Source organism: Centrocercus urophasianus, unplaced genomic scaffold, assembly GCF_019232065.1.
Source record: "Centrocercus urophasianus isolate 14NV4802_14NV808 unplaced genomic scaffold, USGS_Curo_1.0 seq_9, whole genome shotgun sequence".
NCBI lineage: Eukaryota > Metazoa > Chordata > Aves > Galliformes > Phasianidae > Centrocercus > Centrocercus urophasianus.
Genome location: NW_024885532.1, coordinates 11039286 through 11110821, shown reverse-complemented (window position 1 = coordinate 11110821; position 71536 = coordinate 11039286). Strand labels below are relative to the sequence as shown.

The 71536-nt window shown below is 40.9% G+C and overlaps 3 protein-coding genes across 6 annotated transcripts in view; 1 reads left to right on the top strand and 2 right to left on the bottom strand.

The window, feature by feature from the left end:
* Positions 1–17464: 17464 nt before the first annotated feature.
* On the bottom strand, positions 17465–22846 carry MZT1 (mitotic spindle organizing protein 1). The gene is made up of 3 exons (XM_042839333.1): positions 22772–22846; positions 18920–19065; positions 17465–18050 (listed from the first exon to the last, which is right to left on the bottom strand). The coding sequence occupies exons 1-3, from the start codon at positions 22818–22820 to the stop codon at positions 18027–18029; spliced, it is 219 nt and encodes a 72-aa protein (XP_042695267.1). The 5' UTR covers positions 22821–22846; the 3' UTR covers positions 17465–18026.
* Positions 22847–23116: 270 nt separating this feature from the next.
* Positions 23117–42305, top strand: BORA (BORA aurora kinase A activator). Of its 3 annotated transcripts, none has more exons than XM_042839138.1 (12): positions 23117–23201; positions 23687–23857; positions 24549–24655; positions 27319–27364; positions 29170–29251; positions 31801–31863; positions 32616–32672; positions 33822–34039; positions 35261–35414; positions 36645–37210; positions 37417–37548; positions 39083–42305. In XM_042839138.1, exons 1-12 carry the CDS (start codon positions 23196–23198, stop codon positions 39266–39268), a joined length of 1788 nt encoding a protein of 595 aa, XP_042695072.1. In that variant the 5' UTR covers positions 23117–23195; the 3' UTR covers positions 39269–42305. The 3 variants fall into 3 exon arrangements, with proteins under 3 accessions (XP_042695072.1, XP_042695070.1, XP_042695071.1); XM_042839136.1 differs by having other exon boundaries at positions 36615–37210; XM_042839137.1 differs by lacking the exon at positions 23117–23201 and adding an exon at positions 23330–23412 and having other exon boundaries at positions 36615–37210.
* Positions 42306–62777: 20472 nt separating this feature from the next.
* Positions 62778–71536, bottom strand: part of DIS3 (DIS3 homolog, exosome endoribonuclease and 3'-5' exoribonuclease) — a 19257-nt gene continuing 10498 nt past the window's right edge. Inside the window, exons 11-21 of one of the 2 annotated variants that reach the window (XM_042838876.1) lie at positions 70742–70843; positions 70485–70549; positions 70303–70387; positions 69652–69779; positions 69279–69365; positions 68282–68438; positions 67094–67308; positions 66081–66249; positions 65400–65558; positions 64902–65024; positions 62778–63093 (exon numbers count right to left, since the gene is read on the bottom strand). In XM_042838876.1, coding sequence (XP_042694810.1) covers positions 63004–63093; positions 64902–65024; positions 65400–65558; positions 66081–66249; positions 67094–67308; positions 68282–68438; positions 69279–69365; positions 69652–69779; positions 70303–70387; positions 70485–70549; positions 70742–70843 — 1380 coding nt within the window. In that variant the 3' untranslated portion in view covers positions 62778–63003. Of the gene's footprint in view, positions 63094–64901; positions 65025–65399; positions 65559–66080; positions 66263–67093; positions 67309–68281; positions 68439–69278; positions 69366–69651; positions 69780–70302; positions 70388–70484; positions 70550–70741; positions 70844–71536 lie in introns of those variants that run through there. The other variant, XM_042838875.1, reaches the window with a different exon arrangement.

Genomic DNA, 71536 nt, shown 5'->3' with positions numbered 1-71536 from the left:
ATCTGGTTGAAAGAAAAAAAAAATAGAAGATTGACCTATGTAACATCCTTCCACAGAGTCTGATTTCTGAAAGAAACTACTTTAGGCAAATCTCATTTAGATAAGTGAGAGCTTTTAATGCATACAGCATGACTTACACTACAGCATGCAACCTGCTGATATTTTTGGTATGAACTCAGGTATCTTCCGTCTACCAAATCTTTCATATACTAATGCTGGTAGCCTATTAAACTCACCTATTAAACTGCAGTCTCCACAAACATGTTTTTCTTTTAAAATTTCACATAAGAGAGTCTTATTTCAAATAAAAGGGCTGATCCAGAAAGCAATTTCTGTCACCAGATTTAGTTGAACCTTTGTTGAGGACAGATAAGGTATTAGATAGGTATTCTCTCTTTTTTTTAATATTCATTACATCAAATTTTAAGAAACATCAGAATGATTTTATCTTATTCTGTGTGGAACCCAGAGTAGGTCTTGAACTTGTTCAGTGTGCTAATGTAATACAAATTATCATTTCTTATCAATAATAATTTCATCCCATTACTTTACTTTGCACATTTAAACAAGCTTTAATATGCTCTCTGCATAAATAAATAAATTTTCTGTATTTATACAGCAAGATTAATTTGTTTTCATGTGCAAAAATGAAAGCATCCTTAGTTTTTAACAGTGCTGTGACTTAAAACTCATCTTCTTCAAAACTTGTAGTGTTTTCATTTGATAGTAATATTGTTCCTTTTTGTAGAGCCATAGTGCAATGACATCCATTAACATTCAAAACCAGAGAACACTTTCAAATTCAAATCCACTTGAGATGGTACAGTAGCAGAAATGGAGCCTGAGGGAAAGAATGTTCAGAATAAACAGAGAGCCAAGCTATTAGAATATTCCACTGTGTGCATCAGTTTTTAAAATTGGTGGTACATATGTGTGCATACATGTTTGTATTTCGTTCCAGCCCTATGAATAAATGAAGATGTAATATTTTTGGCAAACAGGTAAGTATTAGATATTTCTGTGCGCTACAGTCTATGCAGTAGTACAGTGATGTCTGATTATCTGGTACATATTAAAGCATACATATGTGTGTGCTTATTAATGAAAGAATATACAGTAACTTTCCAGAGATGTCTGTTCATATTAGACATTCCAAGAATTTCAGGCTATGACTCTATATACGTACATACATATATATATAAATATATATATATACGTAATCCTTTCTCTTTCAGTCTTCCTTTATTTTTGTCATTAACAGCATGATTTATGAGGTGACTTAATAGCCAATAGCATGAAATGTTGTACTTGCCTAGAAACTGTGATTAATTTGCTTTGCAAAAAATACACAGTGCACATTCACTACTTATGAGACATGGGCAATCTAACCAAAACAACGTAACCATTTTATTAAAGTTATATCTCAATTCATTTTTTCATATAACTAAAACTAAAATAAGCATAAGGATGTTGGTTTTAGCATCAAGCAAGTTTCTAAAGTCTGCTAAGACGAACAACATTATAGCTGAAGGAAGAAGCCCTTTGCTTTAATTTTGGTTCTGCTACTAGAGAAGGCCAAAACATGGATCTCATTATTCATGCGCATATTCATATAAGACAAGGAGAATGTGACCCAGGTTGTATACTAAGTTATTACAACCTCTGTGTTGTAGGGGTTTTTCAATCTATATCATAGAGTAAAATATGGATGGTATTATGTACACAGGCAACGTGTATTTTTTATTGTGTATAAGAATATGATAAGAATATGTATTTATGCATTAAGCCTTGGATTTTTTTTATTTTGCTTGCTTAATATAGGTGTAATTCACTAGAAAGCCAAGTGAAAATATTAATACTGGAGAATTTCCTCTGGTGTCTTTTAATCACTGTGTGACTTACTGACATTTTCTGAATCAGAAGTCAGTAGTATAAAGTCCTCACCCATGGACAGTTGTACACACAACCAGTCCAACTGTGCTCAGCAAAATGTTATGTGAATAATGGCAGTTGTCTCTGTGAGAAGGGAATTTATCAGATCAACAATAGAAGGACGTGTCCAATTTAATCTAGATAATCAGCAGATTAATATTTGAATGGTCTGTAACAGTAGTCTAAAACAAGTCTCAGCGTGCCCCAAAAATGCGTCCTCATCAATAAACAAATCTGCTTAATGCAACCAGCTCAGCAGTAGACCTCACTATGGCAAAAGGAACATTAAACGGGGCAAATATTCAACTTAACTATCTACAGAGGTATTGCTAGCATGTAGGAAATGGGTCTCCATTCTGAGCTACTCATGTGTGGGAATTCTTCAGCTCATAGGGAGAAAATACATGTACTTAAATATACGTAAGCTAAGGTTGTAACACAAAGCAGGAACAAGTTGAATATTTTCATGAGCCATATGTGTCTGAAATAATCCACTAATGGTCTTTCAATCATTCATTCCTTATGATCATCCTCTCTTAAATAGGTTCACTTTGAATAGCAGTAGTTTAATAAAGCTGTTATCAACACTGAAATTCGTATTTGCTTTCCTGTAGATATTAAATAGAAATGTCGTCTTTCAATGGTATTGCTCATGGAAATATTTCAGTTTTATGGAAAATTCTATTTGGGCTTTGTCCCCTTTATTGATAAGGACTTCCAAACCCTGTACAGAGCATGGGGACAATTGCTTAGAAATTCCTTTTGTTATCATGCTATTTCACACAAAGTCAGGCTGACACAGGCATAAGCAGTCATGTTTTTCCTATGTGCTGATCTATTTATTTAAGCCAGAATCTTCATGAATGTACTTCAAGCTACAACAGAGGTAGTGGAATCCTGCTTGTCTATAAAAGCTTCATTTAGAAGAGCACTCACAACATGACTTTGTGCAGTTAGAGGACACATTACTTCAGCTAGAATGTCTGTTCCCTCTCCTAATATCTAGGAATGTATTAATTATTCTTAAACACAGCTATTAGAAGTGTTAATATAAGGCAAAGATAAAGGTAATTTAGATTGTGCAAAAGGAGTGAGGCAATATTTTACTGTCTAAAGTATATGCTTGTGTTAATGCTTGTGGTCAGAATCCATCATCATGCATCAATGCATGCCAGGTCGTATAGGAAGGAAGCACTACTCTAACTGCCAGCCATAGCATGGATCAAAAGACCAGAGTGATATGCTAATTTGGTTTAAGATGAATAAGCATGTCAGTTGCAGCATTTTATGTAAAACAGAACTTGTGAAGTTTTACAATCAGGTAGACACCAGAAAGGAATTACAATAATCCACCTTGGAGGTGACAGAAGTACTATATGGATTAGCATTTCAGCTGTGGCTTGAGAAAATATTATCCTCAACCCAGAAACAGCAAGCACATAAATGAGTAAAAAATGTAGGGAGAATGGCATGTAAATGACCACTGAAGAACACAAAGAATAAGAGTACTGTGATTATCTGTGACAAGGAATACAGGGAAAAATGCAGCTATGAACAAGAACGCTAGGAATACAATGAATATATGTGGTTTTACCTCCATCATATCTGAAACACCTCTGCACCTTTATCTGAAGGCCTTTATTCATCAGTGCATTTAAACTGGCAATTTGATATATATCCAGGAGAGACAGAAAATTGTAGCCAGTTCCTATCAAGAGAGGATACCTCCTATTCCTAGAACATGGATGTGAGAAGTGTTAGTTCCCAAATTCTCCCGAATGCCTTCAGATAGTTGCTATGGTTCCAAAAGGCGTTTGGGACCTATATGTTTTCCTGATGCAAATAATGAGGGATTTTTTAATTTTTTTTTTAATGCATCACTCGATGGTATATTCTAATAAAATTTGTTGTCTCTTTATGTGACAATTACCATCTACAACAGATCTACAATAGGAAATGTGGTAAAATCAGTATAGAGTGTAACAAGGTTGCTTACTTAAAAAAATATAAAGTTACATAGAAAGCCAGTGAACATGGATTTGAAATGCATATGAATAAGTTCACAGAACTAACTGCAGTATTTGTTTAATATTCCATTTTAAACATTTGCTCTCTAGGAACAGATGTGGTTACGCACTGTAACAGGTTGCCCAGGAGGCTGTGGATGCCCCATCCCTGGAGGCATTCAAGGCCAGGCTGGATGTGGCTCTGGGCAGCCTGGTCTGGTGGTTGGTGACCCTGCACATGGCAGGGGGTTGAAACTGGATGATCATTGTGGTCCTTTTCAACCCAGGCCATTCTATGATTCTGTGAATCTGACAGCATTGGTTAGTCCTTCATCCTCAGATGAGGGAAATGGCACTTCATGCTGCTCACAAGGGAATTATTGACTTTACTTTAAAACTTGAAGCTTAAGGTAAAGGCATTTATATCAACATTCTTGTGCTTTGTTTTGTATGAGCCTAGTGTCAATGCAACAAATAACATTTCCCCAGGGAATTATGCTAGAGATGGTATGAGTGTAATTGAAACCATTATAGGAATATAATGTATGAAGTACATAGGTCATGCATTCTGATAAATATGGATATAATTTCTTTTTGCTTCACTGGGATAGGTTATACCTGGACAGGTGTTTTATGGGCACATTCCCCATGAAACCGATTATCCTTACTCTAGTGAACGCCAACAGGTATTTTAATTGAGAAAATATTATCACACATTCAGTGTCAAGTAGTTTAATGGTGTTTAACCAGGTGCTAAATAAGTGTCAAATGCTAAGATTCACAGTTCTAATACATATGTTGCAAAATAATGATTAAGTAGGTATGTTTCACATGTATACAGCCAATAATAATTTTTGTGCTGAGTAGAAAATAAATAAATTAGGCTTAAGTGTACAAAATCCAAACAAGTGGAGCAATCCCATCTTTCCTAACACATGAAAATAATTTTATGAGAAATATGTAAACCCCATCAAAGTAGCATGTATAGTTGCAATGATATTCAATACATTCTTGTAAGTTTTAAGTTTTGTAGTAATTTACAGGAACGAGCAGCTTGAGATCTAAATTAATGTGAGATTTGTACAAGCTCTGTTACACAGCTATGTTCTTCTACTGTGGTTGTCTGTCAGATCTGTGTCTTGCTATTCCTGTCCATGCTTTAGATTTGAATTGGCTTGAACTTCACCAGAACCTGCACTGCATTAAAATAAATTTATCGCCCCCCTCTTTTTCTTCTTGAAAGCATAATAGATGTCTCAACTGTTCTGATGCAAATCAGCAAATAACAGAACATTCTTCCCTTCAGGTTTTGAAGTTCAGGACCCTTAAAGTGCTGCTAGGCTGTGTTGGAACTGCTTAAACATCTTAAACTCCAAAGAATGACTTTTACTTTCCAAAAATATTTCGGATAACTGAAGAATGTCATAACCCCAGTCACCACATAAGGCTGTGTGTTTCTTGTGTGTTTTGTTGTCTGTGTGAATGTTTAGCTTGTTAATGAGCAAAAGCTTTAGACTGCTGCAATGCCTGTGAGAAAATACTGAGCTTGTGTCAGATTTGGACAGGGGATAGGCTATACTCCTACAAGGTAAAAATAAGCAAGTAACAACTAAGTATATCTTTCAAGGCCTATTTTTACATAGTCTCCTCTAGACAAAAGAATCAGCAAGACATTTGCGACAGTGCCATCTGGTGACTCCCAGTACTGTCAGCCATAATCATAGGATTTATTTTCAACATAGGATTTGTTTTCAACAGTTACAAGTTTGCATCACAAAACATACCCAAAATAATTAGGGATGACTTTCTTCTGATTTTAATTACTCAAAAAAAGGCAAAAAATAGATGGTGTCTTGATGTTGATTGTTGGCTTGGGGTTTGGGAAGTGTTCCAGTTATTTTCAATATTTACAAACAGCCGTCAAAAGAACGATGCAAAAGTATTAAAAAGTAAAACTATTAAAATATTACATCGTATATTATACATATACTCACATGTGTGTGTACTTGGAAGTGCAAAAGAGCTATTTACGCTAAGTGAAGGAAAATAGTTGGACAAAGGTACACTTAAGCAAATCATCTTTAGTACTGCATATTCTAAAACCTTCATTAATAGGATAAATCTTGAATTAGCACTAATATTGTACTATTCTTTCAGAATGGAAATTGTGGTGACCCAAGTAAGTGAAGGATGGTAAGCATCACAAAAACTATAGGGAAAATTAATGGAAAAGCTAATAAGCTGATGGGATTCAATTAATACAAAATTAAAGGTATGAATATAATTAACGATGGTCAACATGGTTTTGCAGAAAATAGGTCTTGTTAAATAAAACTTATTTCATTCTTTGATGGGATTATTAATTTGGCTTATGAAGTAAAAAGCATACTTTTGGACTTCTGTAGGGAGTTTGAACTCTGCTACAGCCCTCCTCTGCCTTCTTGTAAATGGCCTAAAAATTTCAGTAAAAACTCCTTTCACAGGATTAAGAAATAGGTAAATCTTCCACGAGAAAGGATAGGCCTTGTATGTAAGCACATTGTGGCCATATCATACAATGCAAGATCATACAAGCAAGAGCATCTATCCTGATTTTAGCAGGGCACTGTTAGGTTCAGTAGATGGCCTGACACTTTTTATTTACAGCAATTTAAAAAAAATTGCTGATAGAGTTCATATATTGCATGAAAGCTCGCAGAATGATAAAGACAAGACAGACAGACAGAGGGATTTTGAACTGATCAGTAAGGTAGGCCGAAGTCTACCATTCTAACACAACTACACCACCACCCCCCCCGCCCCCCCCCCCCCCCCCAAAAAAAAAACAAGAAAAAAACAAAGAACTCACAAAACTAGGAACAAGCTGGGCCACATGTGAAAAGTGAAGGACCATGTTCTGCAAATCAGTGTCTTCAGGAAGGATTTAAAGGCTCAGTGAGAACATATAAATGCAAAGGGAATCGCGAGTGTGATACAGGAGCAAAACAATGAATAGAGCTGAACGATCTTATCTCCACACACAGCACAGGTGAGACTGCTGTCGACCTAAGGGAGAGCAAAAATAAGACAATCTGGAGGGAAGACCAAAATGAACGCTAGAGAGAAGAAAAATGCTTTTACAGAAAGGAAAATCGTTTCAGCTTATCAAAAAGAAGATAGAGTGTTGTCTTGATTATAATAGCTCCCTCAGGAGAAAAGCCCACAAACTAAAGAGTTCTATAGTTGAGAAGGAAAAAGCATAGCAAGCAGCTGTGTACTGAGCACAAGACAAATAAATTAAAACAAGAAGTAAAGCACAAAGTTTAATAATGGAGATGATTAACTATGGAACAAACCAACAAAGGAAACAGTGAATACACTATCTCTATTAATGTCTTCAACTCAAGAATAAATGTCTTTTTGGATATGCTTTATCTAAACACAAGTTATTGAACTCAATAGCGAGGCTGTTGGGTGAAATTCAAAGGCTTGTGAAATACAGGAAGTTAGAGTAGATGATCTAATGGGAATATTTGCAAAGACTAATCTTAGCCTCAGGATACTAGTCTCCTTGGGTTACCTCTTCAGTCAATAGAGAGTTTTCTTTAGAGAGCAATTCAGAGAAGAATAACTTCAGAGCTCTGATTCTCCCCTCTCCACTGAGAGCTTGCCTCTCCATTGGCAAGAGAGGAAATCAGAGGTTTAAGGGAAAACCTGTTTTCTTCACTAAAGTGTAACCACTCTACAACTGTAATTATAAAATTACAATATATTACATGCTTGGGGAAGGGCTTAGTGGGCTAAGTGGAAAGTGGGGTGTCTCTCCACTAATTAACCCTTGATAACTCAGTCTGCTCACGTGTGCCTATGCAGAAGCTACGGTTTGTCCCAGAGATTTTATCACCAATACAGTGAAGGTGAGGATTACAATAACATTTATTTAATCCTTTATCCTTATTTAATCCTTATTTAATCATTTATTTATCCCTGAATAATGTACTCTAGGAGACCTCCATCCTTCCTCCATTCCTCTCTCATTTTGGAGACCATGGAACTGGAAAGAGATGCAGAACAGTATTTGGTGGAAAGCAAAAAGCTCCCGGCCACATGGAAATTGGGAGGGTGCCTCCACTTGCTGTTCCTTTTTACTACTGGAAATGGTAGGAATTGCCTCAGTTCTTAGCTAACACTCTAATGTGGCTATTCATTTTGCACTTTTAGACTGTGATGCTACTACAGAATTCAAACCAGTAAATTCAAAGCAGAACATTCAAACCAGACACTAAGACACTTTGTGCAGCCTCTGTTATTCTGAAAGGAAAAGGTAAGCCATCACAGATTTGCCATGCTGAAAACACTCTCTGTTGTGGCTATTTTAATACTAACGTATTCTATTTCAGTAAAAGTTAAATGCATAACACAACATTTCAAGTGCCTAAGCCTCACTTCTCACTTTTGTGGGCCAAAAGTATACAATCAATAAGCACGCATATTTTAATTCTTCCTTCAAGATTTAAAATGTTTTCAAAAATAAATCAAAAGGTTAAATTACACCAATCCTTCATTATACTGAAAATTGATCCTAAGATACTCTTTATTAGAATCCACGCGAAATCAACAAAGGAGTATTTTACAACTCTGTAGCAGCGGTTGCAAATGTTTGTCTGCCATCTAGTGGAATGTACGGGAGTTTTCAGCAACGTTTGTACTTTCCCTCCTGCTTTGTGTTTTGTAAATGTTGGATATTCTTCAAAAAAAGTTACAGAAGTAAGCATGAAAAGCAGGAATAACAATAGTTTTCTTGTCATAATATTCTTAGGCAACAAACTTCAATTGCTTCAGCCTGCTCTGTAAATATAAAATAATGTAATGCATTAGGATGTGTCAGTGGATTATCACAGAAGCCAACAAAGGAAAAAGATGAATATGGTGAAAGACAGTGCAAAGCAGTTTTTCTTTTCTTTTTTTTTTTTTTTTTTCCTCTGAGATTCTGTTCTAGAAATATTTTGGCCAAACCTGAACCTAAAACAGAGGCCAAACATGACTCATATATCTAGTATTTGACTCAACATAGGACAGTCATAACAAAAAGCAAAGAAAATTTGCATTTTTATAACAATCCCTGATATTTATATGATGCCTCCCCACAAAAATGGAAATCACATTCCAATTTGTTTGATACCTAAATTGTACACTGTAACAGCCTAAATCCATTTCGGAGGTACAGAAATACAGGAGTTCATGCACCAGGCCACTGAGCAGATTTGGCCATGCATAACACTGTGCAGCTCTAACAGTCTCTCTAGAAGTTGTGTTCTTATTAGGTCAATTCAAAATAAAATTCTATCAAAACTGTTTCCAGAAGAAATATGAGTTGTCAGCAAAACTTATGGAATGATGCCTGATCTTGAGAAAATACTGCAGAAACGACTGCTGAAAAATTGGAAACCAGTGAAGCTCCTCAAATGAGAAACTTAAATTGGAGAGCTGCAGATCTAGCTGGCATGAAATCCAGTTGACAAAACAGAAACAGGAGGACAAGACATCGAAGAATAAACTGTGATAAAACTATTCTGAATTAAAATCTTTGAAACTGTATTACTTTTTTTAATTTTAATTGTTGCTATTTTTTAAAATATTTATATATATATTTTTACGTCAGTGAAAAAAAGCACCGTATTTTAACTAGAGTGCTTTCCCACTTTCAAGCTAGATCTGCCCTAACAAAATAATTTCATTGTCCTCCGTTCAGTCTCATGTAAGATGAACAATGTCCATATCCACCTGTAATTTAAGTCTTGTATGACTGTTTCACGAACTTTAATAAAACCTCACATGCTGTAAGTTAATGCTGAATCTGGGCTCAGCATGTCTGAAAATGGAATGGTCGTTGCAAAGTCGTTTAACTAGAGCAGATAGACAGGTGCTGATTGACAAAAACTGGCAGCTTTATTACTACTGTCATTCTTACAGTGAAATGCATAGCCTGAGATACTGTACTAAAAATAAAGGCCAGGTTACCAGACTGCATATATGGCATTCTGTCTTCCATGTGAACACAGTTGTCACAGCATGTAGGACTAAATAACCATGCATGTAACTTGGTGAGTTGCTCCTAAGCCTGAGTTTGGTATCACTGATTTCAGACAAACAGTGAAGCTAAACAAAACATTCATTTCTCAATTGGAAAAGCAGTTGAATGTGAAAAAAAAACCCTGAGTTTTACTTCAGTTTGTATCCCCGATCTGCTAGAGACTAACTAGACTTCTTTCTCTATGGCCCAAGGAACATTTGTCCAGATGTTTTTTGATTATATCTTTATCTTAAAATATGTTAAGCTAGTGTAAGATTTAATGAGGTATTGGAAGGGGAATCAAACTTAGACTACAGTATTTTCAAGTGATTAATATTTTTCCCTAATGTTTTTCTTACAGCATTTATATCATATCTAAGGTCTTTAGTTTCACATGTAAAGTCTGGACTTTTCCACAGCTCTAAATCAGAAATAGTATATAGCAATCTGCTGCTCACCACATAATTTGAGTTTGATGCAGGCTCTCTGGTCATTGGAATTAGCCTATTTCTCTGCATTTGATTAGCTGAGCCCTCTCAAAATTTTATTTTGTTGGTTCACAATAACATCGTAGGGTTTGGAAGGGAACTCTGGAGATCATTGTGTCCAATCCCTCCATTAATGCAAGTTTCCTAAAGCAGGTTGCACTGAAAATGTCTGCAACTATAAACTGGCTTGGGAACAAAGCTGGAGTGTACCAAGCAGGTCTCTTAGGAGACAAGAATGAATGTTACCAGAAAGTTTTCTGGAGCTTGAAGAAGAATGAAGCCAGAGGTGATGACTTCAGCTAGTAACCTCACAAACCACTTGCATTGACAGGGGTGTGTGATGGGACATCTGCATCACGGTAGTGATGGCAGGGGTGGCCAGAAGCCCCTTTGTCCCCCTACAGCCGTCGTCAAGGCTAAAGTAAAGCCATCCAGTCAAAGACATTTTAGTGCAGCCACTCTGGGCCTGTGTCTAACCTCACTTACCTTCAGTAGGGCTGGCCTTGTTGTATCCTCAGCCTACCACTGTCTGCTTGGAGATGCCTGATGCCCAGGGCTGCCCCCATGCCCCTGCAGCCCACACTGCTCCTGGCAGCCAAACCCTGCCTTTGATGAGAGCCTCTGCAGTCACCTGCTGTGCCCTGACACTGCTTCAGCATTATTGAGTGTTTAATAAACAGTTGTGTTCAATTAAAAAAAATAAATCTACTGCTGAACTTGCTGATGCTGGGGATGAGGAGAAAGGAAACATGACCAGCTATGAAGCTTAGTCCCTTTTTCCCTCATCTTTGTTATATAGGAACCCATCACTCACTTCAAACATGACAATTTTGGATCTGTTGTGCAGGTCAAATATAATAAAATCAGGCTGGGTTATCCCTCAGCCTCCTCACCATCCTGCAGTCTGCTCCCTTTTCCCATTGCCTCAGTGGTCATCCTCAGCTCTTTCCATCAGAAATTGCAGTATGACCACTTGTCTCCTCCTTGATTCCTCTCTTTTCTATCTTCTTCAGAGAAAATTAGCCATGAGCATTCAATTCACATCCACTGATGTAAGGATGCCACTGATCTCTTCCAACAGCTTTTGGAGATCCATTTTCATGCATCTCCTTACATGTAACAAATAAGAGGTGAAGAAATAGGAATACCGTGATAATAAAAGTGCTCAAACTCAACATATCCAAGATTGCCAGCTCAAATTTTTAACAGGTGGTGGCGCTTTGTTTTTATCAGGTAACATTTAAATTCTTAGAAACTAGGCTTCCATTTATCTTACTGACAGAAACACTGCTGATATTTATCCTCTATGTTCCTAATTTTCATCATATTTTCACGGAGCTCTTTTTTACTGCCCTTCATAGATAGTGAAGTCAAAAGGAACTGCTACAGCCAGTATGGCCTCCTGGAAAAAATAATCAGAGACTTATCCCCAGAAACTGCACTAATGCCATGACTTTTAGAAACATTCTTAATTTCATTTTAGTAATATCAAGCAGTAGCCAGCTTGCCATTTGTCTAGTATAGAATCACGGAATCACCAAGGTTGGAAAAGACCCATAAGATCATCCAGACCAACCACCCACGTATCACCAATAGTTCTCACTCAACCACGTCCCTCAACACAATGTCCAAACATTGCTTGCACATCTCCAGGTTCGGTGACTCCACCACCTCCCTGTGCAGCCCATTCCAGCACCTGATCGCTTTTCAGAAAAGCAGTATTTCCTGATGTCCAGCCTGAATCTCCCCTGGTGCAACTTGAGATCATTCCCTGCTGTCCTATCCTTGTTACACGAGAGAAGAGGCCGACCCCCACCTCACCACAACCTCCTTTCAGGTAGTTATAGAGAGCGATGAAGTCTCCTCTGAGCTCCCTCTTCTCCAGACTGAACAATCCCAGCTCCCTCAGCCACTCCCCGTAAGACCTGTGCTCCAAACCCCTCACAGCTTTGTTGCCCTTCTCTGGACAAAGTCCAGGGCCTCAATGTCTTTCTTGTAGTGAGGGGCCCAAAAATGAACACAGTACTCAAGGCGCAGCCTCACCAGTGCTGAGTACAGAGGGACAATTACTTCCCTGCTCTTGCTGTTGGCAGCACCATTCCTGATAGAAGCCAGGATGCTGTTGGCCCTCTTGGCCACCTGGGCACAATGCTGGCTCATGTTCAGCTTAGCACCAACCAATACCCCCAGGTCTGTTTCCTCTACACAGTCTTCCAGCCACTCTGCCCCAAGGCTGCAGTGTTGTCTGAAGTTGTTGTGGCCAAAGCGCAGGACCCAGCACGTGGTCTTGTTGAACCTCATCCCATTGGACTCATCCCAGCAATCCAGCCTGTCCAGATCCTTCTGCAGGGCCTTCCTACCTGCAGGCAGATCGACACCTCCTGCCAACTTGGTGTCATCTGCAAATTTACTGAGGGTACACTCAATGCCCTCATCCAGGTCATCAATAAAGATATTGTAGAGGACAGGCCCCACCAACAACCCTCGGGAACAACACTCATAACCAGTTGCCAGCTGGATTTAACTCCACTCACCACCACTTTCTGGGCCCAGCTGTCCAGCCAGGTCCTTATTCAACACAGAGTGTATGCTATATCAGTGTTCAGCTATTTTAATTCCTGAGAAGTTGTGCCTTATTTTTAAGATATTACTTGTCTAATATCAACTATGTTTGCTTTGTTGGATTCAAAGAGGTAGCCATTGGATTTCTTTCCATGCTTAAAGATATACACGTGGTAATTATATATATCTCCTCAACTTCTCTTTGAGAAACTCCATAGACTGAGTTCTTTAAGATCTCGTAAGACTAGATTTCCAGTCTTGAAATCATGGCTTTCAGAAAAAATAGTTTTCTGTCACAACAACTTTCTGAATATATAACACTGGGTGTGGAAGTGAACACTTTTTTTTTTCTTTTTTTGTCTTCACTATGTCTGTAAAATAAATTTGTTTCCTAAAAATAAGGAATTCTTCCTAGGAAACACTTTCATTGAAGCAACTACTGATGTTTTTCCAAAAATTCTTCTCAATTTACCATTTTTAGAAAATTAAGAATTTGTTCTTTTACATTTCTTAATGGTGTTTTATTCCACACCCAACAGGACAGCAAAAGAGGTAGCAACACAGCACGGTTCTGTCTGCATTGAATTATGCCAACGGTGTGCTTTAGATGAAAACTGTCCTGCATAAATTCAAGCATACCTTATCCTAATTTCACACACAGACACCTATAAGTAATAATAAAAAGTAGTAATTGAAAAAAGAGCCCATCTACATTTCTATGAAAACTATGTTCAGATGAAACTCATGACTGTGCTTAAGCTCTCACAGTTTTGCTACATATGACACTAAAGACAAAACTGCAGGAAAACTGTGAGGAACTGCAAAAATATGATTAGGAAATAAAATGGCAGACAAAACTCAGTATAGATAAACAAAAAAAGGGCACACAGGGATACCAGGAAAGGAATTTAAAAAAGAGTAAACAGTCTGCATGTCTAAAAGTTCCCTTCTCAAAAAAATGAGACAAAGTTTCAAATATGGAAGTTATTCCACACCCTTGGGCAGCCAAAGAATATTTAAATTAACATTTCAGCATTAGTTACAGTAGTACATAGAGGAAATTTAAACATAAATTTTATACCTGCAGAATCATGACTGGCACAACCACCATACTTAAATGTTTACTGCGTAAGAACATAAAGATAGTAAAAATCAGATTCAAAATAAACAAGAAGCATCAATTCTTTATGCCACAGACATCAGTTGATACAAGCTGCTTTTATTCAGGAAGCATACAGTCCCAAGGAAACTGGACAAGTACTAGAAAAAAACAGCATTAGAGATCACTAATAGACAAACCACATGATGTTCAGGAAAGCCTGGAATAGAAGACATTTGGAAGCTAGAATACAGAAGGAAAAGAACCAAACATGCTTGTATTGTTCTTATTCTTCCTCAGGCATCTGCTTTTGACTACAGAAGAAAAGCTATTGTGTTACAAAAACCTTTAGCTGGAACCAGTAGAGTTATTCTTGTTTTCAAGACTTCAAGGTGTTTGACTCCCTACATATAAATCTAAGTTAAACATTACCAATTAGCTCCATGTGAGAATAAAAAACATTATGTATTTACAATTTTATAGCTGCCAAATTGAGTTCTGAATATCTAAAACATGCCCTGACTCTATAATTTTGTATGAGACATGGTGTACCAGAAAAAGTCTAAGTACATAAAAACAGCAAGTTCATCAATGGTAAAATGACAGGCACAACTTACCTAGACAGCACTGCACACATATTACATTCGCAAGCTGGTTTTTAAGCATTTCAGGGACATAAAACAAACACTGAAACCACAATAAATGTAACAGAAGTTAGAAACATTTGTGTATTTCCAGTGGCAAAGTGATAAATAGCAGTGGCAAGGGAAGCCATCAGAATTACTAAATTACCTAAACATCTGGTAATTGAAAGTAAAAACAATGCACTGGCTTGAACAAGCACTCTAATTTCAGAAGCATTCGGGGTACATTTGCTGTTTAAAGTTTAGTTCTTTGGCTCTCTTCAGAAACAAATGATGACCTGTCGACACCGCAAGAACGCTTTTCTGCTTTTGCAGCACTGAGTCCACCTAAAAGTAAAATAACCAACTGCTCTTTTGTTTAACAATTTCAAGTTTTGCTCATTTCTCACATTTTCTAGGATACATTTCATTGCCAATCTTTTCATTATACTACAGATACTTTAATACGTTCAAAAACATTATACCCAGTATTCAAAAGTTTTAACACAGATTTACAAAAGATTTTAAACGTGTATGAGTAAATTAAATGATACTACTTACATACATCTCTCCCAGCTTTGTTATCTAAAAGTTTTCATACCTTCCTGGAGCGATTTCTAGGCCAGAGTATTTGGAAATTACTGGTGCTCATTAATGCAGAGGAGAGCAATACAGAAGATTGGAGGCATTTTTAAAAAGGGAGAAAGGAACACCTGGGGAACTACAGGCCGGTGAGCCTCACCTCTGTGCCTGGGAAGATCATGGAGCAGATCCTAATAGAAGCTGTGTTAAGGCACATATGAGATAAAAAGGTGATCCAAGACAGCCAGCATGGCTTCACCAAGGGCAGATCATGCCTGACCAGTCTGGTGGCCATCTGTGACGGAGTGATGGCTTTGGTGGATGGGAGAAAGCTGGTGGATGTCATCCACCTGGACTTCTGCAAAGCTTTTGACATGGTCCCTCACCACATCCTTCTCTCTAAAATGGAGAGCTGTGGATTTGAAGGATGGACTGTTCGATGGATGAGGAATTGGCTGGCTGGGCACAGCCAAAGGGTTGTGATCAACGGTTCTGCCAGGGTGGAGGCTGATCACAAGCGCTGTCCCTCAGGGGTCGGTCTTGGGACCAGTGCTCTTCCACACCTTAATCAATGACGCAGATGATGACATCAAGTGCACCCTCAGCAAGTTTGTGGATGACACCAAGCTGAGCAGTGCAGTTGATACATTGGAGGGACGGGAAGCCATCCAGAGGGACCTGGACAGGATGGAGAAAAGGGCCAATGAAAACCTAATTAGGTTCTACAGGCCAAGTGCAGGGTGCTGCACTTGGGTCAGGGCAATCCCAGTTATTTATACAAGCTGGGGAAGATCTCCTTGAGAGCAGCCCTGCAGAGAAGGACTTGGGGGTCCTGGTGGACAAGAAGCTGCAGGAACCAGCAGTGTGAGCTTGCAGCCCAGAAGACCATCTGTGTTCTGGGATGCATTAAAAAAGGGGTGGCCAGCAGGGAGAGGAAGGTGATTGTCCCCCCCCCCCCACTCAGCTTATGTGGGGCACCATCTACAGTATCGCATCCAGGCCTGGGGCCCCCACTACAGGAAGGATGTGGAGCTCTTGGAGCAGGTCCAGAGGAGGGCCACTAAGATGATCAGAGGGCTGCAGCACCTCTCCTATGAGAAAGGTTGAGGGAACTGGGCTTGTTTAGCTTAGAGAAGGCTCTGGGGGACCTTGTTGCAGCCTTCCAGTACTTGAAGGAACTTTATAAACAGTAGGGGGAATGGCTGCTTACAAGGATGGATAGTGATAGGACAAGGGAGAATGGTTTAAACTGAGATAGGGGAGATTTCGGTTAGGTATTGTTCTTCACACAGAGGGTGGTGACACACTGCAACAGGTTACCCAAGGAGGTTGTGGATGCCCCATCCCTGGAGGTGTTCAGGGCTGGGCTGCATGTGGCTCCAGGCAGCCTGGTCTGGCGGTTGGCAACCCTACCCAAGTCAGGGGGAGTTGAAACTCAATGATCCTTGTGGTCCTTTTCAACCCAGCCTATTCTATCATTCTGTGAAATAATGGTAAGACATTTAGCCTCTTTGATCACTTCCTGTAAAGCTGTGACCCAGAGTATGTGATGTAAACTCAAAAGGAACTTTTTTGTCTACACAAATAAAGATACAAGGTTTATTTTCATGTGTGCTTTCCCTATCAGCCGCAGAGCTTGCTTTGGGTTCTATTAACACCACTGCACACCTTAAAAAGATTCTAACAAAAAGTTGGAAAAGCTAGAACAGTAGCAGAGGACAAATGGACAAGAAAATTTTCTTCCTGTTAAGAAATATAATTCCTGGATGCAAGGATATTCACTGCATGATAACACGCTCAATACTTCGCTGCATATCTGGAAAGACTTGTTTTTACATCAGTGGAGATTCTTTGTGCTGAATGAGAAGACACTCCTACACCAAATGACTGTGTAACATTCACAACTAGATCTGTCCCTTCTTGTAATGCTTGTAATTACTAGGAAGTAACAATATATGCTTAATATTTCAGCTTGAGTGTTCAGAACATAAGTAAACAAATAGCATTTGATATTCCATGTTACCTAGATTTCAAACTTACATACATCACTGCTTATACCAAAATTCCTTTCTAATACAAGTTAAAAACACTTTTTCCAACAGAATTAGAAGGACAAATCATTATCTTTATAATCAAAAGTGCTTTATTTCTTACTTTCAGAATGTGACTTAAATGACTTAAGTCATCATCTGTACTGTAATTAAAATCAAGTCAATAGGGGCTTTTTTCCTATCTTTCCCATAGATAAAAGCATCCACTCATTTCCACACCAATTCAGTAGGAACAAACAGAACACACTTCTAAAGGATGCATTAGCAAGCTACAGTCATGATAACAACATTCACTGTTAAATACTAGTAATTTCAACAAGCGAATCGATCTCTGACACTGTTTAAAAATCTTGGATGCTGAAGAAAAGCAATTGCAGTAAGTTCACTCCTGGCTCATAAAAATAACTAAGTATTCAAGTGTGGTAGGATTTAAGAAAATCTTGAGTGGTGGGCCTATTTAAGAAAACCAAACTTTAAGCTCTCCCATACATTGCTTTTTTCAAGATCACTTGCAGAGATATTCTGAAACCTTCGGATATAATTTCACTTTGTATTTCTGAGCAGTGCCCAGTGTTCCAATCCTTTATTAACTCTACAACTTCGAATTCTTCTTACAAAGACTTCTACCACATCAGCTTGTCATATTTTCAGCAGCCTAGAAAAAAAACAAACATATTTAGTCAGCAAAAACAGACATCATTTATGTTGCAGATTTGAAGCCAGTTATGAGATAAAAAGGGAAAATGAAAGCAACACAAATAATAAGACAACTACAACAGAGAAGAAACAGAACACCCCTCAATCATGTATATGCACAATTAAGCATATATACACACATTAAACATGTAAGCAAATCTAAAATATGCACAAGTGTAGGAGAGAAATAGTCAAAAAACTGAAAAGTAATGGGGAAAAAAAAGCCCTGAGTAGTATCCATCTAGTCCAATCTAAAAGTTGAGTTCTCTAAGAATCAGAACATAGTCTTCAAAAACAGGTATATAAACAACATAAGATACCGTGGAAAAGGAACCATAATGTTTAGGTAGGCATTCTTCAAAGGGCAGATGAGGATTTTTTAACTATAGTTATCTTCCCTATTAACCAAAGTTATATATGGCTTTTTGTAGTTTGGTATTTATGATGCACACACCATGAAACGCTGTAATTTGTCTTTTGAAAGATGTAAAGCACAGGCTAATGAGGTTACAGCAATGCGTGGAGACTATGTTAGGTACAACAGCTTCATGAACTTGTTTACAAGTACTGCTGCACACTATGAGGCCTGAGGCTGTATAAGGAGCTGATACAGGCTGAAGAAGAAAGCCGCAATGCAGTCAGGACATGATGCAGATAAAGGGGCAAACAGTGGCTGAAAGCATCCAGAAGATAAATTTGTATATATATTATTATTATTTTTTTTTTTTTTTTTTTACTTTAAAGGAAAACTTAGAAATTGAAGTATAGCAAACTGAAGAATGTATCTGATTCTCTTAAAAGCGTGTGCTTTTTAGGCAACAGCATTACCTTTAGAGCTTCTGTAGCCTTACGCAGCTCTTTAATAACAGAAGACAGCGCTTCTGGGTTGATGCCTTGTTCACAAAGCCGCACACAAATAGACAGGGTCTCCATATCCAACCCAGTGTTCAATATTCTTGAAATCTCAAACAGGACTGCAAGAGAAAAAAAAAAAAAGCGAATTAATCCCTACAGTGATCAGAAGTTATTCATCAAAACTGAATTTCTCCTGTAGAGCGTGGAAGTGGCAGTCATGGAATCTCAATAGTATTTATCTTTGGTTTTCCAATGTATAAGGTAGAAGGCACAGGTTCTGAATGACTTCAATATAATGTTCTTCTAATGCAGAAAACAGTGAGTAAAAAAAATCAGTTATTAAAATGCTTGCTGATTATCTGAAAGATGGCTATAAGAATAGCTGCTTTTGAACTCCAAACACTTACTGAAAGTCCTACTTAAATGGACTAGAAGCTTTGACAGTTGTTTTCAGTTTTACAGCCCTTTCCTCCTATAGCTACACCTAGCTTTATGTCTAACATTACCAGCGGGCTGAATATAAGTAATAGTATTTGAATTGTGTTTGTTGTGAAGAATGACATGATCACGTGTCAGTATGAAACTTTTTGTTGAAGGAGATCACAGTCAGTTTTGCATTGAAACAAGTCTCCCTCTTCCAAAGCCTCTTCAGAAGGCCCCATTTACCTGGTACCCTTACAGTTTTCATTATATGCACAACACCACACCTTATCACTACTTTGTTTACAGTACTCACTACCATGAAGACTTCATTTATTGACAGCCCCAAATTAGGGGAAAGAAGCAGGTCATCCTTACCACATGAAATCAATATGGTGTCCACTTGACAGCTCTGGAAATAGCCTATGCCAGTATACCAAACACTGTAGCATGGCCTCAGAGTTGCATTTACCCAGGCCAAGCCACTGAAGGCCTAACACATCCACTCCATCCCGTGGAATTCACAGGGAAAAGCCAGATATTGTGTTAAATAAAAAAAATAAACACTGACTTCCACATAAGTACATCAATATTCATGAAGCCCCATAAGCAGATTTGATTAAGAATACACTTAAGAGAGGAAAGCAGTCTGCCAGACCACAGTACTATCTACAAGACACAAAGAAAGCTGCCCCCACCACAACACAGTATTTGACTTCCATTACCTCGAAGGTAAACTACTCCACATGGTCCATTACACTGCACACCCTGCCCTTATGGAAGACCAACACTCACAGAGCAACAACAAATTGATGCATTTGTAATAAAATGCAATTGAACATTAACTGCTCCAAAAGTGTTAAAGACTATTTAGTCTTCCCAGAAACAAAGAACTGTTATTTTTTCTACTCACTTAAAAGTTCATTATAAAATTTACTAAGCCTGATACATATCTGAAGGCAGAGAAGTACACGTGAAAAATGATAAGCTCAAGTTTCTCATGCCAGAAAGAGTTGCTCTCACTGGTCTCTGCCAGTATCTAAGTGTTGAGCCATCTTTGGTTGAGATGCAAAAGCTTCTCTAAGAAAAATTTGAGCTCTTAACAATTCTGCAGAGAATCATGACTAAATGTGTATATATGATATTCTAAATCAAATGTTTCACTTGCCTAACATTTGTTGTCTGTGTTTTTTTAAAAACTACTTCTACCAACCCATTTGCTTCCTTTATGTGCATTTCACATGCAACAACAAAACAAGCTGCAGCACAGCTTCCCTGTTCTATTCTAGGAGGTCTGAAAAACCTCATCACAGGTCTTTTTTTTTTTCCTCTCTTCATGATGAGTCTTATTCAAGGAAAAGCTAATTACATAACATAGCCATCAGCCTTTTAAACTTTCTTTTACTTCATAAAAAGAAAGCGCTTATAAGCACATTTGTCCAATAAAAATTTCAAAAAATATTTTGAACAGCAGAAAGGACCCTACAGCAATTTACTAAATATTGCAAAAGGATGAGGACTCCTTTAAGCCAAATCTTTAAGCATCAAGTGTATTTTTTTGTTTAGGTAAATGGAAATTTTACTTCAAAAAAAATTACCCAACCTCAGTAGATTAAGTTATGAGAGTGCATCCTAAATATACATATCGTTACAAAGGAAGCATGGGTTCCAAAATCTGAAAGCTAGCACACTTTTCACTGAAGTTCTTAAAGCCTTCTTTAGCCTTTAATTCTGCATGCTCTTCCCTGCCATCCTGCAGAAATGGAAAAAGGGCAGTTATAAAAGTACAGTTATAAAGCTTAGTATCACCGTCCTTCCCAAACAAATCTCTCTTCAGGCACACAGGAGCACCAACACAGCCTTAACTGGCCTGCCTTGCCTCCAAAAGCAGCTGCTTGATGAAAATACTGGGTCAAAGGCTACACAAGGTCACAAGGTCTTAGATAAAGAATACAGTCATAGCTAGAATACAAGGTAAGGATGTAAGAAGATAGCAAATATTAAGCAGTACAAGTGAATACGTGCCCCTAGTGCCTCCAGACCCTCATTAGAGCATTTCTAAAAGAAGTCTCCATACTCAACTCAATGGACTTCTCATCAACTTTCCACTCAGTCTGAAACCCATGTAAGCTTTTAGCATTCATTTCGTGCTTACTGAAGACACAATTGAAATACATCTCCCATACCTGCTGTCCTCAATTACCTATAGTTAGCTTGGGGGAGAAAGTGAACAATTGCTCTTTAGACATCCTGACTATATTTCCCACATCTCAGAAATTTAGAAATTTGCCAACACTTACAATGCCATTCTGCCACACTGTTTAACCCACAAGAACCTCAGTTTTCTTTATCAGGATCTACTCAAATTCTGTAGTAGCAACTGCTCTCCTCAGAGCTTCTTAAAGACTGAAAGAACTGGGGCTGTTCAGCCTGGAGAAGAGAAGGCTCAGGGAGACATGATAGCAGCTTGTTAGTACCTAAAAGAAGCCTGTACGAAGAGGACAGACCCATTAGCAAGGTCTGTTGAGAGAGGAAAAGGAAAAATGGTTTCAAGCTAAAAGATGGGAGATTTGGTTTTAAACTGAGGCAGGAGAGGTTTAGGTTAGATATCAGGAGGAAGCTTTTAATTCAGAGGGCAGTGACGCACTGCAACAGGTTGCCCAAGGAGGCTGTGGATGCCCCATCCCTGGAGGCACTCAAGGCTGGGCTGGATGTGGCTCTGGGCAGCCTGGTCTGGTGGTTGGTGACCCTGCACATAGCAGGGGTTGAAACTTGATGATCTCTGTGGTCCTTTTCAACCCAGGCCACTCCGTGATTTTATGATAAAAGTTGCTCTGACAGGCAGCAGACACTCCACCCCTGAGACATTCAAGGTTAGACTGGATAAAGCTCTGAACAACCTGATGGAGCTGTAGGTGTCCCTGTTTACTGTAGGGAAGTTGGACCAAATGACATTTAAAGGCCCTTTCCAACTGAAACAATTCTACAGTTCTTCACTACCACCCTTCCTCAAAGGAGAGGCACAGACTAAGTAGAGCTCTCAGCAACAGGCCCGTTACCTGAGCTAACAGGTCAACAAAGAAGCCCCAGTGGTGCTCTATGCTGCAGACAGGGACAGCCCACAGACAGAAGCACAGCTGCTACAGCCCCACAGGTTTGCCCCCCTCCACCAAATTCCCAGCTTGGGCCGCATAACGCAACTCACACTGCCAACTTCGAGCAAACCACTAAAACCAACCCCACATATCTACAAACCGCTATGCCTTATTAAGCGCTCAGCAGCAAACCGAAAAGCGTCACAAGATCCAAAAGCACCGGCGCAACGGAAAGGGCCGCACCCACAACCCCGCCCGCCTCGAGCAACGAAGGGATAGGGCAGACCCCCTCCCAGCCGCAAGCGCGCACCGTCCATCGTCTCCCGCACGGCGTTGAGGCTGGCGGCATTGCTCGCCATGGCGACCGCCAACCCGGAAGCAGACCCCGCCCCCCGCACCCTCGACCCCGCGTCATTCGGACGCTCCCGCCTACCCCCGCCACCTGACACCCCCCCCCCCCCAAACGGAACCCTCCCGCTCGGCAGCAGGAAGGGGAGAGGTGGGCTTACGTTCGAATTTGTGCAGCGGCTCTCCGAGCGATTGGTCCGTTTGTGAGCGGAGGGGAACCTACGATTGGCTCGGCGGCGGCAGCGACGCGCGTTGATTGGGCAGAATCCGGGAAGGGGCGGGAGTGGTTAAAGAGCCGCCCGGCGCGGCGGAGGCGGGCGGTTTAGATTGGAGTCGGGTATGAGCGAGCGTCGCAGCGGCGGCTCGGTAGCGGCGGTGCGGTGTTGATGCAGGTAGCGGGGCCTCGAACGGGCTGGCCGGGCCTGAGGAGCGGGGGGCGGCCGTTGGTGTGGCTGTCCCGTCGACACGCGGCTCCGGTCCTCCGCTCCCCGCTGTGTGCGCTGCTTGGTCTGCGAGGAGTGTGGGGCCTTATCGCTGCGGGGCAGCGACCCCGGCTGCTGCTGACAGCTGCTCGCCTCTGAGGCCCCACAGTGCCGCCGTTCGGTACGCGAGCTGACGGCAGGAAAGCGATTGGTTTCCTGCCCGTTTCTGTTTCAATCGCGGTTTCAGTGTCGTGTTTCCTTTGGCTTTATTTTTTAAGTTTTGTCTTTGTGCCAACCTCGTTTATGGGCTTCTCACTCGCCCAAGCCAAAAGTCTGCTTTGCCGTTATGAGTTTTCTGTCTCCTCTGAGTGATCGGTCATCTGCTGAAATGTTTAGGATGACCCTGACGAGTCAGAATGATGATTTCCTCCCTCTCATTTCCCTCTTTTACCCAGGAACAGCACGCTGCTATGGGCGATACGGAAGAAGCCCAAATGCAGATCAGCCCCGAAACTCCTGGGCGGGTCACAGTCCTGAATCCTTTCGAAAGTCCCAATGATTATTGCACCCTTCAGGAGCAGATTGTCTCCAGTCCTTCCGTCTTCAAATCAACAAAATCTTCATCTGTAAGATCTCATCTTCCGTTGTATGCAGTGCTAATACTTCGAAGCATGTAACACAGTGCATTTATTTGATGTAGAGTGTACTAACCCAAAGAACTTGAGGTGTTTTTCTGGTTCTTTCAGTTACCTCAGTATGCTTCATTTAATGCTAATACTGTAATTTAGTCTTCCCACCTTCTTGATAATGAAACTAGAAAGAGTGTTTTGCTAGACTGTTTTTCTAAATGCTACTTGCTCAGTATTTTGTACTGAAGTGTTACATAAATGAATTACACTGCTTTATTCCCAAACTGGATTTTATGAACTATGACTGACAGTGCCTCAAAGTGAGTCTCTGTGGCCTGCTTATAGGCTGTCCTGTGTCTCCCATGAAATGTAAAGTAAAAGGAAGGTTGCTATACTATCCTGGCTTGGATGATGATTAAAGTGCTTTAAGGGAGCCACGTTTTCATTGTGTCTATCGAGAAGCAACTAAACTTTATCCCATGTTTCAGATCTTTAGTGGGCCTGTCCTCAGAAATGCAGGGGGAATAACATGACACCTCGGTTAGTAATTCTTAGTAGTCTTTCACTTAATATTATCTCATAATTATTTTAATTCCACCATCAAGACAAGAAAGCCTGATTTTAGCTTCCCTTTAAAAAAAGTATTTTTAGATTAGCAAGTATTCATATGTGCATTTGTTTTTTTTAGACACCAGGAAAATTTAGATGGTCTATTGATCAGCTTGCTTTAATAAATCCTGTGGAAATTGACTCAGAAGATATCCGACGCCAAGCAATGTATTTGAGTCACGCTAGGTAACTTACCATCTGTTTTTATGCTGTTAACTTAGCTTGAATAGCAGAACACTGTTCATTTGCTTTGGTTATATTTCTCACGTCATTAAAAACCTTTCATTCCAGTTTTTCAACATACATTTTCTTGTTCCTGATGTGAATATAATATTCAGATGCGGCCACTTCTGGGTTGCTGTTTTTAGATCTTAAGAACTGCCGATCCTCTCTGATTGCAGTTTGGAGGATAGCCAGATACAGCAGTCAGCAGAAGCAAGAAAAATGCCTTGCCAATGAATGTTGTCTGGCTCTCTCTCCTGCTTCTTGTCACAACACTATTTATCTTCTTGGAGTGTACAGTTTTGGGACCTATGAAGCGTAAGTGTTTTTGGGACTCCTGCAGAATGATAGAGCTGGCGAAGGCAGTACTATTTGAAAGGTACAGACTGGAATTAATGTGAGGGAGGAAAGACCAATAATCTTGCTCTCTTTGAGGAGAAGACTAGTAGTTGCGTAAAGTAATTTGGGGATCTTTATCTCAACTTTCCTTTCTTTGAGCTTTCCTGTGGGTACAACAAATGACTGAAGTAAAACAGGCTTGCTAGTAGTCACGGATCCTGCTGAGGGATTGCATTTGACACTAACGTGGCTTATGTGACAGTTCAAGTGATGATTAGTGCTGTGGCCAGTAAACATAAACATGTTGTCTCAGTGGGTCCTTTCAGTCTGTCCCATTGCTTCATGCTTGCTGCAGTGTTTTTCAGTCTGTCTAGATGTGGTGTGGCCGTGGCTGCCTATTGCAGTGTTGTACAGACAAAGGAGGTTGTTTCTGAGTACGTGATTGAATGCATAGAGGTCTAAGCATATAAAACTGTATGGCAACTCAATGTACACAGCATAAACACTGCTTTATGGAAACTAAAGAGTGTCATAAAGACAGCTCTTGGCATTACACCTGCCAGATGAAAGAATTGACTTCTTGAAACCTGTGTTATGTTGCACAGACTGTATGCTTGATTTTAATAACGCTTGTCAACAATTGCAAATTATCACAAGCGTAAGGAATTTGGTGAATATTTTCAACAGTTAATTCTCCATTATGTAATAGAAACATTGGGTAGCAGCAGTATGAAAGCTTCAGAGTGCTTTGCAAAGTCTGAATGTGCACCATGTGTAGAATTAGATTTCTGCAATATTACTGTTTTCATGAACTGGCCATCCATGCTGTATGCCTACTGCACTGTTTTACTGTTTCTCCTTTGGAATCTGGCTTGTAGAGACACTTATTGATCATGATCCACTCTGCACAAACAGTGACTGTATGCATGTTCTTTTAGTATGATGGTGAAATTTGGGGCAAGTGTCTTCACTGAACTGTCACAGTGTCTTCAGCATCATCCAACGTAACTGAAAATAGCATTTCAGAGTATTGCACATCTGTTCAAAGTCCGATTCCCATCAAGGAGGGCTATGAGAAATTTTATGTACAGGTACCCCTGTACATGTTTGTATGGCAAATAATGTCTGTTATCTGACTGATTTCTAAAGTGATATACTCAGGGATATTAATTATGCATGAAAGTATTATGTGATTAATCTTCCTAAGATGATGAATGTTCATTGTAATCTTTTTGAAGCTTATTTAAAAATACCCTAGAAGTAAGATTTGATTGTGACAGTTAAAGGAAGTAGAAATGTAGAACGTAACACATCGTTTGGAGATGGCTGATGTAAATACAATTCTTTTTCTAAAGAAAAGTTATTATGTAATTCGGACTTTCATTTGTTATTTTTTGTAAAAGTGTTCAAGGGAATGTGTTAGCTGATTCAAATTGAAACATAATGTTTTGTTCTTGAGCTGAAGAAAATATGGCAGTGCAGTCATTTAAAAGGGGGAACTCTGCTGGGAAAATAGGCTGTCTTGGGAACTTCAGAATGCAAACATCTTAAATTCTTCTGATTTTGTAAGCCTACTTTCATGGTAACCTCACCAGTAAAAGGTATTCATCTGAACCTGAACATAACTAGATGGATTATTTTGAAAAATCAATTATTATTGACTTTTTGTTCTAATAAAAAGCTTGCTAGTGCAAGGAGTAAATAGGGCAGTGAATCTGTACTTAGGAATTGTATACATCTTTTTCAAAATCACTGAAGTAACTGAAAAGTGCTTGTCTGTTTCTAAGTTTATGATATGAATTCATTGCTTTAACTGTGAAATATTTTAAGATGGGGTTAAATTTTGTTTATCATGTTTTTCTCAAATCATGGAATCATAGAATTGCTCAGGTTGGAAAAGACCTTAAAGGTCATCGAGTCCAACCACAGCCTAACCATCCTGCCCTCACTCTAACAACCCTCTGCTAAATCATGTCCCTGAGCACCACATCCAAACAGTTTTTAAACACATCCAGGGATGCTGACTCAACCACTTCCCTGGGAGCCAATTCCAGTGCTTCACAACCCTTTCTGTAAAGAAGTGTTTCCTGATATCCAACCTAAACTTACCCTGGCACAACTTGAGGCCATTTCCCCTCACCCTGTCACCTGTCACCAGTGAGAAGAGACCAGTCCTGCTCTCACTGTAAGCACCTTTCAGTCTACAGACATGGCTGAACTTCATTATTTTTTTTCCCAATTGTGATTTTCGGTAACTTAATTAGTTTTTTGTTGGTGTTTTTCCTTAGAATTGATAAGGAGACAGAAGAGAGGAGGCAGAAAGCCATTGAGGAGGTAATAAAGCTTTCTGTGCTTAAAAATCATTGGTTTGTTTTAGCTATTTGCTTTTTAAAAAAAAAAAAAAAAAAAAAAGTTGATTTTAGAACTTCAAAATCCACAGGCCTACAGTGTTTTCCTGAGTGGTAAGAAAGTAATTTTTGCATTCTATCCCTTGCAGCAATATAGTTGGAATGCTCTTTTGTTTTTTGTTGTCTTTTACATGCCTTTAGGTGAAAATAGTATATTTTCTATCTTTTGTGTTGGTTTCCCTCCAGGAATTATTAATGTTGGGTAGTTTGTGATTCTTTTCCTGCTTTTAAAAAAAAAAAAAAAAATGTGTAGCAGAAGCTTGGTGAATTTTTCTGTCTGTTTTATGATTCTGTAAAGATGCTCTGTAGTTGGCTTATGTCTAAGATACTCACAGAATCACAGAGTCACCAAGTTTGGAAAAGACCTCCAAGATCATCCAGTGCAACTGTCCACTTATCACCAATAATTCTCCCTAAACCATGTCCCTCACTACAACATCTTAAACATTCCTTGAACACCTGCAGGGTCAGTGACTCCACCACCTCCCTGTGTGGCCCATTCCAGCGTCTGACCCCTCTTTTGGAGAAGCAGTATTTCCTAACCTACTCGACTGCTTTAAATCTGCATTTTAAAAGGATTCATTGTAAGGCACAACAGCCTGCAGCCCTGTCTCTGATGGATAACCTTCATAGCTTGGGTAGCTAGCTGCATCTTTCAAGCTCAGTTTTCTTGCTTAAGATTAGCTTCTGTTGTGAGAACAGAACTTGCCATGTGTTTCTTGAAGCTGTATAGTAGTGCTCATGTCTTCAACATCTGAGCATTCTGTGTTGTAGCTGTGACAGCAGGTATGGTTTCTAGTTTGAAAAATAAATAAATAAAAACAAAAAAACCCAAACTCTGAAGGACAGTGCTCGTACATATTTCACTGTTAGCTGGTTTATCCAAGCACATTTAAAATGTTGCCAAAAAGCCTTGGTCATCCTCTTTGTCTGTTGTTAATGCAGAATCCTTTCAGTACTTCTTCAAAATAGTCTAGTTATTAAAGGACAAAAGTTGTCAAACTGGAATTTGAGAAGAACTATGCTAAATTACTCTGCAAGGGTGGTAGTATGCAGTAAGTACCATAGAGATCACTTGCATTTTAGGATGAGTAATTAGTACTAAATGAAACTTCTGTACAGTTTCATTCTGCAGGCCTGAGAGTTCTGAGGCAGTATATGCCTTACAGAACATGAGTTGTTGTTTTTTTTTTTTTTTTTAAATCCTTGTTCTTTAACCTTGTATGGGAACTGCTGAATAAAGCCTGAACCTCTGATTGATCACCTGAGGCAAGCAATGAAGGCAATTCACCTGTGCTGCTGGAAGGGGTGGAGCCAGGCTCCACCTCTCCTAGACCCATTTAAGAGCTGACTACCAGGGGGGAAGGATCTCTTCTGGAGATTCCCTCCTCTGGAGTTTTGCAGTGAGTCCAGGATGTGGGTGAACTTTATATCTATTTTCTGTTTATTATTGTAACCTGATTAGCCAAACTCTTGTGTTTATTTAATAATTATAACATCTTTATATTCATTGATTACACAAATCTTTATAGACCTGAAATAATGAAATTATTTCAGATATAAGAGAAAACTGCCTTATGGGTTTTGGGGAGGGCAGAGTTAAAATTCATAAGTATAGGTTTGTGAGTAGTAAAAGATATGCCTTATTTTTTTCTTATTCAAAATACTAATCTAAATGTAAGTTTAGAGTTCATAATTCTTAAAAATGTTACTATGTTTTTTCTGATCTAGTTTTTCACAAAGAGTCTCATAGTTCCTTCTCCTTGGACTGAACATGAAGGCAAGCAAGTTTCACAGTTTAATTCAACAAAATGTAAGTAGCTTTCATCTGTCTGCTCAAAGTCCAGCATTGGGAATAATTATCTTTTTTTTTTTTTTTCTCCAATCTCAGTTTAAATTTCCAAAAGCACTGCTGAGAGATGACACAACTGATGGGATTTCTAGCAGTCCTCTTCAAGTGCTTTATTATTTTGAATATCATTTATTAACCCAGAATCTTACTTGTTTTCTTCAGATTTGCTTTTTGAGATCCTGTTCTTAATGCTTTGTTTCCTGTCCTAACCTTTCTTCAGCCAGCTTCAGACAGACATAATGTTGCTGAGACAATATTGAGAATAGACAGCTCTTCTGTCTCATTTTTTATTTTTTTTTATCTCCAATATCTGCATGTAATGATAGAATGGCCTGGGTTGAAAAGGAACATAATGATCATCGAGTTTCAATCCCCCTGCTATGTGCAGGATTGCCAACCACCAGAGCAGGCTGCCCAGAGCCACATCCAGCCTGGCCTTGAACACCTCCAGGGATGGGGCATCCACAACCTCCTTGGGCAACCTGTTGTAGTGTGTCACCACCCTCCATGTGAAGGACCTCCTCCTAATATCTAACCGAAATCTCCCCTGTCTCAGTTTAAAACCATTCCCCCTTGTCCTATCACTGTTCACCCTTGTGAACAGCTATACCCCTTCCTGTTTATATGCTCCCTTCAAGTATTGGAAGGCCACAATGAGGTCTCCCCAGAGCCTTCTCTTCTCCAAGCTAAACAAGCCCAGTTCCCTCAACCTTTCTCATAGGAGAGGTGTTGCAGCCCTCTGATCATCTTAGTGGCCCTCCTCTGGACCTGCTCCAAGAACTCCACATCCTTCCTGTAGTGGGGGCCCCAGGCCTGGATGCAGTACTCCAGATGGGGCCTGACATGAGTGGAGTAGGGGGGGACAATCACCTTCCTCTCCCTGCTGGCCACCCCTTTTTTAATGCATCCCAGAACACAGATGGCCTTCTGGGCTGCAAGCTCACACTGCTGGTTCCTGCAGCTTCTTGTCCACCAGGACCCCCAAGTCCTTCTCTGCAGGGCTGCTCTCAAGGAGATCTTCCCCAGCTTGTATAAATAACTGGGATTGCCCTGACCCAAGTGCAGCACCCTGCACTTGGCCTGTAGAACCTCATTAGGTTTTCATTGGCCCTTTTCTCCAGCCTGTCCAGGTCCCTCTGGATGGCTTCCCGTCCCTCCAATATATCAACTGCACCGCTCAGCTTGGTGTCATCCACAAACTTGCTGAGGGTGCACTTGATGTCATCATCTGCGTCATTGATTAAGGTGTGGAAGAGCACTGGTCCCAAGACCAACCCCTGAGGGACACCGCTTGTGATCAGCCTCCACCCTGGCAGAACCGTTGATCACAACCCTTTGGCTGTGCCCAGCCAGCCAATTCCTCATCCATCGAACAGTCCATCCTTCAAATCCACAGCTCTCCATTTTAGAGAGAAGGATGTGGTGAGGGACCATGTCAAAAGCTTTGCAGAAGTCCAGGTGGATGACATCCACCAGCTTTCTCCCATCCACCAAAGCCATCACTCCGTCACAGATGGCCACCAGACTGGTCAGGCATGATCTGCCCTTGGTGAAGCCATGCTGGCTGTCTTGGATCACCTCTTTATCTCATATGTGCCTTAACACAGCTTCTATTAGGATCTGCTTCATGATCCTCCCAAGGCACAGAGGTGAGATTCACTGGCCTGTAGTTCCCCTGGTCATCCATCATCTCTCATATTCTGTCTGCTTTCCCATCGGTATAAATACATGGGAACAGAGTTCCATTTCTTTCTAGCTTTATTTGACATGTTAATTCCTGTTGTCCTCTTGGTGCTCTGCTTTCTCACTGTTTGTGTATGTAGTATTCTAGGTTTTACTAAACTTATTCAATTTATGCTGTTACTTGGTTTTAATGTTAATGTAGATATAACCAGTAGATTGTGAACAAATGAGAAGCTGGACAAGTGTTGGCTATGAAGTACTATTTGACAGAAAATCCTTTTTTTTTTTTTTTTTTTTTTTTTTTTTTTTGCAAGTTTTGACTAAGGGTAAACTGTTAGGGTATTTTGTGAAGTCTACACAACTTCTGAATGGTGTATTTTTAATTGTGAGTTTTCAAGTAACCAATTACTGATTAAAGGACATAGAGCACAATCCTAAACCTAGGAAAGTGAGTGGTAAAACAATGTTTGAATGTTCTTAGCTGTATACACAGGATGGAGTGGTAGATTGTTCATTTTTGTCTTCAAGTCCAGACTACATGATTTTCTGCAGATGTGTTTGTGTGAAAACAGCCCATCCAAGGTAGAGGAGTGGACAAAGTTTTGGGCAAGGTTGATGTTCCTTCACAAAGCTTCTAGAAAGGTGCTGGAATTCTGTTATCAGCTATAATTCCAACTTTTCTTAAGCATTCCCTTTCTATGTTCTCCCAAGCTTTAATCCAACTACACAAACTACAGAACTGCTTCTGTATCAAGTACACTAACTTAATGCTGCTATGTTTCAAAGCTGTATGCAATTCATGCTTACATTTCTTACCTGTCTTACAGCCATAGATCTAAATAACATTTCTCCAATTGGAAGACAGCTAACTTTGCCTGGGAAAACCAATGGTGAGTAAAAAGTGTTGCCTGATTGCAGGTTTTCTTTGAAGTGTAATGACCTCTTTTTTTAGGACTACTTAAATTGAAAAGGGGGAGTCAGTTTTTTTTGTTAGTATTCATGTGGAAATAACTATTCTTGAACTGTATATTACTACTGACTTTTATGTTTCCCATAGTAATTTAATTGTCGTATAGGTATATTGTTTCCAGAAGTTTAAAAAAAAAAAAAAAAAAATCCTCTGTAGAATGCATTTTTTCCCAAGTCCAAATATATATGCTATATTCTGAGTTAAAAATATTGAATATAAGCTTTGGGTTTATGGGGAAATTACAGTTTTGAGAAGTCTTTAATGTGTTGAATTGTTTTGAGTAACAGAATCTTGGTTATTCTCTCTGCCAAATAAGTAGTTTAAAAGATGTCTTAAGATTTCTGCTATTTTAGATAAGCAGTTTTTTCTCCAGGGTATTTTGATCTTTCTCCCAGTTCATTTTCAATTCTGCCTTTTATCAGAGTTCTTTTTTCAGTTAAGCATCTCTCTCTGGAGGCCTCTATGCTGCAGCCCTCTATTTTATCTCTAGGCCTGAACATGCTGTGTATAGCGTTGACAAATCAGAATCCTAGCCTTAATTAACAGTTTTCCTTATTGCAACTGTAACTTCTAAATAGCTCTATCACAGTGCAATTTAAAAGCAAATTTTTGTTTCTTTGGTTTTACTGAAAGTTCACTGTAAGCTAATTTTGTTGTTTTTATTCATTGTAGCTGCTTGTCAAACAGTACTGTCTTTGCCAGTAGATTTTAATTTAGAGAAAATCTTAGGTACGTATGTGTTACAATTTCTAAACTTAATTATAGATATCTAAACAGATGTGTTTCTGTCTTGTTTTTGCTTAATGTATGAATGAGAATTTTAAGGGAATGTTAAGTGGTTTTTAAAAGTAGTCAGTTACTGCATATTGCATGGGATACCTAAGGAAGCTCACAGATTAGAGCGTAGGCATAAAGGTGAGATTGGAGTGATATGGAGGTCAATTGGGAATACAGTAAAAACATCAAATACAAGAAAGTTACCAAGCAGAAAAACTTTTTTCCACGTTCAAGTAGGGGTTACTTATCTTTGCAGAGCTGATTTACGCACAGCTCGCTGTCAGTGAGGCGCCTAGCCTGGCCTTGAGCAAATCTATGCTGTAATTCTGTGCCTTTCAGTATGTCCATGGAGGTGACTAGAAATTACGTGGTGGCAAAAATGCCCTGATCCCTGAGGAGAGATGGAGACTAGACCAAAATTAACAGACAGGTTATAACTATTATCTCAAGCAATTGCTGTTGGATTCTCAGGCAGGAAAGAGGACAGGAAAGCCCTGTGCTTACAGTTTGTGTATGTGAATAGGCAGTTCAGAGGCGTTTGGCTGCATGCTTCTCTCCCAATACTGAAGTTCACCACCCTGACTGTGCCAGTTAAGTTGAGGTTGTGTTACAAACTTAACAGAACTATACAAACAACTTTAGTGTTAGACCTTGACAAATGCTTCCATCAGTGAGTAGATTATTAATTCATGACAACTTCTCTTACAAGATAAAGAACAATCAGAATAGAGCAAGATACTTGAATGACTTTTGTTGATATGATTTTCTATTGTAAACTATAACTGCTTTAACTTCAGGTTGAGTCTGTGACCATCAAAGCACATGAGAGACTTGAAAAAGAGTCTTGTCTTACCTATACAATATAACAACCTATTCTTCCAAGTTAAAGCATTAAGGATGATAGTCAGAAATGGAACTATGGTAGACAGTGGATTTGTTGTATGGTAACAAGTCTTCATTTGGAAGAGGTCCCTAGATTTAATTTCTTGCTGTATTGGTAAATTGAATTGTATGTTTTACTTTTGCAATGTATGCCTCCATAGTGGAAGGTTTTTTTTCTTCCATTCTTGTTGGAAACAACTGCCTTCCCTTCATTTCTAGGCGAATATTTTAGAACTGATGAATTAGCAGATCAGTCTCAGGAAAATCTGAGCTCTTCATCACTCCGAAGAAAGCTTTTTTTGGAAGAAAATGGAAACATATCTGAATGTTTGACCCCTTCTCTGCATAATCCATGCAGTAGTCAGCCACTTGGAGTGCTTTGCTCAATAGATATATCTCCAGTTCGGTGCAGAAGCCCCCTGGAAACATCTAGTTCAGTAAGTAGCCAGATGGGGGATGGGTGGGAGGTGACTTTATTGGCACAAACTCTTTACAGCAGCCTGTACCAATTCTATTTTCTGACAAACTCAAGACAATCATATTTCTGTAGTAAGCTTTATAGGAGATTAGGTATCAGGCCAATGTTTTTTAATTACGTTTTCAGAACAATTTATATGAGCGACAATTTTGAGAGAATGCAACTAATTTTTAATTCTAAAAAAGATGTGATGCTGTGCTGCTATTCTCTATTGGAGGGATTATGTTTTAACTTCCTTCTGCTATGGAAATTACGTTGGATTTGGTATATAAACTACTGAACTGCTTGTTCATAAAATATGTTTACATGGAAAAAATACCTATTTAAATCAGTGAACTGTCTAAAATATTAACTGATATGAGCAGGGATATAATTACATCCCTTGTATCTCATAAACATTTGTGGTGGAAGAAATAACTTGTCATATGAATAGGTCTCTGAATGCAGAAAGATATGCTCTTTTCCCCTCTCCATTGACCAGTGAATTCAGATGAACAGATAAATATTAGAACACAAAACATAATGTCTGTTTCTTAAATTAAGTGAGGTGAATCCTACACTGACGTAACCATAGCACAGCTAAGCCGTTTCAGGTGGTGTGGCTTCATCTGTTTGGAAACTGAAGTGTGTGGGAGAAAAACACAGTCCTAACAAGGGTATGGCTCAAAAGTAGTCTGTATTAGAGAAAACTGGTAATGTATTCCTACAACACAGTTAGGCTGTTTGGAGATTTTTTTTTTGCACCACACTCTCTTAAGCAAGGTCTCTCTTTTTTCTTTTTTTTTTTTTTTTTCCTTCTTGAGGAAAACTTTATCTGCTTGTGCAATAAGTAATTCAAATTGATTCCGTTAAATATAAATAGTGGTCAGCTTTCATCTATCATGGTACGAGTAAGATGTAATTGACTATGCAAAGAATTAAGTACTGTTTAGGCTGTTCATTAGTAACATCCACTGTATTTACAAACTATCTTAGTTGATGTAATGTGACAATTTATTTGGTATAAAGTGAAAAGTGCAACTGGAGTATCTAAGTCAAGCTAATGGTAGACAGATTGTCTTCTTATAAGATTAGATTTCCTCAGTACTGCCAGAGTAAGTTTTCAAGTTAGAGAGCTTGTTATGCATGTTAGTCTAAGGCTACATAATGAAGATATACTTTTTTTTTTTTGCTATTGAAGGGTCAGTTTTCATCCAGCCCTATCCAGGGAGGAGCAAGGACTTACAGTCTGGGAAGTATTACCAGTCCCTCATTTCCAGAAGGCTCTCCTGCACGTAATGGTTCTCCTACTTTTTCACCTATTGCTTTTCATATAAGACATACACCGCTGTCAGGTATGGTTTTCTTGTATATGTATTATTCTTTCTTGATTTACATAATTTGATTATTAAAGCAGTTCTGCTCAGGAACTTGTTTCTGTTCAGAGTCAGAAAGGCATGCAGCTTGGCACACCTGCAGTCTCCTTCTGTATGGCACACTTACTTTCTGGCAGTGAAATACCTTAATTGTGTGAAACAATTGTTTTTTGTAAGCAGATACATTTCCCTAAAGAAAATTATTTGAAAAGAGGAATAGAGACCTAATGAACAAAATGTAAGGGATTGATTTAATGTAAAGAGGGGGTTTAAACCTGAACTAAGTCAAGTCACAGTTTTTATTTGGCCCAAACCAAAGCACTTTAATTGGAAAATGTTTAGCTTTAGTTATCGAGTCATGGCAATCAAGATTATTTAAAATTATTTTTTTAGTGAAGAAACAACAGCTGTTGGTATTGTTGCTCTAGAAAATCATGCAGTCATAGAATGGCATGGGTTGGAAGGGAACTCAAGGATTGTCAAGTTCCAACCCATGCCATAAAGCTGCTCTCAAGGAGATCTCCTTCCAGTCTGCACATATGGGATCACTCTGACCCAAGCACAAAACTTTGCAATTTGCTTTGTTGAACCTCACTAGGTTCACTTGGGCCCACCTTTTGAGTTTCTCGAGGTCTCTCTGGATGGCACTCCTTCCTTCTGCCCTATTATCTGCCCCACTCATCTTTCATCCATTATTTAGAGAGACTTAGGCCATGTTTATGCATGATTTTGCTTTCAGCCTTGTAATATTTCTGTACAGTTTGTTATATATAGGGATTGCATTGGTGTTTTCTCATTTTTTTTTTTCTTGACAATTTTATTACTACTTAAATTTATTTTACATGCCTGTAGAACATGTACATTTACATTCATTAATTCTGAAAAAGCCACAGAATCAACCTGCACACACAGTACTGTCAACAGAATAGAGCATCACTGTTTGAAAATGCAAAATACACAACAGGAAACAAAACGGCGATAAAACTTGGATTTAAGAAGTTTCCTTTATCATGATTGTTTTTGACGGCCTTGGAGCAAGGAAGCAGTGCTCTGTGAAATACTGTGAAGCTGTCTATAATTATTGTAAGGAGAATAAGGCTTTGAGAACTATAACTTGTAAGTCCATCTGATGCAATAACATTGTTTTTGGGTGTTTTTTTTTTTTTTTACTGTTCACAGACCAAAGAAAACTTGCATTTTGTTCTCCAGATATTCCTTCTGTCTCAAATAGAATGACACCTGCAAATACAAGAAGTCCTTATATAGATGGTTGTTCTCCAATTAAAAACTGTTCTCCAATGAGGCTTGGAGGGTGTAGAGGAACTGCCCAGTACCAAACTTCTGTCATTAGAATACCATTTGCTGTTGAAAATCACGATGAGGATGAGGACAAGGAAAATGCTTCTCCGGCAGAAGCGCGGTTCCCAGAAGTGGAAAATGGAATCAACTTCTGTCAGCAAGACGGCGACACCTTTGCACCTGGTACACATCTCGTCGTTGCAACGGTGTCTATCACACCAGATCATTCGGAAGCTTGTCATCAAAGGTTGTCATCCTATCAGGATATAGAAGGCTTGAAGGAAAATAATACTGTAGATATGGCTGATGCAGCTGAAGTGTCCGAAAACACTTGGATAAAAGAAACAATTGGCAGTAGCAGTGCACCAATGACCAGCTTTATGACAGGGATTACTTTCAGTATTGAAAACTCTCGCATGTGCATGTCACCTCTTGCAGAAAGTAGTGCAATTCCGTGTGACAACAGTAGTATTCAGGTAAAAAAGTTTGCTTCTCTGTAAAACTGACCTCAATGTAATGTTCAGAACATCTTCCATTCACTTGCATATTTTTTTCACACCAAATGAACGTGGTATGGATTAAGTTGTGTTAATCAGATGCAAATTACATCTGTTATAAAATCTGTGGGGTTTTGTTGGTGGTAAATTGGAGTACAGTTTTAAAATCTGCTTCTTGATTTCAGGTGGACAGTGGCTATAATACCCAGACGTGTGGGAGCAGCATCATGGATACTGCAGGAGCTGAAAACAGTTGCAGAGAAAATGATGTGAACACTAACACACTTCAGACTAAACCTCAACTTCCTAAGACAAAGGTAGGAGTTCACTCACACAGAAGTGATTTCCTTTGCGTGTAATGCACCCATTCCTTACTTTGTTGTTTCAAGGAGCCTGAGAGAAAAGTGTCTCAGGGAATTAAGTGTGGGGAAAAGGGGGGGAACACAACCAAACAAAACAAGAACACCTGAAGAACAGCAAAAGCCCCAGCATAGTAATATAGCATCATTACAAGAACTATGTTGAAAACAAGTAGGACAAATACTGTAATAAAATACAAGGCAATAAAATTAACATATTCTATGACAAAGTCAAAAGAAGTTACAGAGGAAACTGAGGTATATGCACAAATGTAGGCTGTGAGGCTGCTTATGGCTTATGATGCACTGTGCATTGAAGTCTCCTTTACTTTTGCTTCTGTTCTTGCTACTTTTTTTTTTTCTTCCATTGCCAGTTTTTAAAACTTGTGTTTAAATGTGTGCCTTACAAGCCAAGTAATGGCTCACCTTTCTTATTACAAAGAAGGAAAAAAAAGACTAGCAATGCTCCTGAACTCTTAATCTTGTGATCTCTTGTGATCAGTGGGAAGTTCTTCCAGAGACTGGGAAGCAAGGCTGTTTTCTTTGCAGGAAAAAGCAAAGATCATCTCCTCATACTTAGTAACTATGGTCTTATGAATTTAGCTCATGGTCAAGTGCTTGGTATGATTTATGGTCTTTGATGGAAGGGGAGACCAGTGATAGTGTAGTGACTAGTCATAAAAATACTCAAGCCTATTTAGCCTGTATCTATGCACTGATAGCTGCTGCTTTGCCATGGTAGAGAGTGGACTGATGGAGTCTCACAGATCAATTACATTAAATTTTGATCAGCTCAGATTTGGATAACCGTGCCCATACAGGAAGAACAGATGAATTTTTTAAAGTCAAAAATCTAAAAATACCTGCTAGCTCTGAGGTCTTATCCTAATCATCCTATTGGGTATAAATTGTGTGTGAATATATCCTTCAAAAACAACTTCTTCTGTGAAACCTGCTGTACAGAATCAGTGTACCATGCAACTGGCTTCTCCCATTGCTACTCTCAACATTTTTTTTATCCTGATTAAGCCCAACTTTGCACTTTGAATTAGAATTAATTTTTAATGGCATTAAGTGCTTGATTCAAATCTCAAAACGGAGAACCCACAGAGAATGGAAGGAAACAAAGCAGCACATGGCAGTCACTGGCTGAAATACTTCAGTCTGGCTCACTCACAGCACGTGGTCTAAAGAAGTTCTTGCTGGCAGTATATCTCAAAGACTTCTCCAGAGAGAACAATCTTCCTTTCTCCTTCTCAAAATGGAGAAGGTGGGAGGCTAAGGTACTGAGTTTGGAATGTAGAATCACAATGTTGGAAAGGACCACATAAGATCATCTAGTCCAACTGTCAAACTGTATTGTTTAGTCCAGTCGTTACGAACTGTAACTTGACATTTTCAGATAGTAAGCTTGGATATTGATTTTTGGGGGGGGGATTTTTTTTTTTTGTGAAAATGGTTTTAAAGTAAACTTTTTCCTTATGAACCTTAGGAGTGTTCTGTTTTAAACCACAAAGACAATCAGTTGCTGGGAGCAAAATCTCCAGAGAAGCAGTCCTGTTTCCATAAAGTGAAAATGCATCATGCAGTATTTTGTCAAAGTGCGAGCTGTAACGTTTCTACCTGGAAACATAAAAATGAAAATCAAATTCAGGGGTTTCACACGAGTGGTATGTAGTTCTGATGGAGAACTTGAATTGTGTTATCCAATAAATGTTTATATATGTGACCCCATTTGCCTGGATTGTACAAACTGTCTTGTTTTTCCTGATGGAAACATAAGTTGATTAATATGTGGGGAGTTTTTAACAAATGTGATTTTTTTGGAGATTTTTAATAAAACTTATTGGTACTATTAAGTGATTGTTTTGAAAATCAAGGAAGTTGAACTCTGTACAAATCATTGAGGTTTTTTCCTACCCATTACCACTCTGCAGAGGCTTGTTGTTTTCAAAGTCTGGGTATAACTTCAGCTTTAAGAAGGAGCTGCAAAATGTGCACAACTCCTACAGACCTGAGGGAAGTTTCTCTTTGGGAGAGAAAGTAAGCAGTGTTAGTCTTGATTTGAATTGCTTTCTTCCTTGGCAGATTTGTGTGGCTTGGTACCAAGAACACAGATAGAGATTAAGTGGAAATGTGATGGGAGTAGGGCTAGGGAAACAGGAATGGGATTGGAGTCTCGATCTAAAAAGAAATTAAACTCAGCTGTGACTTTCATTAGCAACATGTGTGTTTTACAACAGATTGCAAACCATTTAAAATGGGTGCTTTTGATTTTAATGATGCCCCGTTAGTCCTTCACATATTTTCCTTGTGAACAGCTGCATGAAAACTCCATTACAATTATGGAAATAATGTATCTTTTTTTCCATAGTTAAATCTTAATTGCTTCTAGTGATAAGATGAGCTTTGTGTCTAAAGAATCCTTTCCATTCTTTGAGCAGGCTTTCTCTTGGTTTGACAGAAATCAAGAAAAAGGATAAGTGGCAGAAATTCCTTTACAGGAAAACAGAATCCCTTCCTTTCAGTCAAACAACTTATTAAGGAAAGTGTGCATCCATCCGTTACCTGTACCAAATGCTTAACTAAGATGTACTACTCAGTACTTCCAATTAAATGATTGTGTTACTTCAGAGTTGCATTACTACTGATGTTGAAGATGATTACCAGGCTAGCTAATGTCTAGTAAGAACACTTGTGTCCAAACTGATGCTCCTAGCATCCTTTCAAAGGAACAAAGAAGGTGCATAAGATTAAGTGGTCTTAGGATGTCCTTAATGGAATGGTGCAGCCTTTCTTGTATTGCAGTAGACAACTGTAGTTTTACTTTCCCCTTATTTGTTTCCCAATTGTACTGCCTGCTGCAGAAATGACCAAAATATTTAGGTAAGTATTTTGACATGTAATTTCGATATGCCAATTTCTGCCAAAACTATTAGTTTTTAAAAATCTCATGATATCTTCAATGGAAAAAAAGCCACTACTGAACAGCGGGAATAGAATGAGGAAGTCTGGAAGCTGAGAATTCCTTTTGCATTATCAAATGAGATTTAGTTAAATTGGATTGTATTTGCTTAAAAGGTTATTTTCAAATTAATTTCTTGTGAAGTATGGCATTCTTCCAGCCCTGCTGACTAAAAAGGAGATTGAAAGGGAAATACTGTAAGGGAAATACTGAAATGTCTGCATGTGTAGAGCTCTGAAGTAAACCTTTGTGGATTATTTAGAATATGTTCCAGTGGTTGCTCCAGCTGAAGTAGTGCTTGTTTCTTCTAGTAGCAAGGATAACCAATTCCAGGCTGCTGCATGGAAATATGCTTCCAATTCTGAGCAGCAGCTCCCAGAAGGGCCTGTCTCAAAGTGACAAATGCACGCTATTGGCACACTGAGCCTGAAATAGTTGGTCATGTCTAAATGTCAAGGGGACTGGAAAACATGTTAAAAATTTGCAATATGAACAGAATTGCATAGCATTACAAAGCAATGGATTAGAATTGGGACTTCTGTGCAGCCGCTGTATGAATGGAACAATTCCTGAAAAACTTTGATCAATGATTTTACCATAAAGAGTTGCTGAAAAAAATACACTTAAAAGAGAAACTTCTATCAATTAAACAGTATTTGGTTTTAGTTCTCACATTTCATAATCAATACGTCTAATTAAAAAATAAAAACCTTCAGGTTTCTAACCAGTGAACACAACACACAAATTGTTACAGAAGTAAAAAAAATAAAAAATAAAAAATAAAAAAAAATTCAGTACTACATACCTAGCAATAACTTGAACCTAATGTCCTGAGTGCACTGCTTGATAAACTTGAAGCAGTGCCCTGCTAAAAGGTGAACTGCACTGAATGATTACTTATAGAGGATTTTTTTCTTTTTAATAAAAATTAATTTGGACATTTGGGAAATTGCATGTTTAGTGGGGCATCTGAAATGAGCCTCAGATGATAAGGTTTGAAGCTCAAAGACTAGACAACTTATTGTCAACTTAAAATATATTTATTATCTTGTCTTTTCTGTTTCTAATGATGATTTTTAAGAATGAGTTGGAGTGCTGAATTGTAGATTTTTGGAATGTGCAAAGGATTTATTTTTTTAAGTCTGATCACCAAAAAATAATAGTATAGTGAGTATAGGTAAGAAGCAGGGCTGTCCATATCGTAATCATTTATGAACTGTATAGTATGTATGATTAAGACTTGTTTTCTTTTAATTAAAACTTGTGATTCTTTGTAATGCTGTGTTCTATTACCAGAGGTTTTTAAAGTAACTGCAGATTAAAACAGACACAAAAATAAAAGCAATCCCTAAGATGCTTGATTGTACCACATCCAAGTATTTCCTTAAATGCAAGGGGAAGATAACACCAGAAATGGTTGTACATGTGAAATAAGACATTCCTTTACCCCAGTGAAATGTTATCTTCTGTCTTGTTTCAGACTTCAGTCTGAAATCCAGATTTTATGAAAACTTGCAAATATGCTTTGTATAATTGTTTTGTGGAAGAAACCTACAGTACAGATTACCATGGAAATCATTCTGTTTTTGTAGTTGTACTTCCTGCGTTGTTTGGCACATGTTGCACAAAACAGTCCTTGTTTACATTAAATAGCTTTTAAAAAAGAGTCTTATAACATGAATAGTTGTAAATTGAGTAGTAAAACAGAATAAAGACTTGTCTTCAATAGCTCACTTGTTTAGTGCTTTGGTATAGCCTGCAGCATTGTTTGGGAAGGGGGCGCTGGGGAACAGTGGAAAGAGGTCAGGCAAGGAGGCTGGCAAGCAAAGATAGGTGATCTAACATCTAACATAAATATATACATTTCAAAACTAATTTGAGTTACTATAATACATGGTCCTGCAGCCAAAGTGCAGAATCAGTTATAGATCCAATATGCTGTGTGTTTCTTGGAACTAGCCTTTCCTTGTAAGATAGCCAGAACAGTCTTTCAGAATAGTGGTGATGGGATTACAACAGTCATGTAATGTGCTGTTTTTCTATTACAATCAGTTAATTGTTATAATCGTCTCCTTCTGAAGTCTTTATCAAGATGGGCTTTAAATTTGATGAAATCCTCTGTAATGACAGCATTCAGGAAACTGAGTGAATAGTGCCAAGTGACAGCTAATTAAGAAAACTACTGAAGAGTGATTGACTTCAGCAGCTCATGAGTTAAGATCCTGGAGGAAAGCTATAGCATGTGGGATTGCAATTTCTTGACTCATGAGCTAGGAATGGGCATTGGTAGAACAAGTCTGTGTTGAAGCTAGAAGGAAAGCTACTATAATCCCAGGTACTCTGGAGGATAGCTCAACTGAAATAAACTTGGAGAATTTGATAGCTACTACATTCGATAGCTTGAGCTTTCCTTAGTTGCTGTGGTGGGAGTTCTGCACTGAGTCTGGGTATGTACCTGTTAAGATTACTTTGGTTCACTACTGGCAGCACTTATGTGTCTCACGACTACAAAGATAGGTGATCTAACATGACTTCAGGTTTTTGGAAAACTGCCAGTGTGCCAGTACTGTGGCAGTGCAAGCTAGATTGCACAGTGATAGATCACTACCTTGTGGATTTCTGTATAATAGTTAAAAGGATGGAAACAACTATATTTAAGGCAGTTTGTCTGAGGGAAGCAGTGATCATAAAATCATTAAGGTTGGAAAAGACCTCCAAGATAATTTAGTCCAACTGTCTCTGTACCACCAGTACTGCCTGTTAAACCATGTCCCTATAGACTACATCTGCTCTCCTTAAACACTTCCAGGGACAGTGACTCCATCACCTCCCTGGACAGCCCATTCCAATGCCTGACCTCTCCTGAGAAGAAATTCTTCCTAATATCCAACCTGATCGTCCCCTGGTGCACCTTGAGGCCATGCATTCCAGTCCTATCTCTAGTTACACATTAGAAGGGGCTGACCCCCACCTCACCACAACCTCCCTTCAGGGAGTTGTAGAGAGCAATAATGTCTCACCTGAGCCTCCTCTTCTCCAGACGAAACAAATCCGGCTCCCTCAGCCACTCTTCATAAGGCCTGTGCTCTCCAGACAGAGAGAAGGATGTGGTGAGGGACCATGTCAAATGCCTTGCAGAAGTCCAGGTAGATGACATCCACCAGGTTTCCTCCATCCACCAAAGCCATCACTCCGTCACAGATGGCCACCAGATTGGTCAGGCATGATCTGCCCTTGGTGAAGCCATGCTGGCTGTCTCGGATCACCTCTTTATCTCGTATGTGCCTTAACACAGCTTCTGTTAGGATCTGCTCCATGATCTTCCCATGCACAGAGGTAAGACTTGCTGGCCTGTAGTTCCCCGGGTGTTCCTTTCTCCCTTTCTTAAAAATGGGAGGAATGTTTCCCTTTCTTCAGTCATCGGGGTGACCTGCGGAATCAAACTGTAACCCAAGTAAGATTACAAAGCAGGTATGGTTTATTCAGTGCTGCGCAGACACCGGGTGCAAGGGCGATAGATCGGCCTAACTTGCACACCACCTGCTAAAATCGTGCTACAGATATAGGCTGAACTAATACATAATAGTTTTCCTGGAATTTGGATACTTACTCATTTCACCCCTGACAGTTCGTTAGCATGCAGACCCTCCCCTCTTGCACATGCATAGTGGGTCGTGGGATGAACATTTGTTCTTTTCCTCCCGAAGGCTTCTGACCTTGCTGTAAACTTCTGACCTTTCGGGGGACATCCCCCCAACTGGTTTCTTCTTGCCCTGTGGACATCTGATCACCTCCCTGCCAAATGTCCTCGGGCTGTTCTCAAACACTTATCTTAATGGCCTTTGTACCCCTCACTGTTCCAGACCTAGTGTCTGCCATCTCTTATTTTCTAATGAACTCTACATTCTTGCTTCTATAACCTATCTCTAACTATTCCCCTTCACCCCCTTTATTCTCAGTCACTGTGAAGCCTTCTTGCCTTTTTACTTTCACTTGTGGGGCCCTTCTCCCCTTTCAGGGGACTTCACCAGACATCCATGATTTTTCAAATATGATGGAGCAGCTTGGCAACCACATCAGCCATCACTTTCAGAACCCTAGGATGGATATCATTTGGCCCCATGGACTTAGATACATTCAGTTTCTTGTGGTGGATTCGGACTTTTTGCACCATTATAGTGGGACAGAAACCACTCCCCACACCCTCTCCTAGAGGCTCACGGTCCTGGCAGACATGGGAAGCCTGACCACCCATGAAGAGGCAAAGCACTCATAGAGTACCTCAGCTTTTTCTATGTCTGAGGAAGCCAACTCCTCATTACCTTTCATTAGAGGGGGAACATTCTCCTTGGCCTGTCTTCTGCCTATGTACCTGTAGAACCCCTTCTTGTTACCTTTCACATCCTTCGCCAAGTTCAGCTCCATCTGTGCCTTGGCTTTCCTAATCCAGTCTCTACACACACGGACAACCCTATATTGCTCCCAGGATATACAACCCTGCTTCCACTTTCTTACATTTCCCTCTTTTCTCTCAGTTTAAGCTGCAGATCCTTGCACATCCATGATGGATGTCTGCCTCCCCTGCTTGACTACTTCTGCTGGGGGATGGAGAGCCGTTGCGCTTTCAGAAGGGTGTCCTTAAAGAGCTGCCAGCTCTGTTCTGTGCCCATGCCCCTAAAGACAGTTTCCCAGGGGATCCCACACAGCAGTTCCTTGAGCAAGCCAGAAGTTTGTTCTCCTAAAGCACAGGGTCCTACCTCTGCTTTTTGCCAGGCCTGCATTCTTCAAGATGACAAACTCCACCAAGGCATGGTTGCTACAGCCCAGGCTGCCTCCAATCTTAACCCTTCTATTGCACTCCTCTGGATTAGTGAGCACCAGGTCCAGTAAGGCTTCACCTCAGGTTGGTCCATCTATTACCTGGATCAGGAAGTTTTCCTCAACAAACTCCAGGAATCTCCTGGGTTGTGGCACTCTCCATGCCACTATCCCAGCAGATATCCAGGTGGTTGAAATCCCCCACAAATTCGACAAATTCGACACGGAAGAACTTCTTCCGACTATTCCCCATCGCTCTCCCTCCCATACTTTACTCTGGACCAGTAGATCCGGAAAACGAACCAAACATTTTCCCTCCTGATGATACGTGGAAGGGAGCGGGAAAGAAAAATTTTTCTACAGCATACTACGGTGCTTTAAAGCAGTGCAGAAAAGCAGCCACATCACAGGGTGATGCTGATACATTGCCTTTCCTGTGGTGTATCATGCAGTTCAGCTCCCACAGTGGGAATCCCTGCCTTATGAGGCGGTAAAAGAGCTAAGGAAGTCAGTGAGAGATTATGGAATTCAGTGCCTAAACCTATTATCTTTTGCTTGCAATCAGCGACAGTTATGTCGTGACCCCTCATGACTGGAAAATGTTGTTACAAACGATCCTGTCTCCATGCAATACACCATGTTTATGACTGAATACTGAGAACAGGCTACCATCCAGGCTATGAATAATTTGAATAACTTAAACCACATGGCATGGAGGAACTCATGGGCGAGGGGGTCCGGGCAACACTTCAGGCCCAGCTACAGATGCACAGGCAATGCCTTCAACAAGTTAAGACTCTGGTGTTGCATGCTACCCGTCGGATACCTGATACAAATTCATCTCATGCCTCGTTTACATCAGTCAAGAAGGGAGCTGCTAAGCCCTACGTCAAATTTTGTGACCGTTGACAAAATATGCTAGAGAGACAAGTGGAAAGTCAAGCCGCCTGGGATGTTTTGCTTAACTCCCTGTTGCTGCACAGCCCTACAGTCTGCCGAGAAACGGGAAGAAGAGTACGAGACCACGCGCTCTGACAACAAATATGATCCAAAATCGGTTGGCCAGTGCCTGGCCAGCTCACTCAGACCAGTCACCACCGGCAGCAAGACACTTCAAGAAGTGGTTCTCTGGCATGGGACTGCTACACAATGGCAGTCAGATGTACATGTTGCCGATGGATCACCTCAAACTGTAGAACTCACTGTGGTAGCTCAAGATTTTCAAATTTATGTAGTACCAAAACAATATATAACTGACTCCTTGTACGTTGCAGGTATCATTCAGCAGACTGAAGGATCTTTTCTTAAGTAAGTTAACAACCCTGCTTTGTTTGCACAGCTCAAGCAAGTTTTACATTATGTCTCTCACCGTACTTTCTTATTTTATCATGCATATTTGGACACACACTGTGCTGCCTGGTCCTATAACTGAGGGCAACTGTAAAGATGATCAAGCTGAAGTAGCTTTTGCTACCCTCAATTATTTCAGCAAGTGCAACTCTCCCATCAGTTTTTCCATCAGCACTGGAGAGCCATACAAACAATTCCAACTGACAGTGGCTCAAGCCCATAAACACTGGTTATCTGCTTATGCTGCTGTCGGCATCCCACATACTATAAAAACGGATAATGGACCTGCTTATACTTTTAAGGCCATTCAAACAAGAAAACTTGTGAAAGAAGGTATATAAGTGATGTGAGAACTTGTAATAAAGGATTTGGATCGTTCACATCTGAGTCAGTGCATCAGACGCTGCAGGCAGCCAGCTTTTCCATGGGAATATTGTTGGGGACAGTGTCAAAGGCTTTACTGAAGTCCAGGTAGACTACATCAACAACATTACCTTCATCTGCTAAGCAGGTCATCTTGTCATAGAATGAAATCAGGTCTGTCAACCAGGATCTACCATACCAAGATCTGTTACGGAACTTTCTTTCTTTCTTTCTAGCCTTTCTTTCTTTCTGGCTTTCTTTCTAGCCAATGGATTGTTAGTCGAAATGTACTGAATATTCGTGTTAGAATATAATAAGCTTGCTTAGGAAAACAAAGGAGAGAATCTTCCTTGCACAAGAACCCTGTGTCGTGTTATTGACTTATGACAATTGGTGCCAGAACAGGGATGTGAACAGACACTTGTCCTGACTTGAAGACTGACGGGTCCAGAGTGCACTGAGAGAAATGTGGCAGACGTTGAGACAAACACGAAGAGCTTGATGCATTGAGACAAATGCGGCAGCCGAAGGATTCATCATCCTGGCATGGTTTTGTGTTTTTTTGGTTTTCAGTATTCCACATCATAACATCATGTAGTGCACTGGGAGTTAAAGTGTTAATGCTCAAATTCCAGGTGCCTATACCTATACTTCACAGAAGTCATGGGATCTGGCCCTTCTGGGTAGAGCAGTCTCTTACTGCCTTGCAGTGGGTGCTGGAGAGTGCTTTCCTAGCTGTTCCAGGCTTTTCAGGTTTGACTCGGTCTTGGGAATCTCTCTCTCCTATTTTATTTGATTTATTAGCCTCAATTTCAATTAAATTGTGTAATATTGTGTTATCTTGCATTCTGATACCATAGTTAGTAAAATAAGTTTTCCTCCATAGATCGTTGCTGCTGGCTTTTTTTTCCTTCCTTGAGCCGAGCTTCCATCTCCCCATCACTTTTCCCTTTCCCTTCCATTCTGTGGGGGCAGGCAGGGCCTAAGGGCCTACTGCCCCCCTGTCATGGGCACAGACTAATCTAGTTAACTCTGTGACATATCCCTAACCACTCCAATTGCCTCTTGCTGGACGAAGTTAAGGGTGTGCACTATGGGGAACAAAATGACCTCAGAACAGAAAAACATTCTAGTTACTTTTCAATCTATCCTTAAATAACAGGGGGCGTCAGTATCCTCCTTGATCTACAGCAAATGCTTGCATGGTGTCATGGTTTTACGTTTTTTGGTTTTCAGTATTCCACATCATAACATCATGTAGTGCACTGGGAGTGAAAGTGTTAATGCTCCAATTCCACATACCTTTCCCTATACATTACAGAAAACAAAAAAAAAAACATACAACCATGACATTCCACCCCTTATTCTACATCCCTACATCATGCTTAATATGTATACATACATACAAACAGTGATTAAAATGCGTTACACACACATGTCTATATCCATACATATATATACACAGCGTTACTGACTGCACTCTCCCAGCATTAAGTTTCCTTGCGGTACACGTTCAACATCCCCGTTTGTCTGCAGCCCGCCAGCTCTCGCGAGAGCGGCTGACGCAGCGCGTGGGCGTTGCCTGGGTAACGGCGAGAGATTTAAACGGGCACCAAAGCTGGAAGAAGCCCTTTGATCGCCGATCTTAGCTGCCTCAGAGCCGCCCCGGACGGACCAGCAGCGACCGACCGCGGGCTTCAAGGGGATTTCGGACGGTTCCTTCACTCAGGGAACTCCGGAGCCAACGAAGCAGCCCGGCAGCTCTCGCCCGGCAGCTCTTGCGAGAGCAGCTGACGCAGCGCGTGCGCGTTGCCTGGGTAACGGCGCTGCATTCACGCCCCCCGATCCTTGAAAAAGCCTCGAGGAGGGCAGGGGCACGGCGCTGCCCGCCGGAGACAAACGGGAAGGGTCGTGTCTGTGAATCGCGTGAGTACCTGTACAGTGCTGGTAAGTATTCTGGTTAGCCATGGCTGCGTCCCGGCGGAAGGCTGCTGCCAGAAATACCGAGGTGACCCAGATAGAGCTCCCATGCTCTCACAGGAGGAAAGCGGCAGCCAAGAAGACTGTGGAGACCCAGACTGAGGCCCCACACATGTATGAAAGGAAGGCTGCTGCCAAAAACAATGAAGGTACTCAGACCGAGATCGTAAACCAAGATGCTGGTGTGCAGTCCTCTGGCTGTAGTGAGTGCCAGAGCCTGGCACTACAGGCCTTTGCAGTGCTAGGTGAGAGAGGCAGTGATTGTGTACGATGTGACCAGGTAAACTACTTAATCAGCCTTGTGGCCAGCCTACAGGATGAGGTGGAGAGACTGAGGAGCACTAAAGAATGTGAGAGGGAGATTGATTGCTGGTACCAAACCCTGTCAGCCTCTCGATCTCAACAGCCAGATGAGGCTCTGCATGAAGTAAGTCAGCCTCTGCCGCCTTGCAAACAGGTGACAGAGGGGAACCTACATGCAGACAGAGTTCCTGCTGCAGTGAACCCACTATCCTCTCCACCCCCCAGGAACAATGGCAAAGAATTGGGGGATGTAGGGCAGTAGCATAAGGCCCCTGCTCGGCGACACAAGTGCGCCATCCCAGTGAGTCCTCAGCCCCCCCAGCTGCCCCTGCGAAACAGGTTCAGTGCTCTGCAGGGTCAGCTGGACAATGGTGCTAATGATGGTTCTCCCCAGTTGGTGGTGCTCCCCAAGTCTGACCAGTCTTTGCCTAGTATTAAAACTTCATCGACTAGGAAAAAATGACAGGTCATTGTTATTGGTGACTCTCTGCTGAAGGGAGCAGAAGGGCCAATATGTAGACCAAACCCTCTACACAGGGAGGTCTGCTGCCTCCTGGGAGCACGGGTTAAGGATATGAGGAAGAAACTTCCTTTCCTAGTCCGGCCCACTGATTACTATCCCTTGCTGTTGTTTCAGGTTGGTAGTGATGATTTGGGCAGAACTTCCCAAAGAACTCTGAAAAAGGTTTTCAGATCCTTGGGAAGACAGGTAAAGGATTCAGGAGCACAAGTTGTATTCTCCTCTATCCCTCCAGCTATAGGGAATAATGAGGGACTCAATATAATGGGCCAATGGATTAATAACTGGCTCAGAGCTTGGTGTGCCTGGTAGGGGTTTGGTTTTTTGACCTCAGCTCTGTTTACATGAGACTGGGCCGGCTAGCAGCTGATAGGAGTGGCTTCTCCCATCGGGTACAAAGCGGGGTGGGGCTGTAACTGGGGTCACTAATGCGGAGCCTGAACGTAACATCCCTGTGCTTGCAGGAGAGGGATGTGCTTGTAAGTCCCATGGTCTTGTGCCTTGGTGGAAGAGGAGAATGACTCACCCCTTTGTAGGAAGAACACGAGGGCAGGTGGCTGTGGAAACACCTGAGTATGGTCATGAGGGTACTAGGGTTACTGCCACTCGCAAGGAGACCAAGCTCAGGTGTCTTTATACTAATGCACGCAGCCTGGGTAATAAACAAGAGGAGCTGGAAGCCATTGTGTGTTCGGAAAGTTATTATATAGTTGCCATCATGGAAACGTGGTGGAATGACTCCCACAGCTGGAGTGCAGTGATGGAGAGCTACCGGTTTTTCAAAAGAGACAGGCCAGGTAGGAAAAGCAGTGGTGTAGCTCTCTATGTTAAAAAAAAAAAAAAAAAAGAAAACAAACCAAAAAACAACAACTATGAATGTGTGGAAATTAATAATGTTGACTATAGGGTTGAGAGCATATGGATCAGAATAAAAGCAAAGGCCAACAAGACTGACGTTATTGTGGGAGTCTGCTACAGGCCACCCATCCAGAATGAAGAGGTGGACAAGATGCTTTATAAACAGTTGGGTGAGGTCTCTAGGTCACTTCCCCCTTGTTCTGGTGGGGGACTTCAACTTCCCAGACATCTGCTGGAATTATAATAGAGCTGACAGAGAACAGTCCCGGAGGTTCCTAAAGTGTGTGGGAGATAACTTCCTGACACAGCTGGTGAGGGAGCTGATGAGGGGAAGGAGTATCCTGGACCTGCTGTTTGTTAACGGAAAAGGTCTGGTGGGGGATGTAAAGATTGGAGGCTGTCTGGGGCATAGTGATCATGAGATACTAGACTTCTCTATTCTTGTTGAACCACAGAGGGGAGTCAGCAGAACTGCCAACTTGGACTTCCGGAGGGCGGACTTCAAACTCTTCAGGACCATGGTTGAGAGGGTCCCTTGGGAGGTAGCTTTGGAGAGCATGGGAGCTCAGGAAGGCTGGGAATATTTTAAGGAAATTGTTTTAAAGGTACAGGACCTGACCATCCCCATGTCACAGAAGATGAGCCGATGGGCAAGGAGGCCGGGCTGGCTGAACAGAGACATTTGGCTGGAACTCAAGAACAAAAGGGAAGTTTACGGTCTCTAGAAGAGTGGGCAAGCTATTTATGAGGATTACAGGTATGTAGTGAAGCTGTGCAGGGAGAAAATTAGAAAAGCCAAAGGGCAGTTAGAGCTGAGCTTGGCCACTAAGGTAAAGGAAAACAGTAAATGCTTTTATAAACACAATAATAGCAAAAGGAAGGCTAGGGAGGATCTCCATCCCTTGTTGGATGTCGAGGGCAACCTGGTCACCAAGGATAGGGATAAAGCTGAGGTATTTAATGCCTTCTTTGCCTCAGTCTCTAATAGTAAGACTTGTTATTCCCTGGGAACACAGCCCCCTGTGCTGGTAGACAGGGATGGGGTACAGAATAAGCCCTTCATGATTCATGATGATATAGTTTTGGACCTACTGCAAAAGCTGGATGCTTACAGGTCCATGGGACCAGATGGATTGCACCCTAGAGTGCTGAAGGAGTTGGCAGATGTGATTGCCAAGCCACTGTCCATCATTTTTCAGCAGTCCTGGCTAACCAGGGATGTCCCGGTGGATTTGAAGCTGGCAAATGTGACGCCCATCTTCAAAAAGGGCCGGAAAAATAATCCTGGTAGCTACAGGCCTATCCATCTCACCTCAGTGCCCGGGAAGGTTATGGAATGAATAATCTTGGGAACCATCATGGACCAATTAAAGGTCAACCAGGGGATCAGGCCCAGTCAGCATGGGTTTACAAATTGTAGATCCTGTCTGACAAACCTGATTTCATTCTATGACAAGGTGACCTGCGTAGTGGATGAGAGTCAGGCTGTTGATGTGGTCTACTTGGACTTCAGTAAGGCCTTTGACACTTCCCCTATAACATTCTCCTGTAAAAGCTGGCTGCCCACAGTCTGAATGGGTGTATGCTCCACTGGGTGAAGCACTGGCTGGATGGCTGGGCCCAAAGAGTGGTGGTCAATGGAGTTGGATCTAGTTGGCAGCCAGTTACAAGCAGTGTCCCCCAAGGCTCAGTACTGGGGCCACTTCTGTTTAACATCTTTATTGATGATCTTGATGAGGGGATTGAGCGCGCCCTTAGTAAGTTTGCAGATGACACCAAGCTGGGAGGGAGTGTTGATCTGCCAGAGGGGAGAAGGGCATTGCAGAGAGACCTGGACAGACTGGATCGATGGGCCAAGGTTAACAGCATAAGTTTCAGTAGGGCCAAGTGTCAGGTCCTGCATTTTGGTCACAACAACCCCAGGCAACCCTATAGGCTTGGGGAGGTGTGGCTGGAAACCTGCCTGATGGAGAGGAACCTTGGTGTTCTGATGGACAATCGGCTGAACAGGCCAGCAGTGTGCCCTGGTGGGCAAGAAGGCCAGTGGCATTCTGGCTTGTATCGGGAATAGTGTGGTGAACAGGACTAGGGAAGTCATCCTGCCCCTGAACTCGGCATTAGCGAGGCCTCACCTCGAGTACTGTGTTCAGTTTTGGGCACCTCAGTACAGAAGGGACATGGAGGTACTGGAGTGGGTCCAGAGAAGGGCAACGAGGCTAGTAAAGGGCTTGGAAAATCAGCCCTATGAGGAGAGGCTGAGGGAGCTGGGGCTGTTTGGTCTGGGGAAGAGGTGGCTGAGGGGAGACATTATTACTTTCTTTCAGTACCTGAAAGGTGCTTACAGTGAGAGCAGGGTAGGTCTCTTTTCACTGGTGACAGGTGACAAGACGAAGGGAAATGGCCTCAAGTTGTGCCAAGGTAAGTTTAGGTTGGACGTTAGGAAACACTTCTTTACAGAAAGGGTGGTTAAACATTGGAATAGGCTCCCCAGGGAGGTGGTTGAGTCACTGTCTCTGGATGTGTTTAAGAGCCGTTTGGATGTGGTGTTCGGAGATATGGTTTAGCAGAGGGTTTTAGAGTACTATGGTTAGGCTGCGGTTAGACTTGATGATCCTTGAGGTCCCTTCCAACCTGAGTAATTGTATGATTCTAAGTGGACCCTGGTCCCAGGGCAAAAACAGTACCACGGAGAGGTTTGCCCTTTCCAGAAGCTGGAAGAACCCAAACTGCCTTTCCCAGCATGCCCTTTACATGTACTACAGGGACTTTATCTCCCTCTATGGTACGTAGGGAGTTGGATTGGGTAGCACCATCATGATTGATAAATTTTCTGGTGTTGACTAACCAGGTGGCTTCTGCCAAATGCTTCTCCCAGTGCTTAAATGTTCTGCCACCCATTGTTTTCAGCATAGTTTTTAACAAGCCATAGTATTGTTTGATTTTACCAGAGGCTGGTGCATGATAGGGAATATGATAAATCCACTCAATGCCATCATCTTTGGCCCAAGTATTTACAAGAAAATTTTTAAAATGAGTCCCATTATCTGACTCAATTCTTTTTGGTGTGCCATGTCGCCACAGGACTTGTTTCTTGAGACCTAATATGGTGTTTCGGGTGGTACCATGGAGTACTGCATATGTTTCAAGCCACCCAGTGGTTGCCTCCACCATGGTAAGCAAATAACATTTACCACTGCAAGATTGTGGCAAGGTGATATAATCAACCTGCCATGCCTCCCCATATTTATACTTTTGCCATCGCCCTTCCTCCCAGAGAGGTTTCATTCTCTTGGCTTGATTATGGTGCATGTTTCACAATCATGAATAACCTGTGCAATAGCGTTCATAGTTAAGTCCACCCCTTGGTCTCTAGCCCATTTGTATGTTGCATCTCTTCCTTGATGGCCCGAGGTCTCATGCGCCCACAGAGCTAGAAATAATTCACCCTTGTTCTACCAGTCCAAGTCTATTTGAGCCACCTCAATTTTGGCAGCTTGGTCTACCAGATGGTTATTTTGCTGTTCTTCAGTATTACAGAATCGCAGAACGGCCAGGGTTAGAAGGGACCTCAAGGATCATGAATCTCCAACCCCCCTGCCACATGCAGGGCCATTCAATGCTAGACTAGGCTGCCCAGGGCCCCACCCAATCTGGCCTTGAACACCTCCAGGGACAGGGCGTCCACAGCCTCTCTGGGCAGCCTGTTCCAGTGCCTCACCATTCTCTTAGTAAAGAATTTCCCCCTGACATCCAGCCTAAATCTCCCCTCCCTCAAATTAAAACCATTTCCCCTCGTCTTGCAGTTAACAACCCTTTTGAAGAGTTGATTCCCCTCCTGTTCGTGGGTTCCCTTTAGGTACTGAAAGGCTGCAATGAGGTCAGCCCACAGCCTTCTTTTCTCCAGGCTGAACAAGCCCAGCTCCTCAGCCTGTCTTCATAGGGGAGGTGCTCCAGTCCCCTGATCATCTTTGAGGCCCTACTCTGGACCCTCCCCAACAGCTCTCTGACTGTCTTCTACTGGGGACTCCACACTCAGACACAGTACTCCAGATGGGGCCTCACAAGAGCAGAGTAGAGGGGGACAATCAACTCCCTGTCCCTGTTGGCCACCCCTCTTTTGATGGAGCCCAGGATATCATTTGCCTTCCAAGCCGCAAGGGCACACTGCTGACTCATGTTAAGCTTTTCATCTATCAAGACCCCCAGGTCCTTCTCCACATGGCTGCTCTCAAGAACTGCTCCTTCCAGTTTGTATGGATGCCTGGGATTCCTCCGGCCCAAATGCAAAACTGCAATTTGCTGTGTTGAACCTCATCAGATTCACTCGGGCCCACTTTTCTAGCCTCTCGAGGTCTCTCTGAATGGAATCTCCTCCTTCCGCTATGTCAAAAGCACCACTCAGCTTGCTGTCATCAGCAAACTTGCTTCAGGTGCACTCAATTTCCTCATCGATGTCATTGATAATGATGTTAAAGGGCACCAGTTCCAAGAAAGACCACTGGGGGACACTGATTTGCCCTTCCGATTACTACCTATTATTGATAGTTCAAGCTGGCAGTGAAGAAGTTGCTGAGAAGTCTCAGGACTATTAAGAAAGACTTCAGGGGACCGGGGCGGGTAGTCGAGGGAGCAGGGGTGCAGGTGGTGTTTTCTTCCATACCTTCAGTGGCAGGGCAGGATACTGAGATCTACCAAATAACTCATCTCATAAATAATTGGCTTAAAAGTCATTGCAAATGCAGGATTTTTTTTTTTTTTTTTTTTTTTGACCACGGGGCAATGTACTTGGTGCCTGGCATGATGGCAGCAAATGGAAGTAGCCTGTCTCTGAGGGGTAGGAGGATTTTAGCTGAGGAACTAGCAGGACTCGCTGACAGGTCTTTAAACTAGATATGAAGGGAGAAGGGGGCAAAATCATGGCCACTGGGGTTGAAGTGGGTCGCTTGAGGGCTTGTACCAAAATTGATGGGTGATGACGGTAAAGTACAAAGGGATGGACTGGGGCAGGGGGATGTTGGGGATACTGCTGTTCTAAGGGAACCTAGATCTTCTATAAAGGTGGTGAGATGGAAAACCCAACTGAAGTGCCTTTATACCAATGCATGCAGCCTGGGAAATAAGCAGGACGAGTTGGAAACCATGATGTGTTTAGAAAGTTATGACCTTGTTGCTATCACTGAAACGGTGGGATGACTCCCATAACTGGAATACCACCATTGAGGGCTATCTGCTCTTTAGAAGAGATAGGTGAGGTAGGAAGGGTGGGGGAGTTGCCCTCTATGTCAAAGAGTAGATAGACTGTGAGGAGCTCCCTCTGAGAAACAGTCATGAACAGGCTGAGAGCCTGTGGGTTAGAATTAGGGATAGGTTTAACAAAGGCCAGCTGGTGATAGGGGTATACTACAGGCCACCTGATCAAGGGGAGACTGTTGACGAGGCTTTCTTCCTTCAGATGAGGGAGGCTTTGTGCTCATGGGCTCTTGTCCTGATGGGGGACTTCAACCCCCATCTGTATATCTGTTGGAAAGACCACACGGCGAGTAGCAAGAGGTCTAGGAGGCTCCTGGAATGTGTTGATGATAACTTTCTGCTCCAACTGTTGGACAGACCGACCGAGGTGAAGTATTGCTGGACCTGCTGCTCACCAATGTGGAGGAGTTCATTAAAGACATTAATGTTGGAGGCAGCCTGGGCTGCAGTGACTATGCCCTGGTCGAGTTCGTGATCTCGAGGGATGTGGGGCTGGTGAAGAGTGGCATCAGGGCCATGAATTTTCGAAGTGAACTTTAAGCTGTTTAATGGACTGTTGGCCAACATCCCCTGGGATGCTGTCTTCAAAAACAAGGATGTTGAGGAAAGCTGGCTGTTCTTCAAGAATGCCTTCCTGAGAGCATAAGAACTTTCCGTCCCTCTGAATAAGAAAGTGGGCAAAGGAGGTATGAAGCTAGTGTGGCTTGGCAAAGACCTGCTGAGTGTGCTGAGGGCAAAGAAAGGTGCATACAAGCTCTGGAAACAAGGGTGTGTCACCTGGGAAGAATACAGGGATGCCGTCCGGACTTGCAGACGTGGGATCAGCAATGCCAAGGCGCAGGCGGAACTGAACTTGGCGAGGGATGTGAAAAACAATAGGAAGACATTCTACAGGTACATCGGCCAGAAGAGACAGGCCAAAGTGAATGTACCTCCTTTGGTAAATGTAAAAGGAGAACGTACTTCAACGGATGAAGACAAGGCTGAGGTACTGAATGAGTTCTTTGCCTTAGTCTTCACTGGAGGCCAGGATTCCAGTACTTCTCACATCCCTGAGCCCTGCATCTCTAAACCTCTAGGTGGGGACTAGGGCGGTAAATCTGCCCCCCACTGTGAGTGCAGAGCAAGTCTGAGACTGCCTCATGAGACTGAATGTGTACAAATCTATGGGGCCAGATGGTGTGCATCCCAGGGTTCTGAAGGAGCTGGCTGAGGTGGTTGCTGAGCCCCTCTCCATCATATTTGAAAAGTCATGGCTGTCAGGTGAGGTCCCGGAAGACTGGAGGAAGGGTCACGTCACTCCCATTTACAAGAAAGGGAGCAAGGAGGACCTGGGGAACTACAGGCCGGTGAGTCTCACATCTGTGTCTGGGAAGATCATGGAAGAGATCCTCCTGGACAGCATGCTTGATCACATGAGGAATGAGTGTGTGATCTGAGACAGCCAGAACAGCTTCACCAGGGGAAGGTCATGCTTAACCAATCTGGTGGCCTTCTATGATGGAGTGAGGGCATCGGTGGACAAGGGAAAGGTGACTGATGTCACCTTTAGCTGGACTTGAGCAAGGCCTTTGACATGGTCACCCACCACATCCTTATCTTCAAATTGGAGGGATGTGGATTTGATGGATGGACCACTTGATGGATAAGAAACTGGTAGAAAGGCCGCAGGCGGAGGGTAGTCATCAATGGCTCTATGTCCAGTGGAGGCTGGTAATGAGCGGCATCCACCATGGGTCTGTCTTGGGACCGGTGCCCTTTAACAGCTTTATCAGTGACATCGATGAGGAAATTGAGTGCACCTGCAGCAAGTTTGCTGATGACAGCAAGCTGAGTGGTGCTTTTGACATAGCGGAAGGAGATGCCATTCAGAGGGACCTCGAGAGGCTAGAAAAGTGGGACCGAGTGAATCTGATGAGGTTCAACACAACAAAGTGCAGAGTTTTGCATTTGGGCTGGAGGAATCCCAGGCATCCATACAAACTGGAAGGAGCAGTTCTTGAGAGCAGCCATGTGAAGAAGGACCTGGGGGTCTTGATAGATGAAAAGCTTAACATGAGCCAGCAATGTGCTCTTGCGGCTTGGAAGGCAAATGATATCCTGGGCTCCATCAGAAGAGGGGTGGCCAACAGGGACAGGGAGGTGATTGTCCCCCTCTACTCTGCTCTTGTGAGGCCCCACCTGGAATACTGCGTCCAAGTGTGGAGCCCTGTCATGGTTTTATGATTTTTGGTCATCAGTATTCCACACCATAACATCATGTAATGCACTGGGGGGTGGGGTTTCCTATCTGCCGAATGTTCGTCTGACGGAGAAGAACTACATTTCCCCAGGAGGCTTTGCGGTCAGCAAGGAGATATAACTCCATGCAAGGTCACCTGATTCCTCTTCTTCGCCTGCTCTTCGCCGTCTGCGCTTCGCTGTCTGTTCTTCAGTCACTCAACTGGACTGCACTTCTCACCCCAGCATTGTGGTGAGGTCTATACAATTCAGACAGACTCTTTCTCTCTCTCATTGTATTTTAGTAATACTGTATTTAGTAAAATCATTTGTTCCACCTCAGATCAGTGCTGTTGTTTTCAAGTATTTCTGCTTCCCCTTTCCCAGAGGCGTGGATCCGCAGATCCCTCCGCCCTGCTGGTCACGCAACTGGGCTGGACCAGCCCATAAACCGTTAACATTTTTGGTGGAGAATGCGGGCAACAATTGCTTTCTAGCTGTTCAGACTCTCTGCTCTCGGAGATCTTCATTGGGAAAGCTTATCTGTTTCACTGCTACTCTCTGAGAACGTGACCTTGAAAACTCCAGGCGGACTGCCAATAACTTAGGATATTTGTAAACTCTGAGCTTTACTATCTTGCCTCTGTTAAAAAAAAAAAAAAAAAAAAAAAAAAAAAAGCTTTCTGTTGTGAAACTGACTCTTAAAGGGCTGCATGCTGCTGCTGCTTCTTTTCTAATGCTCAAAACATACTGGGCATTAATTAAGCTTGCCACCTTGCTCTATGGAGCAATTGGCATATACAATCAATTGAAAACATGGGTGGAAATATGGACCTGGCATGTTCGTTCAATGTGGCATACAATTCCAGAGACAGCTGTCAATTTTACAGGACTGGGGATTTTTAAAGTTTCCAGTCTCACCTTTCAGCCTGTAATGCAGTTTTTGAATGAACACCTAGTCGCATTACTAATCTCCCTGAATGTATTGCTCATCATTTCGCTCAGCATTTATTATATTTTGAGGATGTCCTCCCCAAAACCAGAGAATACTGAGTGGCAGGGAGTGTGGAGAGGTCTGGGAGAGACCTTAGACAGATGGAAATCTTCAATCTCATGGAACTTTACTCCAGAACACCTGAAAGACCCCGAGAGTCTAAACAGCTATTTAAGGCAGGAATGTTGCGGCTTGGGCAGTTCTGAGGAGGCACATATGATTTGGGGCCTGGCTAATGCTTATCAGGCCTTATTCAATACTATCCTGGAGAGAGAGAGAGCTTGTGAAATTGAAAGGAAGAGTCTCAGGGAAACAGTTCAAAATGAGCGAGAGAGTCTCCTGCTCCAGAGGAAAAACCTCAGATCTGAGAGAGATGCCCTCCGAATTGAGAGAAACTCCCTGCAATCCAAACTCGACAATCTTCAATCTCAACAACACACCCTCCAATCTGAGCTGGATACTGTCATAATCGAATGAAACAAGCTCCAAGCTGAGCTCGAGGATGAGAGCATTGGAACTGATCAACCTGATCAACCACAGGAGGCACCACAACTGATGTCAGTTGCCCCTGTAAGAGGACGGAAAACAAAGCGAATCTCGACTCAGAAGAGAAGAAAGAGGAGGAAAGAGGTCCAGAGGAGTGGCTCCGAGGTCCAAGAGAAGCACCTCTGAGTCCAGGGGAGGGGCCCTCAGCAAGACCATCGTCACCAACGCCTACGAGGGCAAGAAGTCCTGGAAGAGCAAGAGGTGAGCAAGATATCGATCTCTGAAAATGAATGAAATTCGAAGTTTGAGAAAAGACTTCTCATGTCACCCAAACGAGCCTATTGCTACTTGGTTACTTCGATGCTGGGACAATGGGGCCAACAGTGTGTGGCTAGATAGTAGAGAAGCTCGCCAACTGGGTGGCATTGCTAGGGACTCAGCCATTGACAGAGGCATTGGTACATGCCAAAACCAGGCCTTCACCCTCTGGAAGAGGATATTGTTAGCTGTAAAAGAAAGATACCCCTTCAAAGACGATCTGATGCCTGAGAAGAAGAAATGGGCTGATATGGAAGAAGGCATCCGTTATTTGAGAGAATGTGCTGTGGTGGAAACACTACATAGCCCCAATTTCATTCCTGATAAGCCAGACCAAGAGTATGATCCTGAGAGAGCCAGGTGTACACCAAATATGTGGCGTACATTCACAAAGACTGCACCAGCAAGGTACGCCAGTACATTTGCAGCAATGTATGGCAGAGGGGAAAGAAGACCCCTTATAAATGAGTTGGTTAATAAACTTCAAGACTTTGAGTTACATTTAAGCCCTCTACGAGCTTGTGTTTCAGCCATTGAAAAAGTAGCTGAAAAGCTGGACAGAATGGAGAATAAACAAGAAGATATAATAGACAAACTATCAATCGTGCCTGATGCTGATGAATCCATGGTGGTAACAGATACATCCAATGAGGAACAGAATTCCCAAAACAGCCTACTTGAGGGGCTGATCAACTTGATTTCCTCCCAGCCAGTGTCATCCAACGTCTAAGCAATCAAAAGAACACGTCCTCCTGCTTGAACAAGTGATAACAGTAAGACCACGTCACGTTTTGCCTTGTAGCATTACCTACATGACCATGGAGAACACATGAAGAAGTGGCATAAGCAACCTACTCCAGCACTTTAAGCACGGGTAAAAGAATTACAAGGCAAATCAACCACCAAGGTGAACTTCTCCAAAAAGGTGATTGCTCCAGTTGCTGCAGACAACGGAGGTAACAAATAGAGGGGCCCTGCCCCCAGCCAGGGGGGGGAAAAGGGATAATAGAGTTTATTGGACTGTGGATTAGATGGCCTGGCACATCAGAATCACGGAAATATAAGGCCCTGGTGGATACTGGTGCACAGTGCACTCTGATGCCCTCGAGTCACCAAGAGACAAAATCAGTTTATATTCATGGGGTGACTGGGGATTCCCAAGAACTGACTATGTTGGAGGCCGAAATCAGCCTCACTAGTAAAGACTGGCAAAGGCACCCTATTGTGACTGGCCCAGGGGCTCCATGTATACTTGGTATTGATTACCTCAGAAGGGGATATTTTAAGGATCCCAAAGGGTATTGATGGGCCTTTGGAATAGCTGCTGTAGACACAGAAGGTGTTAAGCAGTTATCTGTTCTGCCTGGCCTATCAGAAGATCTGTCTGTTGTAGGGTTGCTACGAGTGGAAGAGCAACAGGTACCAATAGCTACAAAAACGGTGCACAGATGGCAGTACCGCACCAACAAGGATTCCTTGTTCTCCAACCAGAAGTTAATTCGTCAATTAGAGAATCAGGGAGTGATCAGCAAAACTCACTCGCCTTTTAACAGCCCCATATGGCCAGTGCGTAAAGCCAATGGAGAATGGAGGCTGACGGTGGACTACCATGGCCTGAATGAAGTGACACCCTCATTGAGTGCTGCTGTGCCAGATATGTTAGAACTCCAGTATGAACTGGAGTCAAAAGCAGCTAAGTGGTATGCCACCACTGACATTGCTAATGCCTTTTTCTCCATTCCTTTGGCCAAAGAATCTAGGCCACAGTTTGCTTTCACATGGAGGGGCATTCAGTATACCTGGAACCGTTTGCCCCAGGGGTGGAAACATAGTCCAACCATTTGTCATGGGTTGATCCAAGCTACACTGGAACAGGGAGGTGCTCCTGAGCACTTACAGTACATTGATGACATCATTGTGTGGGGCAACACAGCAAAGGAAGTTCTTGAGAAAGGAGAGCAAATAATCCAGATCCTTCTGTGTGCTGGTTTCACTATTAAACGAAGCAAAGTGAAGGGACCTGTCCAGGAAATTCAGTTCCTAGGTGTAAAGTGGCAAGATGGCCGTCGTCACATCCCAGCAGATGTGATTGACAAAATCACTGCCATGTCTTCGCTCACTAATAAGAGACACAATCTTTTCTGGGTGTAGTGGGTTTTTGGAGAATGCATGTTCCAAACTACAGCCTCATTGTAAGCCCCCTTTATCAGGTGATGCGGAATAAGCATAATACTGCATGGGCTCCTGAGCAGGTAATGGTTTTATGATTTTTGATTGTCAGTATTCCACATCATAAAATCCCAGCGCATTACATGACGTTAAGAGTTAATGCTCCAGTTCCAGGTACCTTTCCTGGAAAAAAAGAACTACATACCTTAGAAGACTGTTATCATTCCTGCTCCAGTGGAAAACGTAAGACCTCAATAGGTCACCTGACGTTCCTCTTTTTCCATCATCAGGCTTGCTCGCTGCTGCTTGTCCCGACTGCACACTGTTAGCGTAAGGTCTTCAGCTTTTTCGGACATTCTCTCATATTTGATTGATTAGCTTCAATTCTAATTATATAGTATTACAGTACATTACCTTGCATTACAATACCACATTTAGTTAATTTGTTTCTCCTCAGATCGTTGCTGCTGTTTTTACTTATTCAGGGTCCCCTGTTTTCCCCTTTCTAGAGGCATGGATTCATGAATCCATCCGCCCTGCTAGTCACAGAACCAGGCCTAACCAGCCCATAAAATGCTAATGCATGAGTACTGTTACTTCGGAGAAGTATTTATTTTTCATCCATACAATAAAACTATAGACATACTTGATTTTAAAATTTATCTTCTTGCACACATACAAGTTGTAAAAAGAGAAGAGTTTTACAAAGTATTAAAAAGTGGATGTAAAAGTAAACAGTATTTTCTATTACTTTGCCCATAGGGAAAAATAAGCAAATACAAGTAACTCACATCTACTTTTTTAAACTATTTGACCTTCCTACTGTTGCAGCTTCTTCTTCTTTTTTTCTGGTTCATTGCTGTGGTTTGTCTCCGTAGATAAATGTGGAGGAACACCACTTGCACGTATCTACAGTAAACCAACAAATCAGAAAACAGCATTTTAGCTTCCACTATTCTGGTAATACATTTACCTTCTACAGCTACACTATCCTCATGAGAAAACACTAATCATGTAACGAAGTGTTTAGCATCGCATAGCTATCACAGCTCAAACACTAAGCAAGCAGCAGCATTCCTTCTAAATGAAACACCAGGCATCAAACTGAGTCCTTGTCAGGCTCAATGTGTGGCTCTGATCATAGCCCAGCAAAGGGACGTTACATTACGCCGTGGTAGAAATTGGAAAAATGGAAAGCAGACCATACAGAACAAGGAGGAGTTAGAATAAAGAAAAGCCTCTGTCTTTACAGAGGCATGGTAAACTGCACTCTAGGAAAGAGGTCATTAAAAGGCATGCTACGCTTTCCTTGAGAATACGTAAAAGAGTGGGTGAAGCAGGTTGTAGAATGAAATACTATTGATTTTAGTAACTGAACCAGAATTAGACCCATGTATGTTTCTCTGCAAGTGAGTCTATGGGCAAACTGCAATGCTTGACCAGTAAAGAGGTAACAGGTACTTCAGAAACTTGATGCAAGGAACTAATTACTATGATTTCAATATCAGGATAGAAATGATTTGAAAATTGCAAGAGCATATACTAGAAGAAGAGTCATGCTACTTGCTCATTCAAGTTATATTCTAATATGGTTACAATTAATTGCAGAGTAACACAGGCACCTATACTGGAATTAAAGACCTACCACCATAAACTGAAGGTGTGGATTTGTTAAGACACCTAGGATGAAAGTAACCATTATGACAAGCTAGGGAATATCAGACTGTGAGAAGAGAGAATGTGAAAGCAAAAATTTAATTGTTCTCAATGAGTAAATGTCACAAGAAAGCATAAAGCATTCTAGCTTTCTAGGCTGTGTAATGGTATATTTTCTGGAGAAATTAGTTAAATGATCCCAATTCAGACTACTACAACAGACCAAAACACGTTTGGAAACATGATTTCTCAGAAAAACCTAACATATATGTATTAACAGTCATATTTTGTTTATTTTCACTTCCCCTGCATTACTGTATTTATTCATTTTATATACTCAATTACTGCAACAAACCATTTACCAAAAGAGTCATGTGCAACGTAATGCAAGTACACACAACCTTGTACTGCCATGCAAAACATTTAGCAGGCCTGAGGCATGAGACCAAGTGAAAACCCCAATGTCTCAGATGCAGAGAGAAGCAGCTAAAAGCAGAAACAGTTTTTAAAGCCAGACACACACTTATTAAGAGATTACAGTTGTTTCAGTATTATCACGAGAGACTCTTGGATTGTGGAAGTTGTGGTAAGAAAGCACTGCCATTTATGTACTCTGTGTTCATTAAAGAACCAGCAATTACAGCTTCCTTCTGAGAATCCCATCAGAGTTGCACAGTAATTTACTGGAGCTAAAAGAAGATCCTACCGAGTTCTGGCAGAATTTCAGAGCAATTTGATTACAGAACCACACAACTTAAGATATACCATTTCAGCAAATCATCATCCTTCCAACGGTAATATTCTTAATGGGCCAAGAAAGGAAATTTCATTTAGAATCCTTCCTGCTTTTCAACACACAGTAAAAGCAGATCTATGTTTTAATGAGAATAGATATGAAGCAAATCACTATAGATTTGCTCACTGATATTTTTTTTTTTTGGTTGATTTTGGAGGTGTTTTTTTTTTTTTAAATAATTTTTATTTTTTATTTTTAGGTTGTATTTCAATTTTGCTGCATCCTGACCTTTAGGTTACTAGAAACCACAAATCTTGTGTCTTACCTTTGGTTCTACCAATTCCATCCGAATTTTCTGATGTTGAATGTTGGACGCATCTAACGTAATGTTCACTTTGACTCTGTCAAATACAGATAGTGTTGTGCCTTCCACAGTAAGTGATGGTACCTGTAAGTTCAAATTTTGTATTAATACTTACTGTTCATACTGTCTTACATTTTTATACAAGTAAATATTTTGAGATGTAGTTCTTAATGTCCAGAGAGTTAGGGTGCAGATACACATCTGTGTGGCATTTTTTTGGGATCATTAGATATTGTCTATTACAGAAACCCTTTCTGATGTCAGAACCTTTTTGCTTAAACTCAAAGACCACAACAATACTACTACTGCAGAGTAATAAAATACTATGAAATTAGAAAAGGTTCTATTACCCTTCTAACACAACTAGAATAGATTTCAGTCATTTTGCTTGTGTACCTCATTAAAAAAAAAAAAAAAAAAAAAAGGCAAAGAAGAATAAACCTTACGAAATGAATGTACCTCACTGTTGTAATCAAGTTTTGGTGTTGGCTTATCTTTTTCTTCAAAGAAGACTGTTCCTTCTAACCCATACTTTGGAATTAAAACCACAACTGCATTTCTTCTTACAAACAATATATACGCGTCTTCATTCACTACTCCCTTAGTTTTAAAGAACAGCTGTAACAGAAGATAGAAGAAAAAAGGTGTTAGCACATTCCCTTCTGGATTAAAAATATATCCACTTAAAAAGAGTAAAATACTTGAGCAAATATAGATCTATACTTACTATTACACACCAGATTTAAAAAGTTCATTCAAATAATTATACTTGCTATTTATAATACCATTTCGTTCAGAATATTTATTAAAAATATACACATACACATACCCACACATACACACACACAAAAGAAAGCCAATGATAGACATATAGACAGTTAAAAGCACTTTCCAGAAACAACAGAACCCATATAGACAGATAAAAGCACTTTCTAGAAATGCAACTCTAAGCTCTTCAGTACCAGGAATGTTACGTTGAAGCTTTTCCTTGAAGAAACTGCACTTTTTCATAATAATTCCTGCAGACTTGCTTTTGCTCACCAAAGCACAACCTGCCTGTTATTGCTCAGTGTTTCTTCCTTTCCTTTAAGGGCAACATGAATCCCCCACAGATCATGCTTACATCTCAGAAGTATTTACCTGTGTGTGGAAAGCAACAGATGCTCTTTGTGCATATTGAGCCATTTTATGCCGGTAATTGAGATTTTTACACAGATCTGCCAGTTTATGTTTATCAGTAAGTTCTGGATAGGTACTGTCTGCTCCTATGGCCACGGCCAAAAGACGATGCACTATAATGTCAGCGTACCTGCAAAGAAGATCTGTGATGTGTCAAAACGTTTTTATCAGTTTGACTAACATTTTGCTTTTTTACAGATCTCACAGCTCAAGAATTCTTTCTAATAGTAATGGTCTGCTGATAAGTCTCTACATTAATTAGAAGATCACATTCTCTTTGCTGATCAAATATACACTCTGCAGAGAGTATCTTCACAATACTATGAACTACACCATTTTCTTTTTTAGTCTAAGGAATTCTTTACTACAGTTTACCAATGCAGCCTGCATTACTAAATACTTACAAAGAAGAACTAAAGCTTTAACTTTGAACTCAAGAATGATGTTTCAGCACAACAGGTTAAGCCCCTTCCTCTTTCTCAAGAACTAGGAAAACTTCATTTCAGTGCCCTTACTCTGCAAAACATAATCACACAATGCTCCTGGCACACAGCTTTTATGAGAATTTGAGCCAGAAATTCTTTAACGTATCTGTTAACAAACATGATTCACTAGTGGAACTCCAAGAAGCTCCAGAAATTACCCACACAAGAGAGACATCGCCTTAAATTTCATTGTAATAAGTTTAATTAAGAAAATTCAAATTAACAATATTTTCATATGCTTTTATATGAAGGAATTTAAATGTTTACAACACAGCTTCCTCTTGACAAGCAGCCAAACACTGCCTTACTCTCTGCTTGACTTACTTAAAGCTGAACAAAGTTGGTTTGTATAACACTTCTGTAACGTAAAGCCACTGCCTTTCCAATTCAAATTTTAAGCTGAATGGAAACACAATCTCCAGTGCACTCTCTTAACAAATAAATCACTTATTCTGTCCTCTGACAATACTGTAAAATGAAAGAAAGTACCTTCTAATAGGTGAGGTAAAGTGGGTATAAATAGGTGAAGCTAAACCATAGTGATGAAAATCACTATCCATTCCAGAACAGAAATACACAGCTTGCATCATGCAGCGAGTGGTCAAAATTCGCAACAGTGTATTTAGGTATGGGAAATCAGGAGATTCAGCTTTGTCTAATGATTCTGCTAACGCCTTTGCAGAGTCTGTCTTTATTTCCAAATTCTGGAGAAAGCAAAAAAACAAAAAGAACAGATTGTAAGCAGAAATACCACAGCTGAACCCGTGTCGCTCTTAGTAACGCTAAGAAGTTTCCTACCTCATAAATTCTGAGATGTAGACAATAAGACAACTGTGTCACACAGAACTCTTGTTTGTCATTGGCAAAAATGCATAGCTATGGTGGTGACTGTGTTGCAAAACAGTGTTCTGCAGCAAAGAACTTGCTCTATCAAACAGTGTGATTGTGCTCTTTGTTGTAATTTCAAAGGAAATAAATAGGAAGCATTACTTTAGGAGTAACGGAGGTATTAAAACTCACACCTGGGGGAAAGTGATTTTTAAAATTATTACTGTTTTGTTTCCCACATACTCTAAGGAAAAAAAAAAAGGAGGCAGAGGGACAAAAAACTGTGTGGAAAGGAATTCCTAACTCACATGAGAATGCCTAGAAAGTTAACTTAAGGGTTCAACTCAACTGGGGACTGCAATCTTTGAACACAAGATCACAAAACTGGAAAAGTAATGCTTCTTAGTTAAGACTTATTAATCAAATCAGAGTTGTTTCAGGCTACACTAACTAACCCCTAGCTGACCTAATGAGAAGATGGAAACTGTGAACACATGCAAACACTTCCTTACTTCCAGACTTTAACAGAGAGCAACAATGTATGTGATTCAAAGCCAAGAACTGTCTGAAAAACAGCATCCACGGCTTGGAAAGGAGAAAAGTGTTTCACTAACAGTTAAAATACAGAAAAGAATTAGTGTTTTCTACTTTCTTTTCCTGAAAGAGGTTTAAGCACATAATTCTTCCTTTCATCTAAAGGCACAGACGCCTCCTGCAGGTACCAGCAGGTAAAAGGCAAATCAATATGTTTTCAAGACATTGATTTCCAATTGTCACTCTTGGATAAGTGGCCAACCAGACAGAAAGCACAGCTTTTTAAATTAACTCATGAGAATGGTAAAAACCTGCCTTGGACTTGGCTGCCTTCACAAGGATGTCGTAATTCGATGGAGGAGGAGCAGGATGTTTCCGGAGCAAGGCAAACTCTGGGAACTCATCATAAATTTTTTGTGCCACAGAGACATTGGCAAGCAACATGAACTCTTCAACCATGGAGTTGGTCTCTCTATCAACAGAAAATATTTTGTATAGTTAGAAAAGTGTCAAATTAGATACTTGCTACGTATCCTATTATTATCCTAACAATATTCTATAACATTATCTAGTTATCTAGAATTTTTTAAAATGGTACAAAGTAGGCATATATTTTTAAGACTGAGAGCATGCCAAAATGTACTTACTAAACTTCAAACGGTCGGACAGAAGAAAAAAAACCCCAAATATTCTAAAATAACAAATCCAGAGAAAAACACTCTTTAAAATGGTAATGCCATCTCTGGAAAGACCAACAGATTTCTTATGCTTAAGAATACTATTCAAGCACACATACAAAGCTTGAAAGCACTATGTTGCACACCATCAAGTCATAACAGTATACACTGTAAGATCTGCATACGGATTTTAGCACAGAAAATACCTACTAGTAGGACAGGAGTATCTGGACTCAGAAAATGAATCAGTAGCACCATTTTAAAAACTCCTCAGTAAGGCTGTCAATATCACTCTGCACCTCTGCAACGATTACCATGTTGTTGTTAAAGTTCCAGTAATCCACTCCTCCAAACTCTACTTTCCCTTCCCGTTAGTAGGAAAGCATCACGGAGAATGTGGAGAGCCTGTAACCTAGTGCTCCATTAAACCAGTAGCAAAGACTTAAGCTCACGGATGAAACAAAGTTCAAACATACTTCATAAACAGAGTAGTAAAATACAGAAGAACCATCTTTCCTACGATTACTGACTTGGACTACTGCATAAACTCTGTACACTACAGGCTGATACTTAATTCGGGATAGGGATGGAACAATAGGAATTTTTAAGTAGCTGAGGAAACCAACAGGGCTTACTTAAGTTCCTTAGTTTGCAGATCAATAGGATCGTGAGTTTCACTATCCATGTGAAAACGAACTTCTGGTGAGGAAAGCGTCAAAGCTCTGCAAGACAGTTAAGTGATATTACTATAAAGGAGAAACAGCAGCTGAGTTGGAGGCCTACCTACAACAGCTTGCTTTGTAACAAAATGCTAATTTAAAAAAAAAAGAAAAGAAAAAGGAATTAACGTTCAAAACAGTAGAAATAGCAGTGCTGATACACATCACTATTAGCTTTTGTTTCCAAAAGAGTTTAACTGCAAAATGGGATATAGAGCATCTTCATGTAGTTCAACAGCAAAAAAGAGATGAATAAAGGAAAAAATAACAGCATCACTGCATTGTTTACCCATTATCAATTCTTTTCTTCTTCAGAATTTTTGCTAATTTGTTTAGTCCGCGCAGGCTGACAGTAATATCATCACGCATTGTTGCCGAATCAATTCTCATCTGTGCTTCAGCATACGTAAGAGAAGCCTTGGAGAAAAACAAAACAAAACGTCACAATACTGAAAAAGCACACTTCTATCTCTCAGAAAAAAAACAGGTTTTTTTGGTCAAAGCTCATTCACAATAATACAAAGCTTTCTGCTCAACACCTCTATGAACATCATTCTCAAAGAATAACAGAACAGCACAGATCTACGCAAAACTCCAAGAAAAAAGTAAACATGCACAGTATTCTTTTAAAATGCTGATATAATACCTGAACTTAACTAGATGACTAGCTGGTGTACAGCAAACTATGTCTAATATGTATCAATGCATTTATATTTTTTAAATGAAATACTATAAAGTGACTGTACAAAACAACATTGCACCACTGAATGTCTAGAAGAATAGCATAGGATAACAATATTTTCCCTCACTTAAGGATTCAAGCTTGGTTTCCTAACTTTGAGAAAGCACATCAGTAACAGAAACAGGAAAACTTCAGTATAACATTTCTCACAAGAAGTGTTCTTTTCTTTTAAATAAATACCACATTCATCCAACCAACCTTGGAATTAATAACACTCTTTGTAAATCTGGTGTTTAGAATTTCAGCCTTTTGGTTCATCTCCCATATACACGAAAATGCAAGCCTATGAAAAGGGGAATGGGGGGGAAAATCTGTTAAAATCCATGCACGCACATCGGGAGTTTCTTGTCAGGATCGACATACGGATCGTATACTTATACCTGTCCACATTAGATCTTAAGGAGCATAAATTGGAGCTAAGCAGTTCTGGAACCATATCAATCCTCTGCAAAATAACAGATAAAATGCATCACTAGTCACAATTACTTCACATTGTGATTTTTAGTACACTGAAAACTTGAAAATAATACTTTCCATCATTCTGATAACATTGTATAAATCAGGAACAAAGGAAAGGAAAGCAATGAAAAATCCAACCACTTAATTGCACAAAAAACTTTCCATATAGAAAACTTACCTTTTCACACAGATATACAGTTGTTCCTCTTTTTGCTGATTCCTCATCCAAAGCGTTTCCTGGACGAATAAAATGACTGACATCTGCAATATGCACACCAACCTAAAAAAAAAATAAATAACAAAACCCAGGCAGTGTCACGTTATACATTCTATGAAGCAAACAGCTCTCAACATAAAAGAAACTTTCTCAAGGTTTTATTTCAAACCCAATTTACCCTTTTCCTATTCCTCCCAGCAACTTCTATATTTACAAGTAGGAAGAGTTAAAAGCATTGCAGAAAAGGAACAGTTGTAGCAATTCTGAACAGTAAAGCCATATGTACGTTTAGTGGAAAACTGCTTTCATTACCAATTCAACTCTGCAGGTTTCTTGCTTTTCCCTGTTTGCTGGACTTCTAATTTTGGCATTCTCTGCTATTGCAATTACAAAGTAACAAAGAAAATCTGCCTAAATCAGATACAGTGAGGTACAGAGCTGGTGTTCATCTTGTAGCTTTTCAGTGACTTTTTCTAATAAGTCCTTAACTATTACAGCTGTAACTTCACTCCTTCCACTAGTTCCTCATCCTAGCCATAGATACTTGTGTCTATACTCAGTTAAAGCAGTAAATAAAACCCGTTACTTTCTCACATCAAATGAGCAGACAGCAGGTTCAATTGAGAAGACGTTCAATTATGCTTTAGATACTGATGTAATGCAAGTCAACTACATTTCTTTATTCCCACCTCACTCGTCAGCAGTGCAGACCATTGGTTTCTTTCACAACAGACCTAGAGTTTTGCTTGCATCAAT

What these genes read in the sequence shown, in the direction of transcription:
- MZT1 (XM_042839333.1), bottom strand. Translation starts at nt 22,820, where the DNA reads ATGGCGAGCAATGCCGCCAGCCTCAACGCCGTGCGGGAGACGATGGAC. An exon ending in CGTGCGGGAGACGATGGACG is followed by an intron (nt 19,066 to 22,771) that starts GTGCGCGCTTGC and finishes TTTCTCTTGCAG; the next exon opens with TCCTGTTTGAGATTTCAAGA. An exon ending in AGGCTACAGAAGCTCTAAAG is followed by an intron (nt 18,051 to 18,919) that starts GTAATGCTGTTG and finishes TTTTTTTTCTAG; the next exon opens with GCTGCTGAAAATATGACAAG.
- BORA (XM_042839136.1), top strand. An exon ending in TAATTTAGAGAAAATCTTAG is followed by an intron (nt 32,673 to 33,821) that starts GTACGTATGTGT and finishes CTTCATTTCTAG; the next exon opens with GCGAATATTTTAGAACTGAT. An exon ending in GTGACAACAGTAGTATTCAG is followed by an intron (nt 37,211 to 37,416) that starts GTAAAAAAGTTT and finishes TCTTGATTTCAG; the next exon opens with GTGGACAGTGGCTATAATAC.